Source organism: Centroberyx gerrardi, chromosome 15 (assembly GCF_048128805.1).
Source record: "Centroberyx gerrardi isolate f3 chromosome 15, fCenGer3.hap1.cur.20231027, whole genome shotgun sequence".
Classification (NCBI taxonomy): domain Eukaryota; kingdom Metazoa; phylum Chordata; class Actinopteri; order Beryciformes; family Berycidae; genus Centroberyx; species Centroberyx gerrardi.
Window position 1 is genome coordinate 2,088,594 of NC_136011.1, and position 66,159 is coordinate 2,154,752.

Below are 66,159 nucleotides of genomic sequence, written 5' to 3' on the forward strand. Positions count from 1 at the left end.
ATCTCGTAATAGACGGGGTGGTGCCCGGCAACTGAATGCGGAAGACCAAAACCCTGTTGTCTGTAGCTTAGCCTAGCACGGAAAAATGTCCAGAAAACAATCAACTGCACCTGAAAGATGGATCTATCCTAACTGGACGTGACTCAACAGCAAACGTGCAATCGGTAAGTGTCGCCACTTTGTGATTATATTTACAGTTTTTTCCAAGTACAGTCAGCTGTTGAGAACATGTCAAGGTTTGCTAACGTGTAAAGTTATGTTCCATTTGCTTGTTTGCGACATTGTGTTCTTGTTTATTTTACACTATATGATGCTTTGTTGCTAAATCAGTTGCCTTATGTGGAGAGATGTGTCCGCTAACATAACTTGAGAATGAGAAATGGATACGGTAGTTTATGGTATTTCAGTCCGATTAGCATCGGGTAGCTAGCAATAGGGACAAAACCATGTGCAGCTAGAGTCGGTTGTAGGCTACCTCCGCCGGCCAAAACGAGCACCTCGTCTCGTTAACCCGGTGCCGTCGGGACACACGTACTCAAGGTTAGGGGCTAGTGCCACTTGCAGCAAGCTAATCTAGCGTTAGCCGCTAGCGCTAGCCGCTAGCTAAGGTTAGCTCCTCTGGCTCACTTTGCGGACACATCTCCTTACACGAGACAACCGCAACTGTAACGTGGCAAAACTCGAAAAGTACTTTGTCGATCAGGGACTCTTGTCACCATGAATATTTCACTTCTAACGCCAAATGAATGGAAGGGAGTTACTGGCTGATGAGATGTAACATTTCACGTTCTGTCTTTGCACCTAGTCTTGTAAGTCTAGTCTTGTAATCAGCTGGGGTTGTGGCAACCTAGAAAACCTGAACAACGACACTACAAGAAATACTACCTCTCTGGAGGTTATAATGTACTATTTTCCTTGAGACTGTGTTGGAGACATTTAGAATCAACTACATTGTAATTATTGGGGCTGTAGTTTGTGGTAATGTAGTTTTGGATTGCAGAGATTTCAGAGTTGGATCTTCAGCTGTCCCCTTTGTTCCTCCACAACCTAGCCTGATCTCCCCACCTATCAAGAGACCATCCAGGAGACCCGTCTTGACCTAATGGAGGAGGAAGAAGATGAGGAGGACCCTGGGTCTGCTTAGCCAACCCCCTGAGCCAACTTTCAGTATGTTTACCAACACACATTTTGATTGCACACACAAAACTTTGTAAATATGAAAATTCAATAAATATACAAATGTCATGTATAAGTAAAGTATAGTATAAAGTAAAGTATAAACTATAGTATAAAGTAATCTATAAATGAAAATTGCAAATTTGCTACACACTAGTATGTGATGTACACTCTTGTAATGGAACTTATGATTTCTGTGTTTGTTACTCCACAGATTACGTCGATGAGTTGATGGACCTCATCTTTGATCACGTGTTCCAGGACCTGCACCTTATGTGAGCCAGGTTTTGAAGATCCCCGTCCCAGAAGACCCGTGCGCCCAGTCTGACAGGCCAGCCAAGGAGGACGTCATTGCAGCCACGTGTCTCGGTTCAATCAAGAGGCAGTCTGAACCCGACGTAGCTGGCAGCATCAGGGAGCTCACAGCATATGCACAGCATCACACACACTGGTATCACTACTCTGACCCTGCGACCTAGAAAGCCCAGCACTAGCTGACAAAGGATCTGTAGGCTGAGAGGAAGGTACACATACTGTCAATATATTTCATTTGAATACTTAGTCTCTTCTTTTGTTGTTTTGGTTATCTGGCATGAGGTCAGGTTGTAGTTGGGTGTTTTCCACGACTACATAACAGGTAACTAAAAACATCAAATTATAAATCATTTTTGTGATTGATACTGCACTACTTTACTACACTGCAGTAACTGCTACAGTGGAACACTCCCCTGTGTACACACAGATGTAGATTTTGTAGCATAACAGCACCCCTTAGCTCACTCTCTCAATACATTATAATTATGCTTCTCACTTTAAGTAGTGGATTTTCCCCTTCCCTTTCGTTTTTTACTTTTAGACCCTTCCCTTTGTTTGCCATGATATACGATATAAGATTATTGCTGATTGGAGTAGAGTCATTTAATTTAAATGAATTATTCTTTCTCTTGATAAAATCTATAGAAAAAATACAGTGTGCACAACTCAAGGGTCCAAGCACATCTGAAGGTTCTATTGTTGGCCAAGTACCTGAACCTGATCAGATGAGGACATGACAAGTTTCCAGCTTTTCAGTATTGTCAGAATTGTACCTATATTTTTGGAGGAGATAATCAGACATTTACACAACCTGATTAATTTCACTGTATGCAATCTCTTGTAGACAAGATATTACTTAATTAAACCAGTCTGTTTAATGACAAGTCGGTTCCATATTGGTAATGCGAGCCAGGCAGTAAGCTGAAGACTTAAAAGACCCCTATCATCAGTATCTAAGTAAATTTTGTTACAAAGACATTTCTTTGATAGAAAAATGTTTACACTCAGTTCGGCTTTTACGCATTCACCACCCAGTGGTTTCTGCCACAAGGTCTCTGGTTACCATGCATCCTCATAGTTGATTTTAGAGAAGATTAAGATATCCCAAATACATTATCTATTTACTGCTCCAGAATTAATGGCACCCATGGCAAGTAAAATATCAAGCAAGTATGCTTTATAATACCACTTTACCAAGCATTTGAGCATGAACCATAGTCCATTACTTGATCCATCTTTCAGGCCTTTTCACTTCATCCTAAACAAGAGTGCCTATGATTTTTAAAACACTGTAGGTGGTTGGTGCTTCACAATCCTAACACCCCATGACTTAACACAGGGATGTTTTCAGTATACAAGAGTTCATTTTTATCTGAAATGTCTGTTGATCAACCTATTTCTCATGGTCAAATAATTTGTCATATGAAGATATTTGTCATTAGAAAACTGTTTGCATTTTTTTCATTTGCAGCACATACCATCGCCACTTTTTTTTTTTTTTTGCTGTTTCCCATGTTGCATTGTTTCCCACTTCCCTTAAATGTCCCTGGTTTCGTTTCTTGCCTTTTTTGATGAATTGTATATTGCATTTTGTTTTATTAAAATTAAATGTTACTGAATTTTAATTTTTATAAAATTTTGCTGAATGTTATACTGAAAAGCTTGTGTAATATGATCAACTAATAAACATGTATAATAGTACAGATTTTGTCTGTTGTTTTTATTAGACTAGTAGTAGAAGTAGTAGTACTTTATTGGCATGTTGCAGTCACAACACTGAATTACTTACTAATTTACAGATTAAGAACTCACCAAAAGGGGTATAGAGGTTCAGTTGTCTAGTTAGCAGTCAAGTTAACAGCTTTTACACAAACTCATCATCTTTCAAGCATTTTTGTAGTGAAAAAAAAACAATGTGCAATCATGAAAGATCAAAATCTCTGTTTCTCCCCTCAAGTCTTTTAGTGACAGAGGCATAGGACAAAAGTTACAGAAAAATATATATAATCCCACACACACTGTCTACACTTGCATGGTGCTTTATTTTATTTTTTATTTTTTTATTTCAATGACTGAAATGTAATAAAGCACCATGCAAGTGTAGACAGTGTGTGTGGGATTATATATATTTTTCCCTTTACACACCCATGTAAATTAAATGTGAAACCAATAAGTAACCACAACACTGACTGTTCACAGAATACAATTATTTTATCATAGAAAAGGCATAAAAAAGGCACATGTAGAAACATAATACTGCTTGTGCAGGACCATAATGGAGTGCTGTTATGTTACAAAATCTACATCTGTGAGTGTACACAGGGGAGTGTTCCACTGTAGCATTACTGCAGTGTAGTAAAGTAGTACAGTATCAATCACAAAAATGATTTATAATTTGATGTTTTTAGTTACCTGTTATGTAGTCGTGGAAAACACCCAACTACAACCTGACCTCATGCCAGATAACCAAAACAACAAAAGAAGAGACTAAGTATTCAAATGAAATATATTGACAGTATGTGTACCTTCCTCTCAGCCTACAGATCCTTTGTCAGCTAGTGCTGGGCTTTCTAGGTCGCAGGGTCAGAGTAGTGATACCAGTGTGTGTGATGCTGTGCATATGCTGTGAGCTCCCTGATGCTGCCAGCTACGTCTGGTTCAGACTGCCTCTTGATTGAACCGAGACACGTGGCTGCAATGACGTCCTCCTTGGCTGGCCTGTCAGACTGGGCGCACGGGTCTTCTGGGACGGGGATCTTCAAAACCTGGCTCACATAAGGTGCAGGTCCTGGAACACGTGATCAAAGATGAGGTCCATCAACTCATCGACGTAATCTGTGGAGTAACAAACACAGAAATCATAAGTTCCATTACAAGAGTGTACATCACATACTAGTGTGTAGCAAATTTGCAATTTTCATTTATAGATTACTTTATACTATAGTTTATACTTTATGACATTTGTATATTTATTGAATTTTCATATTTACAAAGTTTTGTGTGTGCAATCAAAATGTGTGTTGGTAAACATACTGAAAGTTGGCTCAGGGGGTTGGCTAAGCAGACCCAGGGTCCTCCTCATCTTCTTCCTCCTCCATTAGGTCAAGACGGGTCTCCTGGATGGTCTCTTGATAGGTGGGGAGATCAGGCTAGGTTGTGGAGGAACAAAGGGGACAGCTGAAGATCCAACTCTGAAATCTCTGCAATCCAAAACTACATTACCACAAACTACAGCCCCAATAATTACAATGTAGTTGATTCTAAATGTCTCCAACACAGTCTCAAGGAAAATAGTACATTATAACCTCCAGAGAGGTAGTATTTCTTGTAGTGTCGTTGTTCAGGTTTTCTAGGTTGCCACAACCCCAGCTGATTACAAGACTAGACTTACAAGACTAGGTGCAAAGACAGAACGTGAAATGTTACATCTCATCAGCCAGTAACTCCCTTCCATTCATTTGGCGTTAGAAGTGAAATATTCATGGTGACAAGAGTCCCTGATCGACAAAGTACTTTTCGAGTTTTGCCACGTTACAGTTGCGGTTGTCTCGTGTAAGGAGATGTGTCCGCAAAGTGAGCCAGAGGAGCTAACCTTAGCTAGCGGCTAGCGCTAGCGGCTAACGCTAGATTAGCTTGCTGCAAGTGGCACTAGCCCCTAACCTTGAGTACGTGTGTCCCGACGGCACCGGGTTAACGAGACGAGGTGCTCGTTTTGGCCGGCGGAGGTAGCCTACAACCGACTCTAGCTGCACATGGTTTTGTCCCTATTGCTAGCTACCCGATGCTAATCGGACTGAAATACCATAAACTACCGTATCCATTTCTCATTCTCAAGTTATGTTAGCGGACACATCTCTCCACATAAGGCAACTGATTTAGCAACAAAGCATCATATAGTGTAAAATAAACAAGAACACAATGTCGCAAACAAGCAAATGGAACATAACTTTACACGTTAGCAAACCTTGACATGTTCTCAACAGCTGACTGTACTTGGAAAAAACTGTAAATATAATCACAAAGTGGCGACACTTACCGATTGCACGTTTGCTGTTGAGTCACGTCCAGTTAGGATAGATCCATCTTTCAGGTGCAGTTGATTGTTTTCTGGACATTTTTCCGTGCTAGGCTAAGCTACAGACAACAGGGTTTTGGTCTTCCGCATTCAGTTGCCGGGCACCACCCCGTCTATTACGAGATTGGAAGAAAACATGAACGCTCTTAGTCCTATTTAGAACATGGGGTAGTGGTGCCCTCTTGTGGCCGAAATGAGTATTACAACGACAAACACTTAGAAGAATGAGCCTGACAAAAAAAACTTTTTTTTTCACCTGTTTTCCCAGATGGAAAAAAAAAAAAAAAGTTAACTTAGAAAAAAATGATCCTGGCAAAACTTTTTTTTTTTTCACCTGCCAAAACTTTTTTTTTCCACCTGTTTTGACAGATGAAAAAAAAAAATTAACTTAGAAAAAAACGATCCTGGCAAAACCTTTTTTTTTTTTTGCCTGGCAAAACTTTTTTTCCCCACTTATTTCACAGATGAAAAAAAAAAATTAAGGAACTTAGAAAGATTATCCTGGCAAAACCTTTTTTTTCACCTGTTCTTAAGTCATAAACACAGGAGAGAAAACAATTTAGATCAGACTTAGAAAATGGATCACCAGATTTTTTTTTTTTCTCACTTGCCTCTCAGGGCTTCCGTAGTTTTCACATGAAGCCTTTTAGAAAGTACCACATGATGTCATCACCTTCATTCACAGTAGGATGTGAATGAATGGACGTCACATAATGCTGTGTAAATGGACTTTCTATCTAAATAGTTGAATGTGTGTTGCTTTGTTTTCATGAATCAAACTAAATACACACTTACATTTCCTCACACCTGGTTTCAACCTCTCCACTCCACCATGGTCCACACTGGGCTATAAACAAAGTCAGACCAGCAGATTCTCTTTGATGATGGAAACATGGACATTTAATAACCTTCAATATGAATGAGTTTCCATACAGCATCAGTCATAACTCTGTTAAATATTAATCAATATTCCTCAGCTTCTCAGTGTGACAGAGAAAATGTGTGTGACTCTCAGCCTTCTAGCAGACGTTGCCTCTCCATACCTGAGAGAGTCCAGTCTCCAGTGTGGATCCTCCAGTCCAGCAGAGAGCAGCTTCACTCCTGAGGCTCCTGGATGATTGTAGGTCAGGTCCAGCTCTCTCAGATGGGAGGGGTTGGAGCTCAGAGCTGAGGCCAGAGAAGCACAGCCTTCCTCTGTGAGCAGACAGTATGACAGCTGTTGTAAATAAAATATCTTCACGGGTGCTATGAAACTGTTTTGAACATTATAGCCTTTTAAAGCAATAGGATTGTGTTTTATACTTGTAAGCTGTTAGTAATAAGGAATGTGGGTGCGTGTGTGATGGTAACTTTGTGTAAGGAGCTCAAGGTCAGTCAAATGCAAGATAGGCGCGCAGCTTCTCGAAAACAACTCCTTATTAAGATATGATATAGAACACAGGAAACCACCTGTCAGACACACACCCAAGGCACAGGAGAAATCACTCAAGGTATAACCAAGGTTGTGCAGGATTGTGTGTGTGTCTTATCATCCCTAAAGTTTAGGTCTACCCAAGGATGGAGTCGGATGAGGAAGAGGAGAAGGCCCGAACCAATGAGAAGAGGACAGCACCCAACTTGCACATTTCTTTGTCTGTAATAGCATAAATATACTGGATCAGGAGAAGTTAGGTTGTCAGACTGTGGACTGGCTCTGATGCTGTTATTGGTCAGGGCGAGGCACATTTGATCCAGAATTCTGTAACTGCTTTTTAGCTTGCTGAAAGAATCACTAAAGTTTTGAACTAAGATTCTCAGTGTGGACATTTGACTTCTTTTAGTCTTTTGAGTATTCTGAACATTCTGCTCACCCTCTGGGGGTGAGAAGTTTTCTGTTTCAGCTGAAAACTCCTTCACAGCCTACACACACACACACACACACACACACACACACACACACACACACACACACACAGTTAAGTTTTAAGTTTTCTTCCATTGATGTATAATTTATTTATTGTTTATTACTGAGAATTAATTTTTCCTGTTTTTCTACACAAGTGTTTTCTGGAAAAGAGAGCCAAGCTCTCAGTGTAAACTTCCTGTTTAAAACAAGATTCATGTTAGATAATCACTACCTGCTCTGATGTTAGGTGTGATAATGTGATTTAATTTTAGTAAAAACTGCAGCGGTCACCACTCCAAACTGTTGCTCCAGTGATCTGCTTTGTGCTTTCATTTGGTCAGTTTGGCAGTTCTTGGATCAGTTTGCTGCAGAATCTTAGAAATCCTTTTTGGTATTTTAGGTCTCAACAACAGAGACAGCAAGGAGGGAAATAATGAAATATCCTGATAGAAAGCAGAAAACAGTTCATAGGGGACAGAAAGTAGAGTGAAAGGTTGTTACCACAATCATAAGAGCAGAGAAAATCCTCCACAGGTTAGGAATCTATTCACTGATGTTACTCTGTAAGTAAAGCAGGATTTAAATGGTCATGTGTTGACCAGGTTGAGGAATACTGACCTGAGAGTTTCCAGTCTACAGTGTGGACTCCCCAGTCCAGCAGAGAGCAGCTTCACTCCTGAATCCTGCAGGTCGTTGTGACTCAGGTCCAGCTCTCTCAGACTAGAGGACTGGGAGCTGAGAACTGAGGCCAGAGCTTCACAGCTTCTCTCTGACAGCTGACAGCCACTCAGCCTGAAGGACAAGAAAAGATATGAAAATATTATTCTCTTATATTTTAATGTCAATGTTGTCTGTGATTTTTCTTTCAAATAATTACTGCTAATAATGTTGATTTGTGTTTCCCTTATCTAAAAGCAGAGTTCACAGTGTTCTTTGCATGGTGCTGTAGTTCATTGAACTGAGTGCAGCACTAACAATACCAGAGGTTTGATTCCCACTGGGTTCACCCATGTTAAAACTGTATTCACACATGGTGCTGCAAGGTGATTTGGATCAATACATCCACCAAATGGTCTATGCTATGTTATAGGGCTGAACAATATTGACAAAAAATATAATTGTGATTATTTGACAGAAAATTGCGATTAAACTGCGATTCATATCATCACAAGTGTTTCTTGCCATACATTTTTTAGAACTTTAAAATTGTTTAAATAAAAGTGATTTTATTAAAAAAATAGATGCCAGTGTGCAGGATTTACTGAGTTTGAGTCTGATGAAAGGTTTTCACCAATATTGTCATGGCTGCCACTCTTCTTCTATGCTCTTCCCTGTGCGACGAGCTGGAAAACTGCTCTTTGCTGCCCCCTTTGGTCAATATCCCGCTGGAAAAAAAACCCACATGCGTTGCATCTGCGGTTCCAGCGGCCAAAGGGGGCAGCAAAGAGGTTTTCCAGCTCGCCATGACACCCGAATGAAAACAACTCGGACAAGCCACACAAAGGTGAGATTTTATACTTTATTGCAAATATTTTCAAACAAAATGTTTTACTCATGTAACAGAAGAGTGTTCAAGGACGACAGAAAGCTTGTCAGAATGGCAAAATTTGGTCTGGAGACCTTGCCTAACGATGTGATAGCTAATGAGACAAAGGATTGGGAGGGAATGACCCGGGACTGACATCCACGCAGTGTGGTGTCAGTCCCAACGGGGCTAAGCAGCCACTGGCTCCAAGGTGTGGCGCTTTGAGCCATATTACATTTATTTTACAGCTTATCAAATATATTCTGTGTGTTTTTCTGTCTATTTTGTACGGAAGCCGAGAACGGCCGTGCTTGCAATTATTTTTTTTAATGCCGTTATCTCGAGATCACGAGTTAATTATCTCGTTATCTCAAGAAAACGAGCTTTGTTATCTCAAGATAACAAAATAATCAACCCGTTATCACGAGAAAACAAAATGTCGTTTCCTCTTATTACTTATAATGTTTATCAGAGATCAGAAGTGCCATGCCAGCATGCATAGATGTTGTGTTGACAACTGTAGCAACTGATTTAAGCTGAAAATGTCAGATCAAGGAGTACCCATTATTGATCAACGCATCAGACTGTACTTCAATCAAGGTCTAACACAGGCAGAAATTGCATTGTGTCTTGTTTTCTCGAGATAACGAGATAAATTAACCCGTTATCTTGAGAAAACGAGCTTTGTTATCTCGAGATAACGAAATAATTAACTTGTGATCTTGAGATAACGGCATTAAAAAAATAATTGCAAGCATAGCCGTTCTCGGCTTCTGTAATTTTGCCTCTTGTGCTTGATTATTAGTGACTGAGGATAGACTTGGCAGAAGTTCTCTTCTTTCTGCCGAAGTTCAGTGAATTTTGGTCATGTGACTGAAGACGTCACCGGAAACATTCGAATTACCTCACTTCCGTCAGAATGTGTAGGATTTTGGAGGTGCTCCAGGCTGCAGCTATACATACTTGGAGTTGAGAATTTTATCTTTTTTAAAGCATCTTGTTTGGATAAACGGTTTATTTTTTACGAAATGGTTATGAGGCGTATAATCAGGTGTTTTCTGATGAAAATTCAGCATTTGAAGCTTAGCTTCGGTTTATTCAACTGACGTTACCGAGAGAGGTACGAGAGGCATTCAAGGTCGCCTTGGAAAATGGAGATCTCCAGAAAAATGTGGTTTTTACAGAATTTAGATATTATAAATGGTTTAATTTTGGCGCTTTTCTATATAGTACATGCACAAATGATCCCACCCATGGGCTCGTGGGGTTTTTGCAGCCTCTGCGATTTGGAAATTGTAGAAGTTCATATTGCATTTTGTTTTTTTCGGTTAATTGTTCAGCTCTACTATGTTATGCTTTACAGAAAGCCATTAAGAAGAATGGCAAGATATATGAAGCAGATTTAAAGTGTTTTAGAAGATGATAGTGAATTTGCCAGCTCAAGTCCCTCAGGAAAGCATTCCACAGTCTAGAGGCCTTGATGGCAAAAGTGTTTTCACCTTTAGTCTGGAGTTTAGACTGAGTGTCAGTCAGAAGGACCTGAAGATCTCAGCTTGCTCTCCAGCTCAGACAAAACTAAGAGTTCTGCAGTGTAACTCAGGGCCAAAACTAGTCAAACTCTTCATCAGCAGGAACCCAGTGGAAATATGCTAAATCTGGGATATATGATCTCTGCTTCACACTAGTTAAAGTCCTAGCTGCTCTATTCTGAATAAGCTGGAGATGTGACAGTGAATCTTGACAGACAGGAAGAGAGAGGTGCAGTAATATAAATGACATGAGATCAAAGCATGGAGGATCTTCTCTCAGTCCTCCAGGTTCATGGCTGTATATGCATTTGGATCAGGACAAAACACATTCTGGAAAATCCAAAACTTTATTTTCAGTGAAATTGAAAATGCCAATGTAAAATGGTTCTGGAGTCCTGATGTAAAACTTGCAGAGTCTCCCTTTGCAGATTCAGGAATACTGACCTGAGAGAGTTTTGAGAGCAGGGACCTTAGTTTGGAGAAATGTGTCAAATCAATTGAGGAAAACTGTGAATGGATCTTACCTGAGAGTTTCCAGTCTACAGTGTGGACTCCCCAGTCCAGCAGAGAGCAGCTTCACTCCTGAATCCTGCAGGTCGTTGTGACTCAGGTCCAGCTCTCTCAGACTAGAGGACTGGGAGCTGAGAACTGAGGCCAGAGCTTCACAGCTTCTCTCTGACAGCTGACAGCCACTCAGCCTGAAGGACAAGAAAAGATATGAAAATATTATTCTCTTATATTTTAATGTCAATATTGTCTGTGATTTTTCTTTCAAATAATTACTGCTAATAATGTTGATTTGTGTTTCCCTTATCTAAAAGCAGAGTTCACAGTGTTCTTTGCATGGTGCTGTAGTTCATTGAACTGAGTGCAGCACTAACAATGCCAGAGGTTTGATTCCCACTGGGTTCACCCATGTTAAAACTGTATTCACACATGGTGCTGCAAGGTGATTTGGATCAATACATCCACCAAATGGTCTATGCTATGTTATAGGGTTGAACAATATTGACAAAAAATATAATTGTGATTATTTGACAGAAAATTGCGATTAAACTGCGATTCATATCATCACAAGTGTTTCTTGTCATACATTTTTTAGAACTTTAAAATTGTTTAAATAAAAGTGATTTTATTAAAAAAATAGATGCCAGTGTGCAGGATTTACTGAGTTTGAGTCTGATGAAAGGTTTTCACCAATACTGTACTTGATTCATGGACCAAGATTACCCAAAATATCTTGTTCAGAAATCCATTTTGAACGCTTCTCTCTCTTAATCTGAAAATCAAGCAATTTCCTGGAGTCTTTTGCTCCCTTCACATTTTTGCTTACTGTGGCCTCATTTCTCACTGCAATATACAATATATATATTGTATATATACAAATGCTGCAAATATGGAATCAGCAGAATCTTGGCTAGATCCAACAAGACACTTTTTTTTTCTCTCCTTTTTAAAGCATCTTGCTGGGATAAACGGTTTATTTTTTACGAGATGGTTATGAGGCATATAATCAGGTGTTTTCTGATGAAAATTCAGCATTTGAAGCTTAGCTTCGGTTTATTTAACTGACGTTACTGAGAGCAGTACGAGAGGCATTCAAGGTTGCCTCGGAAAATGGAGATCTCCAGAAAAATGTGCTTTTTACAGAATTTTAATACCATAAATGGTTTAATTTTGGCGAATGTTTATATAGTACATGCAGAAATGATCCCACTCACGGGCTTGTGGGGTTTTTGCAGCCTGTGATTTCAAAATTGCAGAAGTTCATATTGCATTTTGTTTTTTTCGGTTAATTGTTCAGCTCTACTATGTTATGCTTTACAGAAAGCCATTAAGAAGAATGGCAAGATATATGAAGCAGATTTAAAGTGTTTAAAAAGATGATACTGAATTTGCCAGTCCAAGTCCCTCAGGAAAGCATTCCACAGTCTAGAGGCCCTGATGGCAAAAGTGTTTTCACCTTTAGTCTGGAGTTTAGACTGAGTGTCAGTCAGAAGGACCTGAAGATCTCAGCTTGCTCTCCAGCTCAGACAGAACTAAGAATTCTGCAGTGTAACTCAGGGCCAAAACTAGTCAAACTCAGTGAAATCTTCATCAGCAGGAACCCAGTAGGAAATATGCTAAATCTGGGATATATGATCTCTGCTTCACACTAGTTAAAGTCCTAGCTGCTCTATTCTGAATAAGCTGGAGATGTGACAGTGAATAGACAGTGAAGAGAGAGGTGCAGTAATATAAATGACATGAGATCAAAGCATGGAGGATCTTCTCTCAGTCCTCCAGGTTCATGGCTGTATATGCATTTGGATCAGGACAAAACACATTCTGGGATATCCAAAACTTTATGTTTAGTGAAATTGAAAATGCCAATGTAAAATGGTTCTGGAGTCCTGATGTAAAACTTGCAGAGTCTCCCTTTGCAGATTCAGGAATACTGACCTGAGAGAGTTTTGAGAGCAGGGACCTTAGTTTGGAGAAATGTGTCAAATCAATTGAGAAAAACTGTAAAATGGATCTTACCTGAGAGTTTCCAGTCTACATTGTGGACTCCCCAGTCCAGCAGAGAGCAGCTTCACTCCTGAATCCTGCAGGTCGTTGTGACTCAGGTCCAGCTCTCTCAGACTAGAGGACTGGGAGCTGAGAACTGAGGCCAGAGCTTCACAGCTTCTCTCTGACAGCTGACAGACACTCAGCCTGAAGAAGAATTAGTGATGAAGACAAACGACAACTTTAAAATGTTTTCCATTTTGTACTCACAGTTATCTTTTCACCTACAGAGCTTTATTGGAGGCTTTGACCACTGGCAGCAGCCTCAGAAGAGCCTCCTCTGAAGGAGAGTATTTCTTCAGGTCAAACACATCCAGCTTCTCTTCTGATGACAGTAAGATGAAGGCCAGAGCCGACCACTGAGCAGGGGAGAGTTTGACTGTAGAGAGACTTCCTGATCTCAGGTACTGTTGGATCTCATCCACTAGAGAACGGTCATTCAGCTCATTCAGACAGTGGAACAGATTGATGCTTCTCTCTGGAGACGGATTCTCCCTGATCTTCTCCTTGATGTACTGGACTGTTTCCTGATTGGTCTGTGAACTACTTCCTGTCTGTGTCAGCAGGCCTCGTAGGAGAGTCTGATTGGTCTCCAGTGAAAGACCCAGGAGGAAGCGGAGGAACAAGTCCGGGGCTGCGGTCGAATAGTCTTTTTTGCTTAGGAAGGTTCCTAACTGAGTGAAATGACCCGGAAGTACCTAAGTGGCAGCCATGATAAGAGCTGTTCGAATTCTCTACATGCTAAGGAAAGGTGCTTCAATGCTTCCTTACTTAGCTCCTTTAGCATAGGATACACTGGACAATCCTTTATGAAAGGAAAGGAGATAATGCCGTCCCACAATTCTTTGCGGCAGCAACGACGCACCATTCGGCTGTTCACGAAAACAAACGATCATGACCGATAAGGGACGCAGATCATCATGCAAGTTACCGTTGCTTATTAAGCATGTTCCATCTTATGCCATAACTTGCTAATATGCTTATATGTTTTGAACTTTCAACAATATGTTAAACCCATAGAGGCGAACTATGAACGTTACGCTGCTGTTGTAAAATGATCAAAGTGAAGTTAACGTTGTAGCATAACCTATGCTCAGTTTGCATTAGTTATTTCTTCATTCTGAGCGTTGTTGTATTGCCAGCCTTTAGGAATATCATTAATTAATTTTACTTCAGTCACAGATGCTGAAACCCTTGCCTTAATAAAGGCCTGAATCAGCCATAACAACTTCAAAGCACAATCAAGTCAACATTTCAAGGTGTTTACTGAGTTGTGTGGTGGTTCTTAAGCTATTATATGCATAGGCTTATAATCAGATCATAATCAGCATATTAACCATAACACAGAAGTCTGTCTTTCAAGAAAAAGGGATATGAGACGTTTTTAGCCAGATGATGTTTTTAATTCAGCATGTTTGAAACTTAAGAATGATGATATGTACAGTAGTAGATTTGTAGGCCTAACATGTTATGCCTATCTTGCATGAATTTAACAATAATTTTCATACAATCATACTAATTGGGATTCATGTCGATAAATATGAGTGGACAGGAGGCTGAGCGTGAGCAACCATTCTCAATGTGACAACCCCTAACCCGTTTCACTTTTGTGACTGGTAGCCTATATTCCTTTTTTATTTCAATTCCAACCTTGGTGATGAAGTAATATTTTTCACTGGGTTGTCCACGTTTATATAGCCTGCATGAAACAACACGGTAAGAACGCACGGGGCGAAGTATCTAAGATGCGCTTTTAGTAGTCCATCTCCGGAACATTGTAGTTTCACACGGCAGACCCACGTCATTAACATCCGCCGTCGCATAATTACGTAGCCTAGTGTAAGTGCAGTCGGATTCTCTTAGCACCGCGGTTGTCTTTTCCTAAGTCCTTATGAATTCTCCTTCACATCTTTCCTTGACCTCATGACGTTTTCCAACGAGGTCAAGGAAAAGTGGTTAGGAATAGGAGTTAGGACGTATTTTTTTGACTATTCGACCGCAGCCCGGGTGTCCATTTGGACTCTGTAAGGCCTTGTCAACAGCAATCCTGTGGACCTTTGTTGCAGATGTTTTGCTGAAAAACATCTGCAGACTTTTTAATGTCAGTTGTGGCATGGGCATTACATTCTTGTTGCTGTTAATGAGTGACAGGACCACATGAACAGCAGCCAGAAACTCCTGAATGCTCAGATGGACAAAGCTGAACATCTTGTCCTTGTCCTTGTCCTTCTTACGCCCACGCTCCTCTTTAAAGATCTGTGTGAACACTCCTGAGTACACTGAGGCTTCATTGAAATTAATGCCACTCTTTTTTAGGTCTTTCTCATAGAAGATCAGATTGCCTTTCTCCAGCTGATGAAAAGCCAGTTGTGCAAGTGACTCAATGTACTTAATTCTGTTTTCTCTGATATACTTCTCTTTCGTCTGATCTATCTGAAACACCAAGAATTCTGTGTACATCTCAGTCAGGGTTTTGGGCAGGTCTTCTCTCTCACTGGTTTTCAACAGATCCTTCAGAACTGTAGCAGTGATCCAGCAGAAGACTGGGATGTGGCACATGATGTGGAGGCTTCGTGAAGTCTTGATGTGGGAGATGATTCTGCTGGCCTGCTCCTCATCTCTGAATCTCTTCCTGAAGTACTCCTCCTTCTGTGGGTCAGTGAAGCCTCTCACCTCTGTCACCATGTCAACAAAGTCTCCAGGGATCTGACTGGCTGCTGCAGGTCGTGTTGTTATCCAGAGGCGAGCAGAGGGAAGCAGTTTCCCCTCGATGAGGTTTGTCAGCAGTAATTCTACTCCAGTTGAATCTAATTGAAGGCGGCTCTCATCCAGACCGTCCAACACAAACAGGAGTTTGAATTTACTCTTGTCATAGTTTTTGTTTCCTGACGTCTGTAGTTCTGTGAAGATGCAATTAAGAGCCTCCTCCTTGATGTCTTTGGTTTCCCAGATACATCTGTGAATTAGTTCTGCAAAACGAAACCTTTCTCCCTTCAGTAAATTCAGCTGGCGGAAGGTGAAGGGGAATGTGAGATGCACATCTTGATTGGCTCTTCTTTCAGTCCAGTCCAGGATGAACTTGTGCACAAGGAACGTTTTGCCGATTCCTGCAATCCCATTGGTCAGCACTGTTCTTATGGATCTGTGTTTTCCAGAAGGGTGTTTGAAGATGTCACTGGGTTTGATTGTTTTCTCTGTTTCCGCTGGCTTTCTTGATGCCATCTCAATCTGCCTGACCTCATGCTGGCTGTTGATGTGTATGTCACCCCCGTCTGTGATGTGGAGCTCTGTGTAGATATCATCCAGAAGTTCCTGATCCTTCCTCTCTAACCATCCTTCTTGTGCACACTCAACCATGTCCTGGAGGTTAGATTGGAGCTCTTGTTGGTACGATGTGATGAGTCATTGAGACTCTGTTGTTCTCACCAGCAAATCTGTGTAGAACAAAGTAACATCCATAAAAACTAAACTACAACTACAAGCATTAGGCTCTCTTGTAGGTAGCAGCACTAAATAGATGCTTGTGCGACAAATAAAAACTCATTTGAAGCTCAGTGCTTTTTTTGCTAAAAGTTGGTGCTCTGAGAATAACAAACATGTTCTCACTGTCAACATCAATACATCCTTTCCTTTAAAAAAAAAAAAAAAGGAAGGTAACGTTGTGAAGAGAGGCTTCCTGATCACATGCAGCCTTAGTGGAACAGACAGGTTGTGATATCAGGCAGAGCAGACTGTGGATAATATTCTAGTATTCAGATATTTCATTACAAGTGTGTCATCTAATTAACTATGGGTTGCTTTCATTCACAACATTTTTTAACTCTATTTTCCAGAGAAAAGTTTTGATGAGGACACATGCTCTTTGACCCCAGCTTCACAATCACACATTTACACATTTACACCTGTCAGCTGCCCAGTACAACCACAGTCTTCTACTGAGCAGCTCTACTGGAGCAGCTGGGGGTTCAGTGCCTTGCTCAAGGGCATCTTGACAAAAGTTGTTAAAGGAAGTGGAGAGAATTACTGATTCACTTTCTCATGCAAGATCTTCTAGTTCAAGGATTTGAACAGCTGACCCTCAGGTCACAAGCCCCATTCTGCACCTGTTACTCACATGAATCAATACTTCAGGAGCCGTATTCACAAAGCTTCCTAGTACTAAGAGTTGGTCCTAATGGTGAAAATCTAAGAAAATTCTGAGAATTATTATTCTTAGAATTAAAATAAGATTAAATCCTAGTAAAGATAAAAGCTATTCAAGAAACACCATAGCCCTTAAGAGAGCTCCTAAGGTGAAAGACTGTTCAGAGTAGAGAGGAGGACTTTTAGCAGCTGAGGAGTTTCTCAAGCAGAGGAGAAAATGTCTGAAAGACACAGAGGAGGATAAATGTTCTTCAAACACTGAATGACAGTGAGTTAATAAAGCTACAGGTTAGATCCTGCAGGATGATGTTTGTTGCTGATCTCATTAGAGATGCGCTCACATCTCCCACTCAACAAAGTAACGCCATTACACCATTAATGCTATTATTATTATGAAAGTGATCACAACAATAAGATATCTGGTAACAAGCAAAATGCAACAGTGCAGCAGTAATGATTTTGGTCTACAACCCTCCATCAGCAGAATTATCACACAAACAGTTACAGCTCTTTGCAGCCTCATGTTGTGATGCAGTTTATTTCATTCCCACTGGACGTGCGTACCTTGCCAGCCAACAAAACTGCATTTATGGATATAGCAGGCTTCCCCAGTGTTGTCATCGACAATCTACTCTTGTTCAACAACCCTATTCATATAGGCTTGACCATATAGTCCATAAATCATCAATACTAATACTACTAAGTCTTGAGCCATTTTCACCAAATCTTAACATCGAACTGGTAAAGTCATAATAACATTACTGCATCCACCCAAATAAAGACATCACACATCTGTGAGGACTGTGCAAGTATTAAAAAGTTAGGCTACATTTTGTCAAAATCATTAGGTTGCTCTAACTATTGATTAATCAGGTGTGATTCCTTGTGTGCATTCTGAATGACTAAAAGAGGCGTGTTGAGATTTTTCTTGATGGACCAATGACAGCGTCTAAAAGAGAGCATCATACCTAGCAACAGAGTCGTAGTGCCGGGAAGTTTGAATCTTTTTGTTGATTCGTTCATGTAGAGTACACCTTGATGAATCGAACTTTTGAGTTTAATAGTTTAATAGTTTGAGTTTAATATGGCTTAAGACAAATTATAAGATTAGTTACACCAAAAGGATAAACAAGTAACCAGCTTGAAACCGCAGCAGCTTGTATCTGCAGTATCTGCAGGCAGCATCTCAAGCGTTCGATACTGCTGCCCCATCGAGTCGAGTTTTCAGCATACACACATGACCGAATCATACAACAAAGCAGTATCCAAGTACAGCAAGCCCCGAGGGGAAAAACACAAGTCGGCACATGACACAAAACTATACAACCGCTCAGTACAAGAACATACAGTTGTCATACTAACACAAACAATATTGTTTGTTTTTTCAGTGAAAACATGTCTATCAACTTATCGTATCTACAAAAAAACAGTAGTTCTTTTGTGGTAAAGTACCGCAGGCACAGTGTGATCGAATGAACGGCTTGCTCAATGAGGAAGTAGTACTACATTGTTGAGCGAGCCGTTCATACAGGTCCTCGAGTTTCAGTACATACATAATGCGTATACTGAATACTCGAACGACTCAACATGGAAGTAGTGTCGAACGCTCAAAATGCTGCTTGTCTCGGACAGCTTGCAGATTGTGATTTGAAAGTGAAACTAGAAAACCTGAATGAACAGCTCGCTACTACTTCGCCAAATAGCAGGTTTGAAAGTGCGATGTCTTTGTTTGTTAAGGTACATGGCGATCATTCAATCGTTTAATGAGCTTTGATGGAAACTCGAAGTGGGAGGAACCAGTACGTACCACTACAGACTCGGTATGTTTCGAGCTCAAGAATGATTCGTTGAAAATGAATTGTTTGTTCTTTTTTGACCAGCACTACAGAGTCAACCACACCTCCTCACTAAGATAAAAGTTCTTGTCCATTCCTCGCTTAGAGTCGCTCTGAGAACTTTCCTAAATCACTCCTAAGATAGAACTCCTTGCTAGGAAGTTTTAGGCGAAGTTAAGACTCTGAGAGGATTCTCACAATGTTTGTGAATATGGCTCCAGGAGATGTGACATCAAGTAAAGGAAACATATTAACTAAATCCTTCATCATTTTAACAGCCACACTAAATGGGCAGTGACAAGACCAACATGGCAGCCAGGACGAGCCAGAGAATAGCTTTACCTTCAGTCTGACTGCTGTCAGTGGGAAGGTGAGGAAGAGGAGCAGACTGTGATTGAATGGAGGAAGATCCTCTGTTCTCTGAAGTTTCCGCAACATCACTGACATCCACTGAGAGAGAGAGAGAGAGAGAGAGAGAGAGAGAGAGAGAGAGAGAGAATTTGAACAGCTGTTTATTAAAAACAATTTAGCAAGTTATAAAAAAAAGAAAGATTTCATACATTCATTGGTCAGTCACAATAAAATAATCAACTTCCAACAAACAAAAACAAGTACAAGCCTTTCTTCAACTCAGTTCAGTTCATCTCTACAGATAAGCTCCTCCCCCTCAACAGAGCACAGTGAGCGCACCTCCATAACACCAGATATATGTAAACTTATCCAGATCCTTCATAGCTCTGTAATAATTAAAATCAACCCTCACTCTGGCCTTTAGCATCCTGATGAACAAATCTTCTGCATCAAAGTCTAAAGATTGTTCAATTTTATTTTTCCAACTCACATAAATAGCCATTTTTGCCTGTCCTAAGATGAAATTTAAGAGTTGGCATTTATCCCTTGAGTTCTGACTATATTTACAACCAAGAATAAAAGACTGTTTAGAAAAAACCTCTCCAAACAACCTAAACATCCTCTCTAACAGAAGGAACAGAGGTGATTCAGAAAAGCGATGGAACTGTTTCTCTCTGGACACAATGGGGACAGTTGTCTTTGACATTAGGGTTTAAAACAGAGATACAAGCATTGACAGCCACTATGCCATGCAGGATCCTCCACTGCAGATCACCATGTTGTTTTGTTAACGGTGGTTTGATGCCCTCCACACTGGTCTCACCTCATCTTTCAAGCTCAGGTGAACTCTCCAAGGTGTCAGTTCCACCATTCAGTTTTGTTTATTCAACATTTTCACAATCATGTTATACATTGTTTTACCTTTTAAATCACTTAAGTCTCTATCAACTGCATCCCCCATTTCTAAAAAAGGACCCACACAATCTTTTAAATCGGGAGCAATTGTCAGTGATGGAAAAGGATCTTGACTGTCAGGATGGATCAAACTACAGTATGCTGCTAACAAAGAACATTCCTTCTCTGTAAGCTGACATGTTGTCAAGCAGCTGACTAATGAGCCAGGTGGATCTCACTCCCAGGTGAGACGCTAGTGCAGCAGCACTGTCCAGGTTCGGCCAAGTCCACTACGTCACCCAGTGTGACGATTTTCACCATGCAGAACAGTTTTAAGACTGTGGGTCCAACCCCACATGTTGTGACCAAACGTCCTCCATACACCGCTGGTTCCTGTAGAAGCCAGTGCAGCGTCAGACCACTCCAGTCTGTCCTTCTTGAACATACTCCACACTCAACAGTCCACGATAAAAAGCAGGTAGTCCAGTGAAGTTAGGGTTTTTAAGGTCCATTAAAAACAGCGACATGTTTAGTCCCAGTCCACCAAACCGCTGCAGTATAGCACAAGCTACTGATCTCCAGACCAAGTCTTTAGGCCCAGTCAGCAGTCTTTGAATGAACTGAAGGCGGAAGGCTGCACCCCTGCTGGCCAGATGCATAATCCCTTGACCCCTTCATCCTTAGGAAGGTACAGCACACTCTGAGGGACCCAGTGCAACTTATCCCAGAAGAAGTCCACCAGTACAGCCTGAACCTTTGCCAGGAGGTTGGTTGGAGGATCCACACAAGCCAAAAGGGTGCCATAGAGTCCATGAGACTAGATTGTTAATAATCAGCATGCGGCCTCTGTATGACATCTTTGGTAAAATCCATCTCCACTTGCTAAGACGTCCTTCAACTTTCTCTAAAACATTTTCCCAGTTCTTATTTACAAAAGACTCAGTCCCCAGAAACACTCCCAGATACTTAAACCCTCCTTTTTTCCAGGTGAGCCCACCAGGTAAACTGAGCATCCTACTCAACCCGTCTCCCACCATCAGTGCCTCACTTTTGCCCCAGTTAACCTTTGCTGATGAAAATAGGCCAAAATTGTTAACATTTTCCACCAAAACATCAACATCCTTTTGTTCTTTCACCATAATTATTACATCATCAGCATAAGCAGAAAGTTTAAAAGCTGAATTACACCCAGGGAAACAAATCCAGACAGCTCGGACCTCAGTTTATGCAGCAGGGGCTCAATAGCCAGAGAAACAACATACCAGACAGAGGGCAACCCTGCCTGATTCCCCTCTGAACTTTAAAAGGACTCAAACCACCGTTAATCTTAAGTACACTCACAATGTCACTGTACAGAGCCTGGATCTTAGCTACAAAACCTGGGTTTAAACCGAAAGCTTGTAGAGTTTGCCATAAATACAGGTGTTCAATCCGGTCAAAAGCCTTTTCCTGATCTATGGAAATAAGACCAGTTTCAAACCCCAATGAACTAGAGACGTCCAAAACATCCTGAATTAGATTGATATTGTCTGTGATCAACCTGCCGGGCACACAGCAGGTCTGGTCAACAGGAAAGACCTGGTTCATCACTTCTAGTGGCCAACACCTGAGAGAGGATCTTATAATCAGTGCAGAGCAGAGACACCGGCCTCCAGGTCTTTATCTGCTGCAAGTCTCCTTTCTTAGGCAGGAGAGTAAGGACAGCTCTCCTGCAACTCAGTGGCAACCGCCCTTTAGTCAAACTGTCAACAGATAACAAGTCTTCACTGATCTCTCACCAGAAAGTCCACAGGTAGACCATCAACACCTGGCGCCTTGTCTCCAGACTTTGCACAGCAGCGTACAGTTCATCAGGAGACAGTTGTGACTCAAGCTCTGCATTAGAGTCCTCATCAGTCTTTGGTAGACCGTCATAGAATGCTTGTGCGCACTTTGGATCCTCTTTATGCTTGCTCTTGTAGAGATCACCATGAAACTCTGCTGCATACTTGCGAATCTCAGAAAACTCTGACGGCAACAGAGCAGTGTTCGAACACAGTGAATGCTTGACCTTTCTTTGGCCATTCTTGCGCTCTAGACTAAAGAAAAAGTGAGATGAGGCATCCATTTGTGTGGCATTCAAAAACCGTGAGCGTACCAGCGCCCCCTGTGCTGTAATACCCAGCAGGTTTTTAGATTTGAGAGCCTCAATATGGCCTCGATCTCCTGTGGACTCTGCTGAACCCTGGAGTTCCACCACTTCAATCTCTAGATCTCTCACAGATCGAGAAGGTACTTGCACAGATCTGACTAAGTCCTTTGTGACATTGCAGGTGTACTGCTGACAAAACTGCTTTATCTGACACTTCCCAATATCCCACCATTGTTGTAAAGAACTAACATCAGCCTTTCTATTTCTGTACTGATTCCAAAAAAACTTAAAAGCCTCTTGAAAATTATTGTCTTTTAGTTTAACAGTCTTTATAAAAACAGAGCACTGAACTAGGAAATGATCAGAAAAACCAACTGGGTTCAAATGACATCCTTTAAAGACACTGAAGTGATGTTTAAAACAATAAAAGCAATCAAGCCTGGCCACAGAGAGCACATTATCCTTTGAGTGTGTCCAGGTGTACTGCCTCTGGTTTCTGTGAAAACTTCTCCACACATCGCTCAGTTCATTTGATTCAACTAAACGTCTAAGCTGACTCCGTGAAGCAGGATATGGTTCCCGTCTAATTTAGCATTTTCTGTACAACTAAAATCACCTCCCAGAAATAAATATTCCTCACTATTACAACTATGAATTGTATTACATAGCACATCAAGAAAACACATTCTTTCAGCACCAAGAACTGGAGCATAAACATTTATAAAAAACATTCTGACATTCTCATATTGTGCTTTGATTTTCAGTAATCGACCTGCAACTATTTCTTCTACATCATAAGAATCTGGCATAAAATCTTTGAGAACAAAATCCCAACACCACCACTGTCGTTAGATTTATGACTAAGGAAGATTTCCCCATTCCATTCTCTCTTCCATTCAGTTTCATTATCAATGGTACTATGTGTTGCACAAACAAAACATCAAATTTCTTGATATCAACCAGTTTAAAAAGAGAAGCCCTTTTGATATCATCCCTTGCTCCATTTACATTTAAAGTGCCTATTTTTATTTCACACAGAAATAAAGGAGCTGAGCTGACAAGAGAAACACTCACTAAGAGAGATATGACAGGAACTTATTCATCATCAAGTATTTGTATTTTCACTTTGAACAAGTTTTTTCAGGCGGAAAATCTCTTGCTCAGTAAAGCGATCTCCCTGCAAACCTCCTGCATTTTTCATGAAACACCTGACTGAGTCAACACACAGGTTCAGGTCTGGAAGAAGCTCTGGACCTTCACTGCCCTCACATCCTCGGTGGCTTGTAGGAACTTCCTAATCTTCATGAAAGAGCAACTGCTCTCTGAATCAGCCTGCACCTGAGAGGCGGAGGCAGAATCTGCATCTCTGTCACTGTCATCTGTGTTCTCCTCCGGTAAAGAGGATGGGAGCTTCGCTTCTTTAGAAATTATTTTGCTTTTGAACCGTTTGGGCTGCTTTCTTTAGGTTTCCTTTTCACAGACATTTTCATAAGATCATCATCTGGCATCACATCTTCCTCCTCCACTAAGACAGCCTCTGCCCCTCTGGCAGCGATCTGTCCTGCCTGCTCTCCAGTCTTTTTATTTTGCCCAGCCTGTTTGCTTTGCTCAGTTCTCTCACTGTTCCCAAACACTTTGTTCTGCTCAGCCTGTCCATTCTCCTCAGTTTGTTCCTGAGCCTCCGTTTCTTTCTGTTTCTCCACCTGGTCCTGCCTGTCTGCACCCCGCTCCGCTGTGTCCTGACTGGCCTGCCGCCACTGGCAGCGGCTGCTCGCTGCCTCCCCGGTGCAGGTCTATCAGACCTTCCCCCATTTCTTTCAGGACAAGAAAAAAAAAAATTAAATGCCCCTCTGCGCCACATCCAAAACATTTCAGCGTTTCCGACGAAGCAAAAACAGTGTAGTCAAACTCAACCTTAAATTTGAGCACCAAGTTCAAATCACCTACATTATTTTTCAAGATCAACACTAACCCTAACACATAAAAGACAACATGTTTGAGGAGAGGAGACTTGCAGCCCAGAGGAACTATTTTGATCGGAGACACCAGCTGTCCGTATGTTGCGAGCTCCTTCTCTAACGCTTTATTTCTAATGAACGGGGGAACATTAGATATGGTGATCTTCCCTAACCCATTAACCAGCAGGAGAACGGGGGTAAAAGTATCTTGAGTCACAACACTGTTTTCAACAACCTTGTCAGCTTTCTCAACACTGTCTAGGAAGATAACAACCACATTATTCATCCTAGATGCAGATTTGATATTGCCTGTTACAACCCGGCTCAAGGAAGTAACAATGAGGGAGCCATACGCCAAAGTAAAAGTTAAAACAATGATTTATTACATAAACCAGGGGAAAATAACTAGACAATACAAACTACATCAAACCAAAAGAACAGAACAAAAAGGTGTGCATAAGTGAGGAGGGAGAGCGACACTGATGTCTGAAGGCTTCTTAAGTCCAAGGTGTTCACTGGGCCCAGGTGCACTCCATTGGCACTGATGATGACCCCGCCCACCAGGCTCCTGCAGGACAGACAAACATGCACAGCAAGCAGAGCAGGAGAGTGGGAGGGTCGTCACACTGTCGTGACCCACAACTTCTGACAGCTGACAGCCGGGGAAAGTTTGACTGCATGCCGGCCTGTCCGCCTCTCAAGGCCCGGTCCGCCACCGCCAACAGCGGGCATGCTGCCCAGCGGAGCCAGGAGCCGACACCAAACAAAGGGACTCAAAACCACAATGAAAGAAAATAAAGAAATACACATAAACAACCAGCCAACAGCTACTATTCATCCCACAACTCTTTACATATATACTGAAGGACTGGATGAACTGAACATTCATCATGTTTAGATTTCATCTGAGTCTCTCACATGAATAAGTGACACAAACTGTCTTCCTCTGTGCAGATCCATACATGTGTTCCTGTTCCTGAACCATTGACCTACGGAGCCATCGGGAGAAAAATAATTTATCTTGCGGCCACGATTTACTGTAACGTGTGCACAATATGCAATTCGAGCTCTCGTTTTATTTTTTCGTGCGCACGAGATACAATTCGTTCCCTCGATCTGGTTAAAATGAGCCCTCGTTTTGGTTTTGGCACGAATTGCCAAAATGTGCCCTCGAAATAGTGATATCGTGCTCTCGATATATAATACATGCGCTCTTCACGAGCTTATAAAGAGTCAGTGCACAACTTGGTGATTATGTTTAAATGTGGCGCTGTCCTGGGTGTGTTGCAGCCACCTGATTGTGTTTACATGGCCTGAAGGTTAAGTGGCTAACTATGTTGCAATATTTGGGGGATATGCCTATTCAGTGTGCCTATTCAGTGTAAACAGACAATGGATATTAACATACCAAATCCTTACTAGGCCTATCTGCAATACCTAAAAGGTACCTTTAAGTTGCATTTCCTAAAATACACAGTTTAACGAAATCGAGGGAACGAAGTGTATCTCGTGCACACAAATTAACTAAAACGTGCACACGTTACAGTAAATTGTGCGCACGAATGGACTAAAACGTGCGCACGTTATAGTAAATCGTGCGCACAATATAACTTTTTTTCTCTCCCAATGGCCACTCCCGGGTTCCGTATTGACCTGCTCTTGGTCTGCTGGTCCTGGTCCTGGGTTCACTGCCATCTGAGGCCTTGTGGGTCTGATGGAGCTCAAACCCTTTTCTCTGCCTCTACAGCACTTGATAAATGGGACCAGAGTCACAGTCAGAATCAATGGGAGTCAATTCTGCTCCACAAAACTAAATGGCAGTAACTACTTTTAATGTGCTAGAAAGGTCAAATTACACCCATACATGCTCTTAAAATTATAGTGTAATACAATCACAACACAATGAGACTTGCCTTTTTGCTGTTTTCCTGACATCTGCATAACATAAAACTCAAAATAAACACAGACACTCAAAAGGCAGCCTGCCTCTCTTCACACATCTACTGTCTGAATGCAGAATAACAGCAGAGCAGAAGTGAAAAAACAGATAAAACATGCTAAGAAAGTGAACAGGGAGAAGGTGGAGAAGCTCTTCCAGGAAGGTAAAGCCAAGCTAATCCAGCCTTAGGGCAGATGAGTGTGTCACCATGTCAGAGAAACTGAACAGCTTCTACTGCATCATCTAGTGAGGGTATGGAGTCTGATAGCTCAGACAGCATAGTGTATCAGACTGAGACTGTGTCCCTCCCTCACCACACCACTATTCATCATCGTTCAGTCAAACTTAATCAGAACAATCTTATTTATATTGACTCATCTGGTAGCAGCACTGACTCAGCTAAAGTCTGTAATGTGTTATTTCCAATCACTACAGTTTTGATTCCCTGATGCCTCCCATGTCGTTCTTTTCTGCCCCCTGGAATAAATCAGATCAGCCTTCCATCGCAGAACTGGTGTTAACTAACCAGACCACAGAGCGTGTTGAGGAATACAAATACCTCAGCACCACCATCCATCACAAACTCATCTTCAAGAGAAATACCCAAAACATCTTCTCAAAATGTCAGCAACGCCTCTTCTTCCTCAGAAGGTTTGTGAAGCATCAACACAAACCGCCTCCACAAGACTGTGAGGATCTGCATTAATATCAAGGAACCATTAACCAGCATCAACAAGGAAGGAGTCACATATACCTTCGGACATCACACACACACTGCACAACCAAAACAGTCTCCTCCCCTCAGAATGCAGGTACAGGGAACTAACACTAAGGACTAAACCAGCCGTGTCTAGCTTTGTGCCTTCCAACAACCAGCTAATAACTCTGAGGCTAGTGTGGCTGCTTAGCAGGTGTCACACCTTGACTATGAATTATAAATGTATGAGTCATCTGTGTCATTTCTGTTTTTCACATGTTTATATTTCTTTTTTATATATCTCCCCATGACTTACCTTTGGGTCCTGAGCTGCTGTTTGACAAACTCTGCACTGGATCATTCCTGTTGATCTTCATTAAAACCTTCTTGGTCACCTCCAGAGAGTGTTGGTTGTAGGTCTGCACCATCTGATCCACTGTGTCCTGCCTGTCTGCATTCTCCAGTTGTCTCTTTTTGATGGCTGGGAAACCTTCTAGGATGTCATCCTGCTGCAGGAACCATTTGAAGCTCTTGAGCTCTTCATCTCCCAAATCCTCCAGTGTTTCCAAGAGCCTCTCTTTAAATGTCATCATCTCTGCTCCCTGGTAAAATCGAAGGATATTTTCAACTCAAAGCACATTTATGCAATTTCCTCACCAGGATTATTAAAAATGTATCTCATCACATCCTACTAATACCAGTGTTTAAGACATGCGGGTCTTTTAACAACTTATACCCTGAGATTCCCTTTAAATTTCCCCTCAAGTAGCTTTAAAGTTAGAAAATAAATTAAGGTCAAGGTGCCGTATTTTATGGCTGCACCATTACATCAAATGGAAAAAAATCTAGATGATTGTGCACCATTTTATACACATTTCCCTGTAATTCAGCATGACATATTTAGTATCTTTGAAACCCTTGGGATCTTGAGTAGAATTTAAAATAAAGTTCTGTGGGTTTGAACAAAGCTTGGCTGCAAAACATGTTGTTGTAATGATGGTCCCACATGCAATGATGGTCCCCCCCCCCCAACAGAAACCATGGACAGCGACCCCCCCCCCTTGTTCTCCCAGCCCCAGTCTGTCTTCCACACCAGAGGGCAGCTCAATACCACCCCTCCTCAAAGGTCAAAGGTCTTCACATGTCACGGAGACCTTTGACAGACCTCAGCAGCACCTCAGGCTCCTGGTGGGCAGCTCCCTGGACCCCCTGCAGTTTGTGTACCAGGCCCACATTGGAGTGGAGGAGCCATCATCTCCCTGCTCCACAGGGCCTATTCTCACCTGGAGAGGCCAGGAGGCGCTGTGAGAATCATGTTGTTTGACTTCTCCAGTGCCTTCAACACTATCTGGCCTCCTGCTCGAGGAGAAGCTCTCTAGATGCAGGTAGACCACAACCTCGTGACCTGGAGGATGACCTCACCGGCAGGCCACAGTCCGTCTGGCTGCAGGGCCACCTGTCAGATGAGGTGATGGGCAACACCGGCGCACCCCAAGGAACCGTACTGTCACCATTTCACCCTCTACACCTGAGACTTCTGTTTTAAGTCCAGAACGTGCTACCTACAGAAGTTCTCTGACGACTCCTCCATTGTTGGCTGCATCATGGAGGACAATGAGGAGGAATACAGAGAGCTGGTGGAGAACAACAACCACCTTCATCTCAACATCAGGAAGACCAAGGAGCTGGTGGTGGACTTTATGAGCAGCAGAAAGCCTTCAACCTGTCACCATCCAGGGGGAGGAGGTAGAGATGGAGGTAAAGATGGTGAACTCTTATTGGTTCCAAGGAGTGCAGCTCAACAACAGACTGGACCTGCATTAAACTTAAAAACCTTGACTACTTGACTTAAACTTAAAACTTTATGATCCGTGTTGCACATGTTACGCACCTCTGGACTTTATCCTTGAACTCAATCTTGCACAGAGTCCATTTATTGCACAGAATATTTGCACTATCATTTATTGTTTATATTTATATATTGTTGCCTTTCTTATACCTTTCCTGTATTATATTACCTTTCCTGTACTTCCTTGGCATTGTTCCACCAATTGCTGCTTCCCCTAGAGGATCAATAAAGTGCAATCTTAATCTAAATCTTAATCTTTCCAGCCTCCTGCTGCCAGTAACTGGAATGAGTATCAAAAACATCTTTAAGTCCATGTGTTCCTCCCATCTGTTTCAACATTCTCATTCAAAGAGCAAAACAGCACAATAAAATACCTACATCCAAACTAATACTAAAACGGTGTAGCTCCTCTATTTTCACAAAATACAAACAGAAGTTACAGCATCTCAGAACATGTTAAAGTGTAGAAATATATACTAAAAACATGTCTTTGTAATTCCGCTGCCATGTTTTTTTAATTTTTGTCAGTGATGTCATATTCTAGGCGTGGTCACAGTGAGGTCATGCCCCAAAATTGAAAAGTCTTCCTGGAAACACCTGCGCATCCTCCGCCACCCAGGGCCAGACTGGATCTTCCTCAGCTCACAGTTTCTCCTCTGGAGCGTCAGCAGGTAGTGATGACCGGGGTACAGACTTCTTGCAGGAAGGAGCTTCTAGTGTCTCCTTCTGGGCAGCAAGTACGACTGGATCCCGGCAATAGTTACTTTGGACGAGGTGCTGCTCATGTCCTTGTCATGGTCATTGTCCTTGTCTGATTAGATATCACTTAAACTCACCATTACAGCATTTCAACCAACTTATATCTATTTATTTCTATAGTTTCAACTTTCTTAAGCCCTTACTTAACCAGGCAGGCTGGGAAAAGAAAACTTCTTATTCACAGCAATCAGATTTTCTTATTATTATTTTTCATCAGATATTCTTGTTGCTGTATACAGTGGCTATAAAAAGTATTCACTCCATTTGACCTTTTTGCACATTGTCTTGTGGAAAAAAATTAGCTCAAAATACATTTATTTGTGTGAACACACTTCTATAGTTCAAGTTCAAGTTCAACATCTTTATTGTCCCAAAAGGAAATTGGTTATGCAGTCAGGTACACGCCAGGATGAGAACAACATGCACTGTAAATAACAAGCCAACACATAAAAAACACATTAAAACATATAAGCATCAAAATCCCTAAAATAAGATCATTTATCATTCATAAAATAGTCCAGTGAGTAAGTGAAGTGCAAAAGAGGTACATTTTATCGCCTTGTGAGCCAGCTAAGCCGGGAAATGGAACAAGGCACAAAGGAGTTCTTTGACCTGTTAAGACAGGCTTTTACGTGAATCACTCCCTATGCACTGCCATTCGGGAGTTTGGAATCACTGAGGCGTCTTTGTGTTTTCTGGGGGAGGCTGGTGCTTTTGTTCGCCGGGGTGGCATTGAACTGGTCGGGGAGTGCAGCCGGGGCGTTGATGGTGTTGCGGACTGCTGCTTCTGTTTCGGGTGGCTGTTCTGTTCTTGGGACTTTCTGTTCATCGGGAGTCCTCCGTTTGCGGTGGTGGTGGTTTGCTGGCCTTGGGCGTTCTGGCTGTCGGGCTTTCGGGATGCTCGGTTGGGCTTTCGCCGCGTGCTTCCTGTGGCACTTGCCGTGGATGCGGTTGGCTTGTGGGCTGCTTCTCGCAGGCTTCGTGGTCGGGCTGTTCCCGCGGGGGCTCAATGGGGTTTGGATCGGGCAGTTTTGCTGGCCAGTCTGTCGGAGGCGGTGCTCGTCTCTGCCGACTCGTCGGTTGGTTGTTGTTTTGGGGGATGGGGGCTGTTTCCGGGGTTGCCGGGAGGCTGGGGATTTCATGCTGGGGTGTGCGCCTTTGTGTGGCGGTCTTCGGTTTCTTGGCGGTGTCACGCTTGGGGTGGCCTTCGTCTCTCGGGGCAGCGGGCGGGTGGCGGGTTTGTGGAGACGGGTGCTGTCTCTGGTGGGTTGGCCGGTGCGGTCACCTGGTCTGGGTCCTGTCGGGCTTTTGTGGGGGAGACTTGATTGTGGGGTCCGTGAGGGGGTCCGTGAGGGGGTCCGTGAGGGGGGCCCTGCGGCGGGTGCTGCAGGGGGCGTGGGGTGGGGCTTCGCCTGGATGTCTTGGGGGCCTGGGGTGCCTGGGGTCTGTGGGGCTGTCACTGCTGTGCATGGGGGATTCTTTGATGGGCGGAGGAGTGGAGCAGTTGTTCGGAGTGGAGGTAGTGGTTTGTGGCATTGTCAGTGTCTTGGCTGTATTTCAACAAGTCCTCCAATCCATACGACCACATAGGTCATTTGTTCCTACCCTCTAATACGACCCACAGAAGCGTTTCCTAAATTAGCGCCCCTACCGGCGGCAGGAGATGGCTACGTTGGTCTGCGTCCACGTCACGTGACTGTCAAGTTTCTCTCTGCGGCGAAAAAAAAAATATGGCTGACATTCCTTTTATTCTCAGTGGAAAATGCAATATTTTAAGATAGTTTCAGCATCAAAATGCATTTTGATAACATTTCTAGCGAGAAATGTGCATTTTATTTTCATAATCTTCGTTCATTGAATGTATATGATGTTTAGATTCATTCAGGCTTTCTATCGCTGCTATGGACGCTGCTATCGCTGAAACCACGCAGTTGCATGTTGTTTGAATCATTGTCTTTGCGTTGTGTAGTTATCTGAGCTGTTAACACCATATGATCATAAGTTCGGTTCCTGTTCCTGCTTTTTTGTCAATGGCTCTGGCTCATGTGAAGGACGGTCAACAGGCAACAGCAAACTGCTTCCCCACCTTTTAAACTAAAACAACCCAGTCGCCAGAATAAAATGTTGGCACACACACACACACACACACACACACACACACACACCGTTGGATGACGGCTCACGGAAGGGCTGTTGTGGGCGGACTTGATGCGTTCGACTCCTGTTTTGGCTAAAATATCTGAAATAAACCAGCATCTTTACTTTTTCTTATATTTGATATATTCAGTAGATATATCTTTTTACGACCCTATTTACAACCCTAATTTGCAAACCGGAAGAACTACAACTGTGGTGGTGATTTGTATCAAGCTGCATGGCGCGGCTCTAGGGAATTGTAGTTTTTAAAAAATATTAGTGTTTTTCCTAGAATTGGAAGTTGTAAATACTGAATTGAGAGTACAGTGAGGAGTTTAAGGGGATGGTAAACACATTTGTGTCATCAGATTTTAAATATCTAATTGTTAAATGGGTGAAAATTAATTTGAACCATATTTTACCCATATTTGACAGCGCCCCCAGTTGTTGACTATACTCACATGATAGCTGAGGTCAAGAGCTCTCTATAACAGTTGGTCCCATGTCTGTAACCCCTTTTGTTGCTGAATTATAAGCCTTCAAACATGCACCGAGGTCAAGGTTCAAAGGTCAGTATTTCAAAGCAGGAGCCATGTAGAATCTTCATACTAACATATGTTACTCTCCAGGTTCCAACGATGTATTTGGACTCTACGACAAAATTTTTAATTTTCTCATTTTAGGGACACAAGCCATCCCAGGCCTAGTTTCAGAGAGCACTTTGAAGGCCCAATATATAAAATGAAGCTTTTTGTTTGTTTGTTTAGTAATTTAGTAACAAAGAATGTGTCTTGGTGTTTGCTCCCCAAAAATGCAAGACAGAAGAATAAAAATAGACAAAAGTAAGGTAACAATAATAATAATAATAAAATAAACAAAGTAATATTAAAATTAAATTGAACTTTTAAAATCTATTTACAGAATGCAATAGTAATAGTTTTGAAATGGGATATAAAAGTTGAAATGAAATATTGACTGTACAAAGGAAATGGACTGTGCTATGGACAAAGAAATGAAGTGTATGAAATATATGAAGGTGACAAGAGCAAAAATTAAATGTGAAATGTGCATAAATAATTAAATTATGTAACAGTGGAGGTTGAATGCAATGCACAATCTAAAGTCCAGTTTGATGAAATATATGAAAGTGACAAGTGCAGGGATTAAATGAGGGATGTGAAATGTAAAGTCCAGTCTTCATCCCGTTTATATGGCCATGGTACAAGATTTGACACACACACACACACACACACACACACACACACACGTTATACCTATAACGTTGGAGTGCTTTATTGGATGACGTGGCTCAATATTAATTGAGGAAGACTCTATGTTTTAAGAAAGATGATTTCATATTACATACACATACATACATAGGATACAACGCTTCCGGTGCGCCGTAGGAAGGTCGCACTGACAATGGCTCCGCAATCAACTCATAGTTTTTTGTTTATTATTATCTGTATAGCTTGTATTTTTGTACGTACTGCACTGTCGTTCATTCAGTATGATCGACAAGCACTTTTGGATATTCGTTCGTCACTGGATACGGACTTTCTCTCCACTTACCGGAGTACGTGCTGCGATTCCTTTGTCTTTACCAATACGCCGACGGAAGGAGAAGAGGCAAACGTGCCGGTATCTTATGCAGATCTCGGACGAGACACTGCAATCCGCCGTTACCGAGCATTTTACTGGCAAATGTTCAATCCCTGGACAATAAAATGGACGAACTACACGCACGGATTAACTTCCAGCGGGACACTGCAAACTGCTGCGTTCTAGCGCTTACTGAGACCTGGCTAGACCCGACGGTACCTGACTCAGCTGTTACCCCTGCTGGATTTTCCATCTACCGGCAGGACAGAACTACGGAGTCAGGTAAACGCAGAGGCGGTGGGGTCTGCATTATGGTTAATTCTCGCTGGAGTTCGGATATAGCAGTGCTTACAAAACACTGCTCACCAGACCTGGAGCTCTTAACTATAAAAGTCCGTCCCTTCTACCTCCCTCGGGAATTCAGCTCCGCCATAATCACAGCAGTCTACATACCCCTGCAGGCGGATAAAACATTAGCGCTAGAGGACCTTTATGGAGTAATCAATGGACTGGAGAACGCTCACCCTGAGGCAGCTTCTATTGTTGTTGGCGACTTCAATAGGGCTAATATGAGGAAAGTTTTGCCTAAATATCACCAGCATATTAACTTTCCTACCCGTGGTGATCAGACCCTGGACCATTGTTATTCTCAACTACGGGACAGCTACAAACCCCTCCCCCGCCCTGCCTTTGGAAAGGCAGATCACACTTCCATTCTTCTCCTCCCAACCTACAGACAACGTCTAAAACAGGAAAAAACGTTTTTTCGGGCAGTTCAACGCTGGAGAGAGGAATCCATTGCCACTCTCCAGGACTGTTTTGAAACTACAGACTGGCAGATGTTCTGTGTTGCAGCTGATGGGGACATTGATGAATACACAGACGCTGTCTCAGCCTACATCTCCAAGTGCATTGATGACGTCGTCCCGAAAGTCAATGTTAGGACTTTCCCCAACCAAAAGCCCTGGATTAATGGTGATGTCCGTGCTAAACTCAGAGCACGGTCCTTTGCCTATAGCTCTGGGGACCTGGAGGCCTTGAGGAAGTCCAGATACGACCTACGGAAAGCCATCAGAGATGCCAAAAGAGCCTACAGGGACAAGTTGGAGTCTAACTACCACAGTTCCGACCCCAGACGCATGTGGTGTGGACTGTGCTCCATCACAGACTACAAAGGGAGAAATAGAAGTGATGCCCAGCCCGCCGCCTCTGTTCCTGACGAGCTCAACACCTTCTACTCACGGTTTGAGGCGAGCAACACCATCCCTAGTGTAAGGCTAGCAGAGGACCAGGATGACTGCACTCTGTCCCTATCTACGGCTGACGTGAGGAGAGCTTTTAAAAGAGTAAACCCTCGGAAGTCACCAGGGCCAGATGGCATTCCAGGCCGTGTCCTCAGAGCGTGCGCCGACCAGCTAGCGGAGGTATTCACCTCTATATTCAACCTCTCCCTGAACCAGTCTGTAGTCCCCACCTGCTTCAAACAGACAACCATTGTCCCCATACCAAAGAAACCTTCCATCACCTGCCTGAATGACTACCGCCCTGTAGCACTGACCCCTATCATCATGAAGTGCTTCGAGCGGCTAGTCAGAACCCACATCTGCTCCTCCCTTCCTGACACCTTGGACCCCCTTCAATTTGCATACCGCCCCAACAGATCTACAGACGACGCCATCGCCCTGACAGTGCACACCGCCCTCTCCCACCTGGATAAGAGTGACACATATGTGAGGATGCTGTTTATAGATTGCAGCTCGGCATTCAACACAATTGTGCCTGCTAAGCTCGTTCCCAAGCTCAGGATCCTGGGTCTTAAAACCTCCCTTTGTAACTGGATCCTGGACTTTCTGACGGGCAGACCCCAGGTGGTGAGAATGGGCAACCTCTCCTCCTCTGTACTGACCCTGAGCACCGGAGCCCCTCAGGGCTGCGTACTCAGTCCCCTCCTGTACGCCCTGTTCACGCATGATTGTGTGGCCACGCGCAGCTACAACGGCATCTTCAAGTTTGCAGACGACACCACCATCCTGGGTCTCATCTCCAACAACGATGAGACCGCCTACAGAGAGGAGGTCAGCGCCTTGACAGGATGGTGCCAGGACAACAACCTCTCTCTCAACGTCTGCAAAACTAAAGAAATGATCGTGGACTTCAGGAAGCGACAGGGGGGGGGGTCACGCCCCCATTCACATCGATGGAGATGAAGTGGAGAGAGTCTCCTGCTTCAAGTTCCTCGGTGTGTTCATCAATGATGACCTCTCCTGGTCCAGACAATTGGACGCGGTAGTAAAAACTGCCCAAAAACGCCTATACTTCCTGAGGAGACTCAAGAAGTTTGGAATGTCTGCCAAAACTCTCACCAATTTCTACAGGTGCACCATTGAGAGCATCCTCACTGGCTGCATTACTACCTGGTACGGCAGCTGCTACGCTGCTGATCGTAAGGCCCTCCAGAGGGTGGTGAAGACAGCGGAGCGCATCATTGGCTGCCACCTCCCCACCGTGCAAAGCATATTCCACACACGATGCCTCAGGAAAGCACGGAAAATCATAAAGGACTTCAGCCACCCAAGCTGTGAACTGTTCTCGCTGCTGCCGTCTGGTAGACGTTACCGAAGCATCCGGGCACGGACTACCAGACTCACAAACAGTTTTTACCCCCAGGCCATCAGGCTTCTCAACCAGCAGTGATCACATTGATCACATGATCACCTCAATGGGTAGGAAAAGCAGGTGTGAAAGGCCCAGGCCAGGGATCTCCTCCTACTCCTCCTCCCTCATACTCACCCACAGAATAGCACTCCTACACTTTATATTTATAATATTTAATACTCCTTATAATATTTAATACTCTTATTCTTACTGTCCATATTGCCCTTCTTTACTGGCTCTAGAACTGCTGTACTTTTGATATCTTTGCCCTTATTTGTGACTCTTTTAACACTTAATATTTTATATTTTTATTTTTTTTATTTTTTTTTTTTAAATATTTTTCTTATGCCTACTACGTAGTTGTTGCTTGCCTTGTCCTAAGAATTTCATTGTTCAGAATGACCTTGTGTGATACTGTGCATTTGATAAATAAAACACTTTGACTTTGACTTTGATATTAAATATCCTCAGCCACATATTCTTGGAAATATAAAATTAAATGAGCAACTTCAAATTTTACAATCACAGGCTATAAAACGCCTTTTCTTAACAGAGATAGTGGCGTTTGGATTCGGGTTATGGTGCTGCCCTGGTGGATTGGGATATCGGCCTCTTTTGGGGGCATGGAGATTTCTTGGTGGTTCCGGACTCTTGAACGGTAGTGTACTTGTACCTGTATCTCCATTTTATTGATTTCTTGTGGTTCGGCACACACTTTTGTGTAAAGTTCCATCTGTTTTTAATTGTATCTCTGTTTGTTTGTTTGTTTGTTTGTTTGTTTGTTTTTAGTTGTATCTGTTTATCTCTTGTATTACCTTTTATTCCTATTTTTTTTCATTTTATCATTAATTTAATTGTGGTAGTTTCATATCACTGTGATTTGGGTTTTATTGTATGCAAAGCACTTTGTAAACATTGTTTGTAGAGAAGTGCTATACAGGTTATTATTATTATTATTATTATTATTATTTTTAATCAAAGCAATTAAAAAAAAGAAAATTAGTATCATTATTATATTGGTTAGATATTGATGTGTACAATGGTATTGACCCCCCAAAAAATACATTAATTTGGCTGTTTTGGTTTAAAGTCTTCACCAAGTACTCATTTTTGTCAAAGTAGAATGAGATATTTGTGCTGAATTATAAAAGTGCAATTATGGAAAAGTATTTTGTAAAAGTATTCACTCCCATTACTCAGGCACTGTAAATAATTTCACATTTTATTCATATTTCATGATAAGGCTATACTTAGACATACTGAATATATTTTTCCATATATGCTGTCATTTTACCTGTCTTGCCAGGAAGTTTCATTCATCTTCAGTACATCTTAACAGGATTTCAGGGTGGAATACCAGCGTCACTTATGAATAATATTTGATTCAAAGAAAAAAATAATTTTTCAGGTAGGATCCTTACCTGGAAACACTGACAGACGCTGCTTATTCTCCTTCATCAGTCCTGGGTGTCAGTGTACATTTGATCTGAGGCTACAGTCACATCCTCATAACTTCACTACCAAAGTCTAGAAACATTGGTAAAACATTAAACCAGTCTAACCTTTGGCCGTAAACTAAGCATTGCTGGATAATTACAAGTCAAGTTTTATTATGCGTTGTAACAACGCATTATGTAATAACACTGCATTATGTAATAACACGACAAAATGTAATACATTTTCACTTCATTATGTAATAACACCCGCATTTTGTAATAATCTGCCGCATTTTGTAATACACAGCTTGAATGCAATATGTAATATAGTGTATTGTTAGGCTATATGCGTGTCTAACATGTAAGCTATGGCCTGTTTTAAGTGAAGGACATGTTGGAGGGGAAAAGTTTTTTCTATCGTGGCTACTTGATAAGTAGTTTTTGCAAGTTAAAACTGAACTGTTTGTATATTAGAAATCCACTGCAAATCAGTGTGTTCTTAGGCTATATGCTGTGGTTGTTTTTCACTTAATTACTTAAATACTTACCCATAATTAAAGATAATACTTAATAGTCTAATTGTTCATCCATAGTGTTGTTGACCACTACAGTATGGTACATGTTCTTTGCCTAAACATACCATAATTGGGCATTGAGAGAATAAAGAATTTGAAAGAATTTACTGTTCCATATTGGTCTTTTGTTGTGCAACCATTTTTTGTCTCTTTTTCTGTATACAATTTGCATAATCCTGATTGCTTAATGGCAGAGCTGTGTGTGTGTGTGTGTCTCCTGACATTTGTGTGTACCAGTACTTAGATGTTTGTGTCAGTATAACACTCAGTGTCCTGCAGTTTCTGTCTCTATGAACCCTCAAGTACAGTTTTTATTAAGGTAAGGAATACAGTGACACTTAATGTAGTTTTGACCAATGAAAGATACTACTAATCTACTGAGCTAATAGTATCTTTTTAAAATGAATTTTGAGTCAGTATGATTCATGCTAGAATGCATAAAATAAACATTGTTGTTATAATGTTATAACGATTTTTATGAATGAAGACATCCATTTTGGTTGGTTATTACATAATGCACCATATTATTACATTTTCATTAAAAAAAAAGTGCAACTCCCGTATTTTGTAATAATCACTGCAATACGTAATAATTTATTACAAAATGCGGGGAAATTTATTACATATTGCGTTCAGGCTGTGTATTACAAAATGTGGCAGATTATTACAAAATGCTGGTGTTATTACATAATGAAGTGAAAATGTATTACATTTTGTCGAGTTATTACATAATGCGGTGTTATTACATAATGCGTTGTTACATGGGCCGTAAGAAAACTGAAAGTGTGGGCCACATCTGGGCCAAACTTCTGTTGCTATGTACCGTTAGATTCAGAACAAGTTGAATTTCAAGAATATGTGCTATGATCTGGTATAAATCTGATATTTAGAATGTTAAATTAATGTTAAACTAAATTTTTTTTCTAAAAAAAAATCTAATTTGTCTACCAATGAAGACTATGTGAAATAAAAAAAAATAGATTTTGGTATGTATAGCCACATGTCTTGACAGTTCTTTTTTAAAAAATTTTTTTTTACCTCTAACAGAAACAAAATCTGTGGAGAATTTCCTTAACATACTAAACTTAGTAGTTAGTCATTAATGGGTTAAGGAAAAACTTCCAAGAAAACCTTCTTAGGAAAAAATTGAAGAAAGCTTGGGTGGGCCAAGTCAAAGAGCCCTAGACAACATTCTCAAAACATTCATTGCAGTCAGAACGTTCCACCTTTGTTAACATGTAACATCGCAGAAATGTTATGTAAAAAAAAATTCTGTAACCTATGCCCTAGACAACATTCAAAAAACACTCAGAATGTTGCAGTCAGAACATTCCACCTTAGTCAACATGTAACGTTGCAGAAACATTCTGTAAAAAAACATTTTGTAACCTATGCCCTAGACAACGTTCCCAAAACATTCTCGGAATGTTGCAGTGAGAACGTTCCACTTTTGTTAATAACGTTGCAGAAACGTTCTCTTAAAAACATTCTGTAAACCTATGCCCTGGACAATGTTCCCAAAACATTCTCGGAATGTTGCGGTGAGAACGTTCCACCTTTGTTAACGTGTAACGTTGCAGAAACGTTCTGTAAAAAACATTCTGTAACCTATGCCCTAGACAACGTTCCCAAAACATTCTCAGAATGTTACAGTCAGAACGTTGAACCTTAGTCAACATGTAACGTTGCAGAAACGTTCTGTAAAACACATTCTGTAACCTATGCCTTAGACAACGTTCCCAAAACATTCTCGGAATGTTGCAGTGGGAACATTCCACTTTTGGTAATATATAACGTTGCAGAAACGTTCTCTTAAAAACATTCTGTAACCTGCGCCCTAGACAACGTTTTAAAAACATTCCCGGAATGTTGCAGTCAGAACGTACGTTATGTTCTAGCTGGGTAGCTCTATGCTAACGTCCGCCTAGCTTGCTAGTTAGCCTGGCTAGCTAACGTCAATATGGCTAGCCTAGTTCGCACCGTCCGTGCGGGGGGGGGGTGATCTTCGAGGAATGGTCGAATAGTTCCCAGCAGCGGCGAAACTACCATATATGCAGGTAATGCAGGTAATGCAGCTGCACTGGGGCCAGCAACAGTTTAGGGCCCACACGCACGGGCACCTCTTTATCTCGCCACTATCGTATCATAAGATCTTGAGTACTGAGTCTACAGTATATACACAACCACTACATTTTAATGGTAAGCGGTAAGTATTTATAGTACTCAATGAGCCAAGTCATCTGCTCCATGGTGTCACATACTTGATGTCATTCATTCACCAAATAAATAACAATACAATAACATAAAACAGTTTTACATATAGTTTATTGACTCCTCTATGTTACATTTCTAAATTAAGTTTAAATAAGGATTAATGGGCGATTTGATGTTCAAAAATGTGCAAAATGTGCCCCCGCCCTGCAGAATTCTGGGTTATGGTGATTATGGACACATGCGTACTGCTGCGTTAGAAGAGTTAGAAGTTAGAAGAGTTAAGACAGCAAGTAAGTGAGATGGAGTACAAACACAAAAGCGGGTTTCAGAAGCGAAAACTGAAAGAAGCAGCTGAGAAAGAAAAAGCAAAGCTTCCAAAAATAGCCAGTTTCTTTAAAAAGAAAGACGAGATAGCAAGCAGCACTAGTTGTTCCACTGAGCAAGAGCCGACGACACCTGCTTGCACCAGCGCGCCATCCAACACTACTGGTAACACTACTGTTACGCCATCCAACACTACTGTCTGGTGCACTGTCACCGATTATGTTTTCATCTGTGTCAAGGTGCGCTGTCACCGATTATGTTTTCATCTGTGTCTGGTGCGCTGTCACCGATTATGTTACCGTAACATAACGTAATCTTGTGGTGGACTCTATGGACATTATTCACCATAATCTGTGGTTTGGGTATGTTTAACACACGCAGTTATATTGTATGCTTCTCAGGGTTAAGGAGACACGGCCCCTTTAAGAAAGTCTGTGTTTTCAAGTCTGAGTCCCCCTCCCGTCGAAGGTGGATGCCGTCACAAACTTCTCGCGCCCGCTCACGGTCAAGTCCCTGCAGGAGTTCCTCGGCATGGTGAACTTTTACCACCGCTTTATCCCCAAAGCTGCTCGACTCATGCGACCCCTGTACGAGGCTCTGAAAGGCAAGGCCCCCAAACACGTGGTGGACTGGTCCGCGGAGAGGGACAAGGCGTTTACGGATGCTAAGACTGCTCTGGCTAACGCCGCAATGCTGGCGCACCCGTCACCCACGGCCCCGATCGCCATCAGCACGGACACTTCGGATTATGCCGTCGGCGCGGTGCACGAGCAGTGGGTGGGCGGTGCCTGGCAACCGCTCACTTTCTTCAGCCGCAAGTTACGCCCCAGTGAACGGAAGTACAGCACCTTCGATCGGGAGCTCCTCAGCCTCTACCTCGCCATTCGACATTTCCTTTTCCTGCTGGAGGGCCGCCAGTTGCCAGCGTTTGTGGACCACAAACCGGTGACGTTCGCCATGGCTAAGGTGGCCGAACTGTGGTCCACCCGCCAACAGTGGCAGCTCTCCTACATTTCGGTGTTCACCACGGACATACGGCATGTTGCTGGCAAAGCCAACCTCGTTGCCGACTGCCTCTCCCGGGCCATCGTGGGGGCCGTTCACTTGGGTCTTGACTACGCTCGCATGGCAGCTGATCAGGCCACCGACCCGGACGTGCAGGCTTACAGGACGGCTGTCACAGGGCTGCAGCTGGAGGACATGGTTTTTGACGATGCCGGCACCACACTCCTGTGCGACGTCTCCCCTGGGTCAGCCCCTGGGCTGGCACCTGCATGGAGTGCCAGTGCTCTAAAGTGCACCCCCACACCAAAGCCCCCCTGGCGCAGTTCCCAGTGCCCGAAAGGAGGTTCGACCACGTCAATGTGGACCTGGTGGGCCCCCTTCCCCCCTCCCATGGTTTCACTTACCTCCTCACCATGGTGGACAGGACCACTCGATGGCCGGAAGCCGTCCCGCTGTCGTCGTCGACGTCCACTGAGGTGGCCCGGGCGTTCATCGGGTCCTGGGTTGCCCAGTTCGGCACCCCATCTGACCTCTCCTCTGACCGAGGCCCACAGTTTATGTCCGAGCTCTGGAACGCAGTCGCAGAGGGCTTGGGGGTGAAGGTCCACCGCACCACCGCGTACCACCCACAGGCCAACGGGTTGTGCGAGCGGTTTCATCGCTCCATGAAGGCCGCTCTTCGGGCCAGCCTCAAGGACAGCAGCTGGGTCGACAGGCTCCCGTGGGTCATGCTGGGCTTCAGGACCGCCCCTAAAGAGGACCTCCAGTCCTCATCTGCCGAACTGGTTTACAGCCAGCCGCTGCGGGTCCCAGGGGATTTCGTCCCTAACACCACGGCTCCCTGGTCTGCAGCCCGCCAATGGACCACACTCCGAGACAACGCCAGTGTTTTCGCACCGGTCCCCACTTCGCATCATGGCCTCCCACGGTCTCACATCCCCACAAGTCTGCAGTCGGCAGGGTACGTTTTCATCCGCCACGACGCCCACCGTGGGCCCCTGCAACCTCCCTACGACAGCCCGTTCCGCATCCTGGAGACCAGGGACAAGCACTTCGTGGTGGACGTCGGCGGCAAGCCGGAGCACGTTTCTGTGGACCGCCTCAAACCAGCTCACCTGGACTTGGACCGACCCGTTGGCCTGGCCCTACCCCCGCGGCGGGGGCGCCCCCCTGCCCTGCCTCCACCCCCCACCCTGCCCCCACACCGCCTCAGGGTCCCCAAGGCTCCTCCTGCGGGCGCCCCGGCCCCCGCTCCTGTTCTGTGGAGCCGTTGCGGCCGGGCCATCCGTCCCCCTCCACGTTGACTTTCTTTGTTATGGTGAATTCTGGGGGGACGTATGTGGCAGACTCTGTGGACATTATTCACCATAATCTGTGGTTTGGGTATGTTTAACACACGCAGTTATATTGTGTGCTTCTCAGGGTTACGGAGACACGGTCCCTTTAAGAAAGTCTGTGTTTTCTGAGTGACGTCAGCTCGACATAGTGTTGTTGTGTTTTTGAGCAGCGCGATGTAAATTGTCTAGCTCTGTGGGTTTCAAATAAATGACACACGAGTTGGTTTAGTCAACGAGAGAAGTTGTCCGTCTCCACATTCCTGCCACTTCTACAATCTCATATATAACAAATCTTATACGAGAACCTGATCACAATAAATTCTGGTGAGGTCGTAACGGAACAATCCGTACCGAAGGGAGAGGGGAGGAGGAGAGGCAGGAGGAAGGCAGGCCGCAGACTGAATAGCAAGCGGAACATTATGATGCATTGTGATGGGCAGGGCCCGCTTTGACCATCTTGCATTGGGGCCCGGCGCTGACTCGTTACGCTACTGGTTCCCAGTGAATATCGAATAGTATTTTTGCTTGAAATGCCCATCCCTACTTACTACACATAAGTTTCAACAGGTTTAGCATGCATTTTAAAGTTTTTTCATCAAAAAGTTAGATATTTAACGGGGAGACAAACTTACCATGCGGTCGACGTACCTACGAGTGGGTTAGCTTCAGGGTCACTTCCTACTTCCTGTTAACCCGGAAGCCCAAACTTAAATCTAAATAAGTATATTAATAAATAGACTGGAATGCGGATTTTATCATCCAAGTTTCAGTTTATTGTTATTATTTGTTGCATGTCACCCCCCATCTCTCTCTCCCTTCATTTCCTGTCATATCTACACTGTCCCTATAATAAATGAAGTTTTATAACGACATCGGTTAGCTTCAGGGTCACTTCCTACTTCCTGTTAACCCGGAAGCCCAAACTTAAATCTAAATAAGTATATCAATAAATAGATTGGAATGCGGATTTTATTTTGTTCTATATTTTTCAATATTTTTTTTAATATATTTTTAAATATATTTAATGTTTTATTATACTGTGACACTATAGTGGAGGAAAGCTATTTCAGTATAATAAAAACGTTCTTATTCCCATGCACATTTGAATATTTCTGTTGCTACTGTCATTTATGTTTAGGTGGGGGTCAGAATGGGCCAGAATGCAAAAGAATAAACCTTTAAAGTTTTGTGCAGATATGAAAGCTCTTCAGATTCCTCAGTTGCTCCTGCAGAAGGGCTTGTACCAAAGCACCTTGTCCCCTAACCCTAATGTCACCAATAATGGAGAACATTTTAATAAAAAGTTGCAATCATGTTTAAGTTCATAACTCTGTTCTAATTCAATGAATGTTCACAGTTGGAAACGTGCTGGTTTATAGCTTTAACCATTAGTGAGGTGGCTGTTACATTTCTTGACCCCAGCTGTATTTTGCTACTGTGTTTTTGAGTTCTTGTCCCCTGTGTTGTATGTCATTAAAGGGTTGACATTGCTGAGAGCTGCTTCCTGTCTCTCATTCTGCGTTGCTTGCCACAATAATAACGTTACACAATGGACTTTTTTTCTCATCTCCACATACATTTTTTGGTTCCTCAAAGAAATTGTATATTTTCAGGAGTATGAGTTATTCCTCTTGTTCAGCACAGTCCAGTCTTTTTCTCCACTCCGATCTTTTGCATTAATCATGTTTAAGTTCATAACTCTTTTCTAATTCAATAAATGTCTAAGTATAAACACGTGAATCATAAAACAGTATAACATAAGAGTAAAAAGTTCCATTACAATTGACACAGAGTAAACTATCTGAGCCTCATATGTGTAATGTAGCTGTCTGCAAGCTTCCATTTGCACTTGGAATCAGCTTTCTAGCTCCCTCTGTCTTTGAAATATGAGCCTTCAAAGTACTTCCAAATATTAATAAGGTCTCGAGAACACTTTTCCCCATGTCTCTAGCCGCCTCCGTTGCAGAGTTAGGTCCAGAAGGGCTGACATATACGGTAAAGCTCTTCGAGAGCTTTCTGTAGGTGTTTGTCCCGCGTCTCTGAGCGCTTCCGTTGCCGAGATACAACAGTTAACGAGGTACAACTTTTCAAACTTTGGCGCCGCCTAGCTCCGCCCAGGAACGGCATAGAGCTTCGGTTCGAAGATGCCCTCGCTCAGCGCGTCAAGACCTTTCCGTAGATGTCTTTGGTGCGGCTCTAGAAAGCCGACGTAAAGAAGAGTATTTCAGCAAAAACCCCGTTAAATTTGGTTAAAAATCAACTAATTGAGCTGTCGTTGACTTTTTTTTTTTTGTTATTTAAGTTTTTATTGAATTATCTTTTTTTTAAAGAACATTAATACAAATAAACAAGTACAAAAGACAAAAAATAAACACATAAACAAGAACTAAATCAGCACAGACTAAACAAAAGCACAGCATCATCTCTGCAGCGTTCATAAGTAAGATTCAAAAGTCCGTCAGCACAGCATCAGTCCTTGAAGAAGTCGCCAAGTGACCCAATCCACAGATCAAACCTGGAAAACAACCAAAACAAAAACAAAAACAAGAGCCCACTCCTTCCACCTGTACGCTAACTCAGTGAAAAAGAAATATTCATAATAGTAATGAAACTTGAGACATACATTCAAAAAGCAAATAAATTCCTCAAAAGTATAGTGTCTGACTCCTATGACATGTTTTCTTCTTTTATGAAAGACAAAAACTGATTCCAGACAAGCAAATACGATTCTTTACAGTTATGCAGGTTGGCTATCATTAACTCAAATGACGCGTTCTCTGTCATTAACTTAACCCACTCTCTATAGTCAGGTCTAACTTGGCTTTTCCAGTTACGGAGGACAACCCTAGCAGCAAATCTTGGGTAAACACGACCTGTCCCCCAAGAGGCAAAGTTGAACTGATTCAGGCACAGGTAGACCAAGCCACTCCTGTATTATTTTGATTATCTCTCTCTAGAAAGGCAGAACCAGAGGGCAGGCCCACATTGCATGGAGAAAAGTGCCTTCATACCTTTTACATTTCCAGCACAAATTATTTTCTAGTAAACCCATTTTATGAAGACGGACAGGTGTAAAATAATATCGATGAAGTATCTTATAGTGTGTAAATTTTCCCCGAGCTTCTCTTGTAAACCAGCCTGCACTGGAAATTATCTTTGCCCAAGACTCCTTATCAATTCAAATTCAAATCCTTCTGCCAGATAAGCCTAAGGTTCTCACAGTTGCCATATATTGCATTAGCAGTTACCTTATAAAGGGTGGAAGCTGAATGATTATTTTTAGGTAATTTAAAATAGAGCTGTACCATATTATCCTCTCCATGCAACTGCTTAACTACACTTCCCAAACTACTTCTTATTTGCAAATATCTCCAGAAGTCAGATTTATCTTTTAGGTTGAACTGTGCAGAGTTCTTGATAAGATTTGAATGTGTTATCAGTAACCAGGTCAGCTATATTTCTTATACCACTAGACAACCAGGAATGCCAAAAAATTACCTTTTTCCCTACTCTTATTGCTGGGTTATTCCAAAGTGAAGAATATACCTGCTTATAATGTGAAATCTTTAACAATTTGTGAAGTTTAGTCCAGACATTCTTCGAGTGTTGTAAAATTGGATTAATCTCTTTGCTCCCAGGCTTATTCAGAGATGGGGTATTTTGTGATAGAGCCTCAATTGGACTGAAGGGGGCAGTAAGTTCTTGTTCTATTCCCGTCCAACCTAGGTGATTACTCTCATTAATCCAGTGTCTTGCCAATTTAGCTGGAAGGCAATACTGTACAGCTCTACAGTGGGCAGGGAAAGCCCACCATTACTTCTTGTTGTATAAAGTTTTTGTAAGTTTATCCTTGGCTTCTTCCCATTCCATAGATAATCCTTTATAATTTGGTTGTATTGTTTGAAAAATTCTCCAGGTATTGTTATCGGTAGCATCATTGACAGGTAGTTAAACTGTGGGGCAATCACCATTTTAATGGTGTTAATCTTGCCCCAAAGGGTTAGATTGAGTGCCTTCCACTTCTCTAGACTGTGCTTTATCTTTGTAAGGAGGGGAGTCACATTAATATGTATTATATCTGCAATATCGGCGCACAATTTGACCCCTAAATACTTCATACCAGATGAGATCCACTTAAATCGGCCAGCTCTAACCATAGCTGGATGACATACCTTGGATACAGGCATAGCCTCTGATTTGTACCAATTTACTTTGTAGCCAGAAATCTGAGAAAATGTTTCAATTATATCAAGAAGAGCCTGGGTAGAGGATGCTGGATCTGAAACCAGGCAAAGAATGTCATCAGCATACAGAAAAAGTTTATGTTCTCTTCCACCCGCCTGTACTCCCTTAATTCTTGCCTCTTTTCTTATAGATATCGCTAACGGTTTGATAAATAATGTAAACAGAAGAGGGGAAAGAGGATCCCCCTGCCTGGTGCCTCTGGAGAGCCCAAAAAAAGGGGAAATCAGACCATTTCTGACAACGGCTGCACTAGGTTTCGCATAAATTACCGTAACCCAATTAAGAACCTCCCTCCCAAACCCAAACTTTTCCAAGACACTGAATAAAAAACTCCACTCAACCCGATCAAATGCCTTCTCGGCATCAAGTGAGAAGGCAGCAACCGGTATATCATTATTATGATTTAACCACATCAAGTGAAGTAGCCGTCTAAGATTGTCAGAGGAAGACCTCCCCTTAGCAAAACCCACTTGATCTGAATGGATAATTGTCGATAAGTTATTCTCTAGCCTCATAGACAGAACTTTAGTAAGGACCTTACAGTCAACATTCACTAAACTAATCGGTCTTAAGCTACCAGGGTCCAGTGGATCCTTGTCTTTTTTAAGGATCAGTGAAATGAGAGCTTCATTGAAAATGTCAGGGAGGCAACCCAAAGTGCTTGCTTCACTGTAAACCTCTGTTAAGATAGGCGCTAATACATCTATGTTATTTCTATAATATTCTATAGGCAAGCCGTCTATTCCTGGAGATTTCCCTGTTTTCATAGACAGAATGGCAGTCCTACCCTCTGATTCAGTGATTGGCGCATCAATCTCCTGTGCCTGGTCTGAAGAAAGCTGAGGAAGTTCAATCTTAGAGACAAATGCTTTCATTTTGCCTGTGTCTATCTCTGTATCTGAAGAGTAGAGATTTGAATAAAACCTTTGAAATGTCTGATTAATCTCACGTGCCTTAATGAGTACTTCTCCCTGTTCATTTCTAATTCCCGGGATGATATGATTAGCATCTCGTTGTTTTAGTTGCCTGGCCAATAACTTATTAGCTTTATCCCCATTCTCAAAGAAATTTGTCTTTGCCCTAAAGAGGGCATATTCCACCTTTTTATTATAAATCTCATTTATATCCAATTTCAATTTACAAACTTCCTTTAACAACATGTCACTATAGTTAAGTGACAGCTCTTTTTCTTTTCTTTTGAGTTGGGATTCTAACATTATCACTTTTGCGCAATTATCTTTTTTCTTTTTGCTCGAATATGCAATGATTTTACCTCTAATAAAAGCTTTAGATGCATCCCAGACAGTGCTGAATTTCTCAGTGGACCCAGTGTTCATCTGGAAGAAGAACTTAATGTTTTCATCCAACATTTCTTTAAACACTGGATCTTGGAATAAAGAGGTATTACACCTCCATCTGCTACTCTTAACTGACTCCTCCCCAACTAACATATCAAGCATCACCGTCGCATGGTCAGTAAGTGCAATAGTCCCAATTTTACAGTCGATGCAGGAGTCAATCATAGTTTTAGAGACTAGAAAATAATCGATTCTTGAAGCAGATTTATGTTTATGAGAGAAAAAAGTAAACTCTCTTTCCCTGGGGTTAATCAGCCTCCATATATCCACCAGGCCAAGATCTTCCACTAGCTGGTGTATTGCCTGTCGATCCTTCGTAATTCTTTTGCTGTAGGTTGATCTATTTAGTATGCCATCTTGAACCTGATTAAAATCCCCCCCTAGTACTATTTGTCCATCACCAATATCACCTAAAAGTTTATTAATTTTGTAGAAGAAATTAGGATCTTCTATATTTGGGGCATATATATTGCACAAATTTACCTTGCTTCCATTGATTTTAGCTTCCACACATATGAATCTCCCTTCCTCATCCTTATGTTGGTTCAACAATACAAAGTTCAGCTTCTTATGGATTAAAATTGCAACTCCACGTTTCTGACTAGTAAAACAGCTGTAAAACGCCTGACCTACCCAATTGCTTTTAAGTTTAACAGCTTCCTTATCTATCAAATGTACTTCCTGGAGAAATGCCACATCTGCATTTTGAGATTTAAGGTAACATAGACATTTCTTTCTTTTAACAGGGTTTAACAGACCATTCACATTCCAAGTAATTATCTTCATACTGTTAGCCATTCTTATTCCTTTACTTATCTATTAACAGAAGTTTTGCTTTCCACATGAGGATATTGTATGAGTGGGCTAATCCAAGAAATACATAAAATCCTGTGCTGTCAAACCTAAAACACAATACCTGTATGCTGTTATGGAACTCAAGTCTGTGCAAAACACCAAAACAGAACTTAACCAAACTTTCCAGAAGAAACACAGATAAAAAAGAAAAACGAACAATATGAAAACTTTGAGACATCACCTTCCCGTCTCCAACCCAAAACCAAACAGTGCCCATCTTAGGCACTCCCTGTCACTACTGGTCCGTGAGGCGCTACCAGTGGTCATCCCAACAAACCTCCCAAATCCCCACACAAAAAAAAATTAACTTTCTACTACCTTTATATATTATCGCTCTGCAATATTAATCATAGATTACTACTGAAACCAGGATGGTTTTTGTACCATCTTTAAGTCCAAAAAAGGGCAAGAAAGAAATAGAAGGATAGACCAACCTACACACAGAGGGCCATAATCCCGTTTATCGCAGTTTGTCTGTTTTTGAGCCTGCTAACTCAGTTCCAGTGACTGCATAATTCCCAGTGTTCATCATATAAGTCAGAGCTCCAGTTGTTTACGCCAAGCAGCACAGGGAGTTATAATCCCCCTAAAGAACAAATCCAGTTGTAGGTGGTCATATCCCAGCCGTAGCCGCTAGTGATGGACATATCAGACATACCTGTTCACGACATAACATGCTCGTGTTATCCAGATGTATATACTCATTCTTGTGGCTTCTGTGTAATAAGCTCCATCGCTTTACGGGGGTCCTCAAAGCTTTTCCTCTCTCCCCTCCACGTGAAACGAAGAGTCGCAGGGTAAGCCAATGTGAATCTGATGTCGAGGTCATGAAGTTTCTTCCTGACGTCATCAAACCTCCTCCTCTTCTCAACCACTTCTTTGGTCATGTCAGGAAAGAAGGAGATCTTACAGTCGTTCCAAACAATTCCCCCCTTGTCTCGATATCTTTGTCTTGCGGCCGCGAGCACCCTCTCCCTCTCCAAATAACTATGAAAACGCATAATGATCGGCCTCGGTGGTCGACCCACGTCGGGTACCGGAGCCAGGGAGCGGTGTGCCCGCTGCAACTCAATTTCCGACAGGTCTACGCCCAGTGCTTCGGATATGATGGTTCTCACAAATTCCCTTGGGTTGCCATTTTCGGAGCGCTCTTTCACACCCACAAGGCGAAGGTTGAGACGTCTGTCTCTGTTTTCCATGTCCTGCACCGCTCTCTGAAGCTCCTCATATTGTCTTGCTCTCTTCTTAGCTTCTTTATCAAGCCGTGCATTCTCCACTTCCAAATCCATAATTCACGCATCTGCTTGTTCGAGCCTATCGTTGATATCAGTAACTTCTGTCTCCATTTTGGCCTGTGAGGTTTTCACCACTGAGACATCCGCTTGTAGATCCTGCAGAATACTGCTAACCTGAGCCATTTCATGCATAGCCTTCTCTAAGGTGGCTCGTAAATCTGTCAGGACGTTCATTGCTACAGGGTTAGGCGTGCCCACTTCTGAAGTCTCTGTGATGTTAGCTAGCTTGTTGCCGCTAGCCATGCTAGCATTACTAGCAGCCTGTTTCGCCATTCTCATTTTGGAGTTTGAGGTTGCCATTCTCCAGTCTTGTTGTTGAATTAAGTGACGAAAACGTATAGGTCTTGTTAGACAACTACTACGTAGTAGAAATAAAGGTCTTACTCAAACGACTAAGAGGGAAAGTGAGCGATTTGACGGGAGGCTTGTTCTAGGTGGCCATCATGGTCAACGGTCCCACGTGACTCCTGTCGTTGACTATTTTGACGTTTTCCAGTATATCAAGTTAAAAGATGGAATTTGGAACTTGAATCTGAATCCGAACCTGAACCTGAACCTGATTCAGAACCCAATAAAATAAGACGACGGTGACACCTAGTGGCCAAGTCAAAAAATGGAAATGCAATTAGGAAACTTGAATCTGAATCCGAACCTGAACCTGAACCTGATTCAGAACCCAATCTACTAACATTAAACCAGGAAGGCGAATTCCGGAATCGATGGTTTTCCATTCATTGTCAATGGCCAATCCCTACCCCTAACCCTAACCCTATGTAACAATTACCTCGTAGATTTATAAATTTATTCAATCACTACCTCAAAACCAATTCTCAAACCAACCACTTTCCTTTTATCTCATAGTCAGAAGGATCAGAAGTGCAATCAATGGTGGGTGGCGAGTGCCTCATCTAGATATCCCTGGAAAAAAGCCCGTCTGTTCTTTGAAACAGTTGTGGTCAGGGCTCTGGGTAAAACATCCAGAAACAACCAACCTAACCCTAACCCTAAGCTGTAACCCTAACCCTAACCACTGCTACTTCAACAGTAAAGCAGTTGCTGATACAAAGCCCTGGTCCATTATGAGGCCATAATCAGAAGAAACAGAGTGTCAAGCCAGAGTGTCAAACAGAGCGTCAAGAGCAGTCAGAGAGTGATTTCTCTGACTCTCCACTCTCCTCCCTCCCTTTCTCTGACTCTCCTCCCTGTCTCCACTCTCCTCCCTCCCTTTCTCTGACTCTCCTCCCTTTTTCTGACTCTCCTCCTTCACATTCTCGAGAGAGGTGGACTGGTATCATGATTCAAGCATTATATCCGGGTTTCTTCATGTGACTCACGGCAAGACATCTGGAGCTCCAGCAAGAGGTGAAGCTCCCACCAAGAGAGCGTCTGATTCTCATCGCCATCAAATAGCGATCCCTGTAGAAATCTCGAGCGACCTAACAAGTTTGCGTCGGCTCGGGTCGACGGCAGCGGTGCCGTGAATGAACAACAGTGTGAGCTGGCAGATTATAAAGAATGCCTCATTGACGTGTTTGAATGTGACTGGTGATGAGAGTCAGCTCGGATTGGACAGCTGATAGCCAATCAGCTGACAGTGTGCATGACTTCAGCGTTCTGCCTGAACTAACGTCGCGCTGCATTTACGTTCCTCCGCCACCAATTGAATGACTTCCCAAAGGCTGGTTAACGGTTAAGTTTAGACAAGTAAACCCACTTTGGTTAAGGTTTGAGTTAAGGTTATGGTTAGACAACTAAAACAACTTGGTTAAGGTCAGGGGAATGGTTTGGTCATGGTTAAGTGAGAAATGGTTTGGTCTTCGTTAAAAAAATTCAAATGGCACTGCTGTTACAGTTGAAATGCCCTTCGTAAACGCCGGGAATCGAACCCCGGCCGCTGCCGGCGAAGGCGGACGCTTACGCCTGTCCACCGCGCTTCTTCACCATGACACTGCCTCTGTGTGACAGTGCTTCCTGTTTACAGCCGCGTCTCCTTCACGGAACCGTTTGGTGCTGGGAAAACATCAGTTTGACACTTTGCGTTCCACCGACACGCAACTTGCTGTTAACAAGTCGTGTTCATTTAATCTTTTTCTGTAAGATCAGTCCGCTCTCCTCCCTTTCTCCACTCTCCTCCCTCCCTTTCTCTGACACTCCTCCCTTTCTCTGACTCCTCCCTCCCTTTCTCTGACTCTCCTCCACTCGTTCTTTTGCCCGAAGCACTTGTTCAGCTGTCAGAAGCACTTGTTCAATCCACTCACTCACCTACTAACTCACTCAGTCAATCACTCACTCACTCTCTCACACACTCAGTCACTCAGTCCCTCACTCACTCACTCACTCACTCACTCACTCAATCAACCACTCACTCAATGGCTTTCCCTGTAGGCTCCACCTACAGGGCCCTATAAGGCCCATATTGCCTTACATGGTTACAAAGTATGTGCGGCCTATAGGGAAAGCCAGGCTATATTTCCTGAGGGCCAATTAATCATTTTTTGACTCTCCTCCCTGTCTCTGACACTCCTCCCTCCCTTTCTCTGGCTCTCCTCCCTTTCTCCACTCTACTCCCTCCCTTTCTCTGACTTCTTCCATCCCTTTCTCTGACTCCTCCCTCCCTTTCTCTGGCGCCTCCTTTTCTTTCTCTGAGTCTCCTCCTTTCTCACTACTACTTCAACAGTAAAGCAGTAGCAGTAGCGGCAGCAGCGGGGGTGGCCCCGTCAGCAGGTGAAGCCGTGCCTCTCACCTGCTTTACCTGCTAAGTTGTGAAACTGAACACATCCGGCGAGGCTATTTATGCTGCAAACTGGTCCAGCCTATGACGTCAACATTCTAATTAGATTGTTATGTGTTGTAGCTGCAACAGGCTCTGGTTGGTGGAGCTGATATAGAGCCCTGGTCCATTATGAGGCCAAGCCAGAGTGTCAAACTGAGCGGCAAGAGCAGTCAGAGAGTGATTTCTCTGACTCTCCTCCCTTTCTCCACTCTCCTCCCTCCCTTTCTCTGACTCTCCTCCGTTTTTCTGATTCTCCTCCTTCCCATTCTTGAGAGAGGTGGACTGGCATCATGATTCAAGCACTATATCCGGGTTTCTTCATGTGACTCACGGCAAGACATCTGGAGCTCCAGCAAGAGGGGAGGCTCCAGTAAGAGGGCATCGCCAGCAAATAGCGATCCGTGTATGCTGGATGAGCTGGATGGAGCCATTTTATTGTTATTTTCCGTTGAATTGAAGACAGGTCCCTAGCAACTTCAGTTGTTTTGGAGAAGGCTGCTACGTACTTCAGCTGGGAAGCTCAGGGACTGTTGTATGGACTAACAAACTTCACCCAATTTTCTACATGGCATGGGGGTGAGTAGATAATGACTGAATTTTCATTTTTGGGTGAACTATTCCTTTAATCGCTCTAGTGTTTATACTTTTTATGAGCGACAGCGTCTAAAATCAAAGTCGAGCGATGATGGAATGTTGGTGACTTTGTAGCGATGTCCATCAGGCGATCATAAACCGCTGTACTTTCAACTGCCCTTAAAGCGAAGTTTTGAATGCTTGAAACTAGTTTTGAATGTCTGAAGCTCAGTTTTGAATCTTTGTAAGAAGGAATTTGTAACCTGTGTTTGAGGTTCCGTGGTCGTAAGTAAGTTTTGCAAACGTGAAAAAGATTAGTCTTTGTAATTCCAGTTTGAATACTTCTTAAAAAAAATTGAATGCTTGTAACGTAATGTTTGTATTAGTCTAATTAATGGTTACAAGTAATGAAATCACAAAACGTTTAAACGCAAAGCTGTACACTCTCCACAAAATTTCTCCACTTAAATTTCAGAGCTACGGATTTTGGGATTTCTGTCAGTGTTCTCCCAGGGCAGAAGTCTTATAGATTTTGCATTTTGGAACTTTCCATGATAAAATAAAAGTTCCTGGACAAAACAACATGTCAGCATTTTTCTTGGAAGCGTTGTTGGCTATCAGCCAAACTGATACTGGACAATTTTAGGGAGGAATAGTGGCGGCCTAATGTTAGTGCTGGACATGAGCTGGCAGTAGTGCCATCGCCCTATGCTGTACCATGGGCAGGGAATTGGGCGCGTTGTGGTGACGGGGCAGAATTAGCGATGGCTATCGCATTGGTGATGGCGTTGGCTATGGCTATGCATTGGCAATGGCATTGGCGTTGGCTATGGTGACGGCATTGGTGATGCCGTTCCGCAGCTACGCCTATGGCTCCAGTGTTCTGGTGTATCCATGCATGGCTACATAATGTTTTATAGTGTTCTCTATAGGCTAGTCGTAGCTGTGGAATTTTAGTGATTGCTGTAATGGCTGCTATTGCTACTGCTATAATGTTGTGTCAGAAATTCGCTTACAACTGAGGCATCTAAGATCTTCTTAAATGCAATGATTTTTTCTCACTTTTATTACTGTATGTCGTGTTGGTCTCAGGCAAACAAGACAACCTTAAAGCCGCTTGAGTCTCTTCATAAACAAGCCCTGAAAATATTTGACAGGAAACCACGACAATATCACCACTGCCGCATAATCTCTCGATATAATATGTTAAACTTTGAAAATGCAATCATGTATTCAGATATTCGTATGGTATTCAAAATAATCCACAATGCCGCTCCCCCACCCTTGAAGATCTTTGTCCAACTCTGCTCTGAGAACACCAGCAGGACTACGAGGTCGACCTCAAGGGGGGAGTGTAGAGTTCCCAAAAGAGGCTCTGCCTATGCTCAATCCTCCTTTTCATTTAAAGCTATAAAGGAATGGAACAAACTTCCCACTGACCTGAAACTCTGTACAGCTCTCCACACTTTCTCACACGAAGCTAAGAAATGGATTGTAAATAACCAATCATGCCTACATTAGTCTACTACTTTGCTACTACTAATTTAGTTTTTTTTCACAGCAAAGTTTAATAATTTTATTATTCAAAGTAGCATAATGTGATCTCACATATTGTGCAGTGTGTGTATGAAATGTGGTGATATGACTAGATGTGATTTTTTGTACTTCAACATGTACTCTGTAATTTATTGTATTGTTTGTGTTGTATTTTATGTCGACCTGCCCTGGGACTGCAGATGGAAATTAGCAAATAGCTATAATCTGGTGCAAAGCATCTTTTCTCTTTACTGAGATCAATGTTCTCTTTTGCACATGGTCCCTGACAAATAAACTTAATAAACTAAACTAAACTAAACTAAACAGTGTCATAATTACCTCCGCCAAGGAAGTTATGTTTTCGGTGCCGTTTGTTTGTTTGTCTGTTAGCAGGATTACGGAAAAACTACTGGCCCGATTTTCATGAAACTTCGTGGAAGGGTGTAGCATGGGCCAAGGAAGAACCCATTACATTTTGGAGCGGATCCGGATCCGACTCACGAACAAGCAATAATAGCACGAACCTTGGCGGAGGTCTGCGCTCTCCGAGTGCCCTTCTAGTTACAGTAGCTATCGTATTCTATAGTAATAGCTGTAGGCAGCTAGCATCTTATTGTCATATCTGCAGTATTTTATGCTTTGGAAAAGTGGTCACAGCTATCTGACTATTCTACCTTATATTTGATAGCATTAATATAGGAACTGACCATTGGAAACCCAGTGTAGGGCTGCCTTGTTGGTCTATATCAGGGCTTCTCTTCTCTTCTCTCGCAGTGGTTGGTCGCGCAAAGAGTTGAAAATAGTTCAACTTGAGCGGATAAAATCTGTGTCATGTGTCACTTCTCAAGAGAACAACTCAGCGCTACTTTGGTTGCCTGGCAACAAACAACACATTACCGGTCCACTTCGTTTCTGCCACTTTTTTCAAAGCGAGGCAGGTCGCCGATTGTGTTACTGCAGCAAATGTTCCCCACCTTCAGAAGGCGGCCATTCATGTGCTCACCATGTCCGTTCCACGACATTGTTAAAAACTCCTACAGCAGCAGTTTGACCAATGAACAATTGGGTCAGTGCCCAAGTGCCCAGGTTCAAGGCATTGGTTACAGGCAAACAGTGCCATTTCTTCACTGATTCAAGCCACCATACTGTAGTATTGAATGTGTGTACTTAAAGTTATGTTTAAGTTATGTTATGGACAAGTTGATTTATGCCGGTGCGTTTTACTGGCATTGTTCTGGACCTTTGAACTTGTGTAAAATTCATAAGTGGACCTTCAATAAAGTTTTAGTACCCCATGTCTATATGTTTCTCTACAGAGACTGTCTTGCTATCTTTATGAGGCTGTGTGTAGATGAATATGTCTGCTCTGACTATGCAAGCTTTAACTAACATGACTGTATGTGTGTCTTTGTGTCTTTTTTATCTTTCAGACTCCGGTCCAATTTAGAGTTTGTATCTGGGAGAGGACTTGGGTGATGGCGTTGCACCTTGGACACTGGCATAAGCCCAACTTTGACTGACCCACACATGCGGATGCTTAGAGAGGGCCACGTTAAACAGGGATCTCCTGATGGCTGGTTACTTTGTTGAGTCTGTTTGTCTTTTATTACATCATTTAGTTTAGATCCAAGAAGGCGTATTATCTATAAAAGACCTTTAGAGACATGCTTGTGATGACCTATGCCACCACTCCTCACAGCTACTCACCTACTTTGCATTTTGCAGCCAACCCGTAGCTACAATAGAGAAGATTACTGATGCTATGCCACACATTGCATTGAAAGACGAGACACTAAGAGATGTCCATCTCCTTTGCTGGTAGTTTGAATTGACTTGCCTGAGTCACTATTGACTTGGTGTTGTGGTAAGCTAGTCTCTAGCTCCTGTGGTGTAATGGTAACACATCTATCATATAGGGTGGAAGTACCAGGTTCAAATCCTGGCAGGAGTATCCGGTTTTACTACACTATCCTAGCCAATTTTGCCGCTCAAACTATCACACACTATGGTGATGCATACCTGAAGCTATTACTCTATAATGAAGCACAATTTGGCATTTTTCTGTCTCTTAAAAAAAAGATGATCCTTTGAAAATTTCATCACTTGATAGGTACCAAATAAACAGACATGGTTTTTCACACCCTGATGCAGTTAAAGGTCTCAATAAACTCATTATTAAGTACCACAGACACACTGTCACTCCCTATAGGAATATAATGGGTATATTCTAGTGATTTTTCATGAGGGTTTACACCCCTTCCGATATAAAATGGAGCAGATCATTATGTAGGCCAAGCCATGGAGCATCCTGAATGCTCTATCTAGGCTTGAACCACGACATAATGCAAAATCAATACAAGAAATACAATTCAAGAGAAACCACTTAACTGTATCAGAAAAAACATATATCCTTCTATTTCGTTAGGAATAACCCGCCGGATCCAGTCTATGTCCTATCAGGCTATTTTGCGCACAAAGGCAGCCTATGCTGACAAGGACATAATGAAACAGTAATGGGTTGCCTAAATATGAAGAGCATCGATATCTGCAGTATAATATGGATGGAGGGTCGTTCTACTCCTTGTCGCATTATCTCCTCCAGGATCCATCCTTCCTTTCTTCTCCGATCCTTTCATCCCACGGCGCGTCTCAGGACAAAAATGTCCAGCACTAACAGCCCGCCACTATTCCTCCCTAAAATTGTCCAGTATCGGTTTGGCTGATAGCCAACAACACTTCCAAGAAAAATGCTGACATGTTGTTTTGTCCAGAAACTTTTATTTTACCATGGAAAGTTCCAAAATGTAACATTACAATCACATTAAAACACTCACCTGCGTTTGCATGATTGTTCATGTACATTCATCTAAATCAATACACTTCTTCCCCGTCCATCTGTCCGCTTTAGCTTCAAAACGCACCTTTTTCAGCTGATTGATAGGAAGTCCAGCCAATGACAACAGTTTCAATGGGAAATACGGCATATGATTGGCTTGAAGTTCGACAGCGTGTAGCTCATTGGTCAAGAGCAAATGGCACTGCCCCCTGGTTCCAGTCTATCATTTACAAGCCTACAACCCTGTTGTTTCAGACTTCTGCCCCGGGAGAACACTGACAGAAATCCCAGAATCCGTAGCTCTGAAATTTAAGCGGTGAAATTTTGTGATTTTTTTTTCTTTCTAATCTTGGTTGTGGCTGTGATTATTCCTTGGGCTCTGACACCGGACCAGACCGGTTAATCAAAGGTGTTGGCAGCGTTACCTCCTTTTACTCAATCCGGTATACTCCCCCCTACCTCCAGGTCTGGGTTTGTTACATTATCAGCAAACATGTATAACAACATTAATTTATGCAGTTGTTCATGTGCGTTTAACATTAACTAATCTTTGTTAACTTTGTTATTCATGTTTAATTCATGTTTAATTTATGTTAATAAATTATTATTATAAAAAATTATGCGTTAACATTAGTTCATGAACACATAATGTAAAGTGTTACCAACTCTTTTTTAAAATCAATAAAACAAGCAAATATTTGTCCATTTTTCATTTGGTTTACGTGTTTTTGAATAAGCATGTGGAGGGTGTTTTATGATCTGTGGTCTGATGTTTGGGGATAAATTGATTTTCACTGTTTTCATTATCAAGGAAATATAAAATTCTCTTATTTAGAATACTACAGAATAATTTCCCCAGACAACTACTGACACAGATCCCACAGTAGTTATTGGGGTCCAGTTTGTCCCCAGATTTATAGATGGGGGAAATAAGGCCTTGAGACCAGATGTCAATAACACAGCCTGAATACAGTATGATATTGAATAGCTTGAGCACTACATCCTGCAATTCAGGAGCGCTATCTTTTAGCATTTTATTTATAATGCTGTCTGGTCCACAAGCTTTTTTTTGTTTAGAGACATTTTATATTTTTGCCCAATTCTTCCTGTGTAATTGGAAAGTCCAGCGAGCAAAATGATTTCTCCATGTGAATTTGTATCTTTTCAGGGTTTCATCACATGTAATCGAAGGTCAGGATTGTTCGGTTGGTTGATGCATTGAGCATTTTTCCTTGTTTTGTCTATATGTTTTTAACTTGTATCAGTAAGGCTAGCTGTTTCTTAATCTTATCTCTGGTGGCATCATATTGGTTTTGCATACATTTTGGGATTTGGATTGTTAAATGTGGAGAATATAGGGCAATGAATAATTTTTCTCCATGGTCTTGAGCCCATCTGTATGGGGTTTGGGGTAGACTGTCCAGCTTACTGGGCTCTAATTTGGAAGGTTTGACTTGATTTGTGTGATTTGAGCTGTGAATGTACTGATGGTGGAGAGGTCCATGTCAGTGAGAGCATAGTCTATTATATCTACAATTCTAGACCCAAGGCAAGGCAAGTTTATTTATATAGCACATTTCATACACAACGGCAATTCAAAGTGCTTTACATAAATAAAATAAAAATAGACAGATAAAAAGAGTGCAAGAAGATTAAAAAGATGAAGAAAAGTGAAAGTGCATTAAAATCACATTTAAAAGGAAAATATAAAAGATAAAAAAAATAAAAAAATATTCCAGTGCAGATGAGTGTTGCCCTAAATTTCTTAAAAAGCCCTGGCAAACAGAAAAGTTTTAAGCCCTGATTTAAAAGATTCTAAAGTGGAGACAGATGTTTGTTCCAGGCATGAGGAGCATAAAAACTAAAAACTGCTTCTCCATGCTTTGTTCTGAACCTGGGAACAGTAAGCAGACCAGCACCTGAAGACCTGAGGGGTCTGGCGGGTTCATAACATTGAAGGAGATCAGAAATGTATTTTGGTCCTAAACCATTTAGTGCTTTATAAACATGCAACAGAATTTTAAACTCAATTCTTTGGCACACAGGAAGCCAATGCAGTGATCTCAGCACTGGAGTGATGTGGTCCATTTTCTTAGTCTGGCAGCAGCATTCTGGATGAGCTGCAGTTGTCTAATAGCTTTTTTAGAGAGACCTGTATAGACACTGTTAGTCAAGCCTACTAAAGATAAATGCATGAACAAGTTTTTCAAGGTCCTGCTTGGACGTGAATTCTTTCATTCTTGCAATATTTTTAAGGTGATAGTAGGCAGATTTTGTAATTGTCTTGATGTGGCTATTGAAGTTTAGGTCAGAGTCCATAACTACACCAAGATTCTGACTTGGTTTTTAGTCTTCACCCAAGAGCTGAAGACTATGTGAATCATCTGATACTGTTAAGTCTATATAAGTCTGATAAGTCTACATATTAAAGGTCCCATATTCTACACTTTCCAGTGTTTTATTTTATGTCTTGAGGTCCATTAAAAGCTGTTTGTGTGGTGTCATGTACCAAAAACACTCTCAATCCATTTTTACATGTTCATTTTCCAGCATCTCTCTGAGTCTTACCAAGAACAGGCTGTTTCTGTCGCTGTGTCTTTAAGGCTCATTAATATTAACGACCCCTCTGTTCTGATTGAACAATTTCAAGAGTGAAACGTGAGACACCACAGACACGGCAGCTACAGACAGCTACAGGTAGGGAAAACTCTCCGGTAATAAACAATGACAACTGCTCAACCGCTTTGGAAAAAACACTTTGTTAGCCTATTATTTCTTACAAAAATGGTAATGAGCAAACCTTTGTGACGCCACAAAGTTACGGAAGTCCAAACAGTTCATTTAGAGGTTCGCTTTTCTAATATGGATTGTGTGGATTTAGTTGGCGACCGTGCATCCTGTTTTACACCATATGGGACCTATAATGTTTTGTTTGTTTTAAAATAAATTACTTTTGACAAGCCAATTGGGATTTATTCCCCTCCTTCTCACCCTTCCCTTCCGTGGCCAATCTCCTCTGGACAATTTGCAAAAGCATATTAATGCACAAAGTTACAATATAGTTCATGCATAGTCATACTGGTGGTCAGCACAGTTGCACATCTTGTTCCTCACTCCATCTACGTCTACCTCTCTATCACTACTGTAAATGATGATACTGACTGGAGACTGTAGCCTATAAGCCTTTATGCCACATATTTATATGCCACAAATTCCTTACCATGAGATCCTTGTAACGTTATCAAACAAATTACAGTAGATAGGTCTTTTCTTTTGCAGGAAGGATCCTCTCTGTCCAGACTGTTGAATCTTAGGAAGGAAGCGTGGTAAAATGTACACAATTGACAATACTGCGGTTTCTTGTGTCAAATATCCCATTCTGAAAGTTATACACACATAGGGTCAATTTCACCAACATGAGATATTAAAGGATAAGTTTGTCTCTTACAGGTATGTAAGAGACAAATTATATATAGGTATATATAATTTGTCTCTTACATACCTGTAATACTTGGACCCTCAGAGAATATTGGCTCCAGAGTCAGCTGTTGGTTGAAACAAATGGGGTTTGTCAAAATATCTCCAAAAAAGCCATTTGTAGGCTCCAATTTATAAAATACAATTTTTCTCTGCTGCAGCACAGACTAAAGTGTGTTACTGGCCGCGTGATCTAGTTTTGCGGAGTGTCAGGTCAAGTTGTAAACAATTGTACATGGCGCAGTGCTGCTGCTTTCCTGGCTGTGAATATAAATATGTCGGTTGGTCTCCATATCATTTTCACAGACTGTTTTTTTTCAGTCAATATTCTCTGTGGGTCCTAGTACTACAGGTATGTAAGAGACAAATTATATATAGGTCCAACATTGTAAGTCTTATCCCAGACCATGGCAGGAAACTAACCATTACATCAACCGGCCACAGTAGCAGGTACATCTCAAAATTTACCAGCAACTTTCACTATTGACTAGTTTTCCAGCTAACTACATTTTTAGAATACAATAGAGCCTCCAAATGGTAAACAAACTTACCAACCACAGTCACATTTTAACATTTTTTTTTTTTTTAACATTTGGCCGTGGACTGGTGTTCATTTCTCAATCTGTCGTACACTACGATTTTTCTTTCAACGGAGATCTGAGTCAGAACCTTTCAGTCAAGAACTAGGCTTAAGTCATATCTGTGAAACCAGGCCCAAGCCTTTCAACCTGTGGGAGAGGTGTAAACTAGCACAGTATAAGGCTACTAACTGTATTAGACATGATTGCACTGGACTCCTAGCCTGAAGTTTATTCACTTCTATCAGGAAAACGATCTGATGCTTCATTGTTGGGTTTAGCTTCTCCATCATGTGCTCAGAGTCCCAGCAGTGTCTCTCCATCAGTTTCTCCTGTTCTGACAGAATAAGGGACACAGTACAAAAACAGTCCATAACAATACCTACTCTGCATCCAAACACAACTACTCTCAATTCCACCCGGATATCCTGATGTATTCAGTTACTCACCAATTCACCCATTTGCGAATACCATCCTATTCACATAGAATATACAGGAGACATAACATGGCATACCCAATATGTCTGTGGGGCTGGTAGATGTGATTTCTTAAAAAAAAAAACACCCACCCTTAAACACTGTTAACTGATGCAGTAAACAGCTATTTGTCATGTACCATGCATTTCTGGGTCCATTTTTTTGTTACTGGCCAATCAGCGACAATAGAGTTTGATAGCAGAAACTTTTTCAGTGATCTAAAACATAAACGGCAATCATCAACCCCGTTCTCTGGGGGTTGTTGAAAGGCATTCTTGGAAACAGACCTAATCACTTACTGAAGTAGATGAGGCAGGTTGAGGGAAAGTGGGTACACCAAAAAGTAAATTACCACACTTATTTACAAAATAACTCTGGAATGCATTGAACATCACTGATTGACAACAGTTTCCTTTAAGCCTGGGATGCTCCTGTAGGTCCTTTGGCACTGCTCCATGTCATCTATAACTGCAAAATCTGGTTGGTGTTGATGGAAAAGCTACTTGAAAAACAAAACATCACAAAATGGGCATTTAAAATAGTGACACATTTAGTTCATAGTGCTATCCAGAAAGATTCCAAGCTACCTGGTTACATTTAAGATTAAATTTAGGCTCTGGGATTGGATGAAGGAAGACTTGGCTCAGGAACAAAATGATGTGGTTTCTTTTATTTGGTGACATTTGGTGGTTGTCCATATTTTGCTCATATGAATAAATACATTTTGAAGTCCACAAATTCAACAAAAACGGTTGTATGAAAAACATAAAAAAGACTTCATTGATAAAACAATCTGTCCAAATACCCCACTCCTAGAAAAAACACAAAAAAACAAACAAAAAACAGTCAACAGTTCTTTGACAGTTTAGTCAATATAGATTAACATACCATCAAAAAGTGTTCATCTCTTGTGTTATCTGCATGGCTGCCTGGTGAGACACTATCAACGCTAAAGCAGCAAGTTTTAGTAGTGCTGTGAAAGCCACTGGACAGCTGCACACCTCAAGGGCCATGCATGGAGGAGCGCTTGACTTTGAAGTGCATGTTGTTGGTCTGTAAAGACAAGATTACCCAGAAGAGAAGAGGAAAATATATTTAGGCCAGAAATAAGACAATGAAATACGTCTCACCATCTATTGCACTATGAGTGGTTGCATCAGTCATGAAATTAAAACATTTGAGTGCCATTTAATGTCTGACCTTGTGGATGGCTTCAGAATTTATTATGTTGTCCTTCAACAGGAACCTGGACTTCTTAAAGCCATCCAACTGCCCAACAACAGCATCATCCATTGTGGCTTCATAGTTTAGGCACGTGGTGAGCAAGTCAAACAGTTGTGGAACATTGTAGGCCTTGGTTCTCTGTCAAATCTTGTCTTTAAGATTCTCATAGCTGCCTTTGCAGTTTCTAGTCTTGTGGTTCTTCATCAGCATGGCATTTCTGTAACAGGACCCAACATTCTTGGCAGCTGTAGAGTTGTCCATATAGGCCAGGAAGTTGTGGTACCTGAAAAGATGAATAGAACATGAAGTGAAATGAATAGAATGTAAAGCGCTTGCTTCCAAGAAGCAATTGTGACAGTGTAATTTAAATTTCCCTCATGAAAAGTCCTATGGACAACAGGGTTTTGTGATGTCTGCTGGTAAATTTCCTGGACTGCACCGTCTTCCTAGGCATCTAGCATGTCATGTTAGCACCAGCACAGCTGTGAACCATCAAGAAAACATGGACCGCAACTCGGGACCGCTGAGTACTTTAACGCGTAGCGCGTACAAACCGTCAGTCCTCCAATGCAGCAGTCACTACCGAGTTCCAAACTGCCTCTGGAAGTAACGTCAGCACAAGAACTGTTTGTCAGGAGCTTCATGAAATGGGTTTCCATGGCTGAGCAGCCACACACAAGCCTAAGATCACCATGCGCAATGCAATGTGTTGGCTAGAGTGGTGTAAAGCTTGCCACCATTGGACTCTGGAGCAGTTGAAAGGCGTTCTCTGGAGTGATGAATCATGCTTCACCATCTGGCAGTCCGATGGACAAATCTGGGTTTGGCGGATGCTGGGAGAACTCTACTAGTCCAAATGCATAGTGCCAACTGTAAAGTTTGGTGGAGGAGGAATAGTGGTCTGGGGCTGTTTTTGATGGTTCGGACTCGGCCCCTTAGTTCCAGTGAAGGGAAATCTTAATGCTACTGATAATTGTGGGCTTCCAACTTTGTGGCAACAGTTTGGGGAAGGCCCTTTTCTGTTTCAGCACAACAATACCCGAGTGCAAAGCGAGGTCCATACAGAAATGGTATGTCAAGATCGGCGTGGCAGAAGTTGACTGGCCTACACAGTCCTGACCTCAAACCATCGTCCAACATCAGTACCCAACCTCACTAATGCTCTTCTTTTAGGTTAGCTTGTCCATTAGGCAGGTCTACTTACCGCCTGTCTCTGATCACTTGGGTGCAGAGTCACACTAATGTTGGGTGGGAAATTGACGCAGGCCACTAGACGAGTATAACCTGTAATCTACCTACAAGTGCAGAAGATGTCATGAAATTTGACAGTGGTAAGGCTTTTTTGACTTTGGCACTGTGAAAAAATAGCTTGTCAACCATGTCAATTACAACTTATTTACCTTAATCACTTTCTTTCCCTTTTACTTCTCTCCAGGTGACCGGTGAGATCTGGATATCCTCCACAGTAGAGAGTTAGAGTCAAAGGATGCCTTTGTAATATAACCGCTCATTCGGCTGCCTCATCTGCTTAAAATGGCACATATGGTAGACACAGCCACCTGGGAGACAGTTCTGTAAGGAAAATAGGTTAGGTTCAATTACTCCATCTGGTGACCAGGTCTGTCACCCAGTCACCGTACTCTGTCTTATGTTATTTTCTCTTTTTATAGACAGACCTTCATTGCAGAACAATCCCAAATATTTATCCGGGGTGTGACACAGAAGGAACTCTGCTCCAGCTCCTCTCCAGCAATCACCTTTGTGGGGAAATTGATGATGATCGTCAGCATTTTACAGCCTATTTCACATACCATCTGGTGAAGATAAATTGAGCAGTCACTAGGGCTACAGTACCTTATTTATGTTGCATTCAGTAGTTGAAACCTTTCCTTGCTCCCAAGCGGCTAAAACCACAGGTACATTTTGAAGCCAATAAGGAAGTGGAGGCAGGCGGCGATTCCTCTTACGTCCGCTAGAGGCCAGCTCCACAAAAGACTCCAAACAGCCCAACTCCATGCAAGTCAATGGGACCACAAC

General features: G+C 42.2%; 1 protein-coding gene and 1 long non-coding RNA gene across 3 annotated transcripts in view; both read right to left on the minus strand.

The window, feature by feature from the left end:
* Window positions 1–15,910: 15,910 nt before the first annotated feature.
* Window positions 15,911–27,596, minus strand: LOC139914656 (caspase b-like). The gene is made up of 3 exons (XM_071903018.2): window positions 27,320–27,596; window positions 19,376–19,483; window positions 15,911–16,489 (listed from the first exon to the last, which is right to left on the minus strand). Exons 1-3 carry the CDS (start codon window positions 27,594–27,596, stop codon window positions 16,458–16,460), a joined length of 417 nt encoding a protein of 138 aa, XP_071759119.1. The 3' UTR covers window positions 15,911–16,457.
* A 36,123-nt stretch (window positions 27,597–63,719) lies between these two features.
* The window catches only part of LOC139909839 (uncharacterized), a 2,448-nt gene continuing 8 nt past the window's right edge, over window positions 63,720–66,159 (minus strand). Inside the window, exons 1-6 of one of the 2 annotated variants that reach the window (XR_013507232.1) lie at window positions 65,977–66,159; window positions 65,799–65,879; window positions 65,523–65,694; window positions 65,327–65,417; window positions 64,099–64,405; window positions 63,720–63,951 (exon numbers count right to left, since the gene is read on the minus strand). The exon at window positions 65,977–66,159 is cut by the window's right edge and continues 8 nt beyond it. This is a non-coding gene — a long non-coding RNA (uncharacterized LOC139909839). The remainder of the gene's footprint in view (window positions 63,952–64,098; window positions 64,406–65,326; window positions 65,418–65,522; window positions 65,695–65,798; window positions 65,880–65,976) is intronic. The other variant, XR_013507233.1, reaches the window with a different exon arrangement.

Bases quoted from the DNA above. Each gene is read 5' to 3' on its own strand.
- LOC139914656 (XM_071903018.2), bottom strand. From the start codon at position 27,596: ATGATGACATTTAAAGAGAGGCTCTTGGAAACACTGGAGGATTTGGGA. The intron at 19,484-27,319 runs GTAAGTCATGGG...TCTCTCTCTCAG, and splicing joins CAGCAGCTCAGGACCCAAAG to TGGATGTCAGTGATGTTGCG. The intron at 16,490-19,375 runs GTAAAGCTATTC...TGTTCTACACAG, and splicing joins TGACAGCAGTCAGACTGAAG to ATTTGCTGGTGAGAACAACA.